This window comes from Coffea eugenioides, chromosome 7, assembly GCF_003713205.1.
Source record: "Coffea eugenioides isolate CCC68of chromosome 7, Ceug_1.0, whole genome shotgun sequence".
NCBI classification, from domain to species: domain Eukaryota; kingdom Viridiplantae; phylum Streptophyta; class Magnoliopsida; order Gentianales; family Rubiaceae; genus Coffea; species Coffea eugenioides.
In genome coordinates, this window is record NC_040041.1 from 15068969 (window position 1) to 15140776 (window position 71808).

A 71808-nucleotide genomic window follows, 5' to 3' on the forward strand; every position below is an offset into this window, starting at 1 on the left:
TGAAACTTTATCAATAAAATTAATCAACACCCTACATATTGGGGACGAAAAGTGCATTTTTTTCAAAACTAATGCAGCCTTCTACTCTTGACTCTCCGTAACTATTAAACTTTCACACAAGCAATAGATTGGTTGTGATGTTCACCCCTATGCCTTCAACATACTCTACAAATTCATAATCTATTTGTTGGTTTATCAGTCACATCTCCATTTTTTTTTAGTTTCAACTGCGGTTCGAAAAAATTCAACAAGGAAATTAGGGTTTGAAAAAAAAAAACAATATTGATTTGATATGAAGATGGAGAGAGACAATGATGGAAAGAGAGGCACAATGGTCATTTACACATCCTTAAACTCCCAATTATTATACTGCAAAAGTACTCTTCCTGCTTTATGAATTATGCCAAAGTTATACCCTATTTACGAAAAAAACTTCTCTGACGTACTTTTGTACCAAGTTTCCCAAAGACATATTCAAGTCTTCACATCTACTAACTTTAGTTTATTTATTCTTTCAACAATAGCCTCTATTTATCATAAAAGACGTATTTGGTCCTTTATTCTTATACCTACTTTCAACTTTAGTCTTTTATCAATTTTTGTCGAATATTATTAGTTCTTCATCAGTTCAATTTGGGGACAAATAACAACTAACATTTTGTTTTTAGGCAATATTGGTTGACACATCTATAAGTGTTTAGTTATCATACATATGTATTATCATTTTAAATAAAATAACATAATTTCAATGAAAATCTGCTGCAAATTCATGATAAAACATGTTTACCGTCTTTGTACTATTAAAATAAATATTAGAACAATAAGTATTACACATTGCAAAAGTTTTTTTGACTTGGTAATTTTTATTACTCTATTCTGTATTACCATTCATTATTCTCTACTCAATATATTATAACTGTAATTAACTATTATACTCTTCATTATTAATTTCTACGAAGGCATTTTGAAATTTGAAGTGCTTCATCATCACCTAACAAATAAGGTCGAGTACTCTTAACTATGCAATTAGATCAACTCGAGTTGGATGTGTCAACTGCAATAGACAAGGGACTATGATTAAAACCAAGCATAAAAACAAGAAAAAAATCTGTCATATTGCAATAGATAAGGGACTAAACCGAAACTGGGTGCAAAAATAAAGCACCAAAATTTTAACTCCACTCCGTATAACCCAAAAATCCCGGTGCTGACCCGATCCGACTTCATAATGGTTGTTTACTTATTTTTAGCTGGTTATAAAACCATATAATAGACAGTTTTAAAAAAAACATGGGTCGGAGCCGGAGCCGGAGCCTATCGAGGTCACCGTCGTACTCTCGGAGAGGCCACTCCCGGTCTCCGTCTCCGTCTCCGGTCAGTCACCGGTATGGTAGCCGCCGTAGTCGTAGGGACCGCAGCCGGTCACGTTATTCCAACTCTCATAGCAGGTCAGCCTACTAAAAACCCTAACTTCTCTCTCTCTTTTTTTGCTCTCAAACTTTAATGCTAATTTTTGTTCTTTAATTACATATTTAAGATGTAGTTGCAGATATTTCTTAATTTGATATAGATGTTTTGGGTCCCTGTTGCGGTTTCTGTTTTGCTGAATGTGTTGTACGCTGTGCTTCTGGTTTGTACTCTGCCTGGGATGGTTTTGGAATTAGAATGCATTGGTAGATAATATTTGGAAAGATTTTTTGTGTTTCAAAATGCCTGGAAAATAGGATTGTCTTGAGTTGGTGAAGGGTAACTGGACTGATTTCTGTACAAAATTTTATCTTGTTATGTGCATTCAACACCACGTTTAGTACAGAAATAAGATACAGTACAAATCCACTTTCCAATAAGTTACGCGACTTGCGTGATTTTGTCACTAAATTTCCCTTGACATCGTTGCTTTGACAGTATTAGTTGAGCGTTCTTCGTAGAGCTTTAACACTCTTGTATAAAATCTTTTTTTTTTTGATAGAGAATTTAAAATTTCAACTGCCGAGAACTTATATTCGCTAACATTAGGTTTGTCAGAATTGTTAGTAGAATTGTTTGTTTGAATTTTTGACAGTCTTGTACACAATCTTGTTTTTTATTTAGAAATGAAAATTTGAACTGCTAAGAACATATAGTGGCTAAATTTAAGTTCGTTTCACCAATAATATGACATTAGGTGCTCTCATCTGACAGGCGAAGAAGTCGTTCAAGTAGTTCTCGTCGACGTAGAAGTCGTTCAAGTAGTCCTCGACGACGCCGAAGTCGTTCACCCACATTGAGGCGCCGAAAGAGCCCTTCTCCAACACCTAGGCATCACAGGAGACAGAGAAGTAGGAGTTACTCGTTGTCACCTGTTAACAAGTCTCCTAGTTCTAGTCCGGCATCATCTGAGCTCAAGAATGCCTCAGAAAAGACCAGAAAGGAAGAAGAAGAGAAGAAAAGGTACATCTATTTCTACTTTTCTTCCTGATACTTTTAATATCTATTATATGCCAATGACATGTATTATTTATTCATTAAAAAAAGAGCATAATATCTTCTTAAAAAATCTAGGCCATGCATATTTATTTGACCTTCATGGAGTGTTGGATTTTTTTTAGTCAGATTTTATGTTGGACCAAATTGTAATCCATCTGAACTGACTCCCTCAATTCCCTATAGTATGTGGTGTTGAACCTATGCATTTACAGAATTGGAATTTTAGCAATGCTAAAATTTGGGTCTACCTCCATGGCATGATAATTTGACTTATGCTCATTGCATGACTATACAACTCATGCTAATTTCTCCATTCTGCAGCAGAGTAATACATATGGCTATACGAATTAAAGAAATCCAAGCATTACCATTGTTTATGTAGTGTCCTACCATTGTTTATGTGCCTTTTTTTATTTGATCTTGTTGTTGAAAAATAAAATTGTACCTAAAAATTGCTTAAAAGTGTGCTTTATGCTTGTATAAACTTGAGAAGTTGACTTTCTTATTGAGAGTGTGGGAAATACGCAAAAGCCTTTTGGAAGGTTTGTAGCTGTTTATACTTTTACTTTTTTTTCTGGATTGCTTATGTTTCTTACTATTAGTCTTGATTTGACTTACAATGTGACAACTTTCTGCGACAAGGTTAGGAAAGAAAATTTCATATAACAGGTCTGTTGCTGGGGAATCAAAGGGGAAAGATATATTGGTGATTGGAGTGCTTAAATGTTCTTTCAGTTAAAGTATATTTAGTCATTGATATCACAGTTGTGCCTTACATAGGTAGTTGTCCAAAAATCAGAACTGAACAATCTTGGTGCAGGTGGATGACAATGCCAGAAAGCTAAAAGATGACAAAGGAATTGGCATTGAGAAAGAACACATATCGTGCATAGCAGCTTTAGTGATTGTTGATGAATTTAATTTTACGCAAAAAATATTTATGATTAATGACCAAGTGTAGGAGGATTGCTTCCAAATGTGTTCCTACTGTGAAAGATGCTCATAATTGCCCAAATGGATTATCTACAGGAAGAATTATTTGCTTTTGACTGGTAGCATTAGTTGTTTGCTCTGATGAGATATTAGGATTTCATGATCACTATGTATAAAGCCTACTCCCTTCGTCCTGCCGTTGAAGTTAACAGATGTTGGCACACTTTTTAACTAAACAGTGTGAATAGATTTCCATTCTTAAAAATGTACTAGCTATTCTACCTTTTCCAGCCATAGCTTGTGTATGTAGCCTTTAAATGGTAGAATTATAGTGTTAAAGTTACTTCATTTGGATTTTGTAAGGTGACAGTCATTTTGGAATCAATGTGGTTGATACCATCTCGATTAAGGATTCTTTTACGTAGTTACTATACTCTAAAAGGATCATAGTCTAAGAAAATTTCTGGTCTTAGTGCTCCTTGTACTATTTGAATCTAAGTCATGAGAGCTGGAATGATTTGACAAGAGAACTTTTGTGGTTTTAAATGCTCAGATTTATGTTTGTGTAATATGTTACTGATGGTTCCCAAGATTTATGCAGTTTTGAAAGATTTTACTTTTATGAAACAGCCAGAATACTAGTTAGCAGGCTAGCCATATAATTATGAGGACCCAAACCTAGTTCTGCTAATCTAGGTAATGGAAGAAACTCTTCTTATTCAAGTTGCTTCATGTGTTCTCAGAGAACAGCAAGAAGAAGAACTGAAAAGATTAGAAGAGGAGACTGCAAGGAGGTTGGAAGACGAAATCCGGAGGAAGGTTGAAGAAAAATTGGCTTCAGAAGAAGTTAAACTGGAAATATTAAGAAGGATAGAAGAAGGCCAGAAGAAATTGTTTGAGGATGTTGAAGTTCAACTGCAAAAGGAAAAAGAAGCTGCTCTTATGGAGGCAAAACTAAAAGAAGTATGCATCTCATTCCAATTTCCACTATAAGATTCTCTTTTTTATTTTTTATTTTATAATTTTTGTATCTATGTTAGACCTTTTAGACCATTATAAACAATCACAGATTAGAAAAAGTTGACAAATTTTTACCCATCTTCACTTTCTTTCACTATGAAAAAGAGAATTAGCTTTAGCTGCATTAAGTACGTACTTATTCTACTCTACCACAGAAAATGAACCAATAAATTAATTTATCTTCAATTTCATTACTGAGAAAAAGGGACTCTAGTTAGCTGCATAATGTATTATTCATTGTGTTCCACGTTAGAAATTCTGATACACTTGGCTTGAGGAAATAATTTAGGTGATTAATATCTCTTTGGTGTTTGTTGTACTTTGTTGGAGATTTGAAATACATATTCTTATTTTGAAAGGATATACCAGCAAGAAGAATGCTTTTCTAGGCTAAATCCATTTTCCGGATATAAAGATTGAAACGGTAGCGTGGCAGTTATTTGTAATTAAATCCCGTTTATACTCATTAAAAGAATATTTTGAACCACATTAAAAAATAATATTTTTTGAACTCTTTTTCCGTCTTAAGTTTTGGGCAGTGCAAGTTCTGAAGGACAAAGACAGGGAAAATTGGTCATCCTTATTTTTTCTCACTATTAAGTGGTGAACTAATGATAACACCGCTCTAGTTTTTCACCTTTTCAGTGGTAGACTATGATAGCTTAGGGCGCTAGGCATGTGAGTGTAATCTACCATGAAGAAAAAAGTAGAAGATATAAAGGATAAATATTCTGCAAGGAGCTTGATTCCTTAAAACAAGGCTGTGTAGTGAATATGTCATGTTTTATTCTTTTAGTGTTATTTTAATGCAAACTGGTGCTTTAGAATCTGGGCCCTACTGATGCAGTTGTTGTGTCAAAGAAACTTTTCATATATTTCAATAATAAAAATAATTTGTTTTCACAGGCAAGAAAAAGAAAGGAACATATGCTGTTAAGTTCTTGATATGCTGACAAAAGTCTTACAAATAACATGTTATTGATTGGAAATGTGGTTATGTGGTTTTGGATTTAACTCCATAATTAGCAGAGAGGACATTTTTGTTTGTGAGCCCGTAACAATTAGGGGTTTTCTTTTAGTTCAGATTAACATCCTGATAATTATGTTCTACAGAACTGTGATTCCCAGTTACTAAATGAGATTCAAGTGACCTCTCTCTCTCTCTCTGCACCAATCATTTTTAGTTTTTTGTCTTATTTATTTGCCCCAAAAAAAAAAAATTAGCACATTGGTTTCTGCATTGCACATGTTTTAATGTTTATAATATTATTTATCTTTGTAAAATCTGCATAAAATGAGTTAGAATCATAATAGGAGAAAATGAACCTACGCTATGTATAAGTGGTTTGAATCTTAGAGTGCTTGATGATATCTCTTTTTGGTTTAGGTGATCTTACACTTATTTCTGGTGCTGCTTCATGATTGGTTCTGTAAATACATCTTTGGGGAATATTTTGATGAGACATCTTTTTTTCGTTTCCGTCTTTTGGGGTTCAAGTTTAGTAGGTATGGTCATCATTGTGATATTACCAAGACATGAAAATTAAAAAAATGGCTTATCTTGTAATAGTTAACAGATATCTGGTACGAGATTTATGCACTAGTTTTAAGTTGAAGCTTAGGTGTGTCAGATGTATGCTTCACATGGCAGTGTTCCATGTCGTTTTCCTGTTATTTGGTTAGCTGTAACCTTGGGCCTGTGGCTTATGTTGGCTCTGCCAATATTTCTCTTTAAACTCTAAATATCTGGGATAATGTGCATGTTGAGGCTCAAAATCAGGAGAAATTCATCTTCTGAAGCTTTAGTTGATTATCTATTTCAGTAGAATTTCTTGAAAGTCCCTAGGTACTCTTTAGCATGCAATGTCATTTTTTTTTTCATATATCTGATTAGAAGAAGTATGCTGCATGTACTGTTGCTAGCAGTTATTAGCTGCAACATACAGCGTAATCAAATTTACATGTATTTCCCTCCTTATTATAACTTTCTTTAATGTATTTTAACCGGCATTGCCTAAGTGGTGTCTTAATTCTGCTGTCTTGTGTTTGAACATCTACTACATTGCATCATAGGAACAAGCTCGAAAGGAGAGGGAAGAGCTTGATAAAATGCTTGAGGAGAATAGAAGGCGGGTAGAAGAGGCTCAGACGATGTTAGCTATGGAACTTCAGCGAAAAGAAGAAGAACGCCATCGGGAGTTGGAGTTGATTCAAAGACAAAAAGAAGAGGCTGCTCGAAGAAAGAAACTGGAAGACGAGGAAGAACACGCGAATCAGATGATATCGACCAGCAAGAGCAGATCTCGATCAAGGTCAATTGGTCTGTGATTCGGGTTGAGCAACAGTAAGTTCAACAAAGACGGGCTTCACACTCTTCTTGAACAGTCTACGCTTCAAAGGAGGCTGCCTAATGCTGGTGAACAGGGGACACATTTATTGAACAGAGTTGTGGTTTTGTTGAACTGCAATGTTTCAAGCAATTTGTTGTGTTTTTGTTTTCTTTCTAGATGCAACTTTCACGTGGGCTTTGCAGCTAGCAAGTTTCAGGACCATTGATTTGAATTGCAGTTTTAGACGTATTGTAGACTGATATTTGGTTCGTCAGAAACTCAGACTGACGCGGGAATGAATAGTCTATCGTAGTAGTTAATGGTATTCGTTTAAAGGACTTAGGACACTGGTAAAATTATGTTTAAAAGTTTCGAAGTTTCTCTTGTATTTATTTTTAGCTCTTTTGATTTAAGCTTAAATTATTCATGTACTTTTTTTGTCAAAAATATTTTCAAGTTTTCTTTTTAATATCTAAATTGTTATGCTTCACGCGAAATATATAACCAATAAAAAAAGAAATTATGTATAAAACTTTCCTGCTATATGTACTTTATTGAACGAGTCATCACGTGTCACAACTTATATATAAAATTAAATATATATTTTTTGAGTAAATTTTATATACACTGACAGTGTATATATTATCTCTGTTGGATGTATGATACATGTACAAAATTTGAATTTTAAATTCAAATTCGAATTAATGTATCTAATGGTGAAATGAAAGTGTACGCACTGTCAGTGTATAGGAGATTAATTCATACTTTTTTCTAACAAGCAAAACAGGTTTAGCATATTCCAATTGAACTTTCGACGACAATAAGCTTCCCCACCTTTAAATGAGCGAAGGGGCAAATTCCCAGTTTAGAAGATTGTGAAACGTACGAGTAATCAATTTCAACAATTTCCTCACGAAACAAATGAAGGCTTAAAAAATTTGTTCAAGTACACGAAAACAAGAACTTCAAGAATCGAGGGGAGGTTTCGTTCCGTCTACCTTCCTCATCTGGGCCGCAAGCCCAGAGTAACGAAGCAAAACTAAAGTGAAAGGTTGACTTGAACAAAGAAGCAAGTAAACCTCAAGCCAAAAGTTCAAGAAAGAAAAGTTTAAATAGGAGCAAAATAATGGAATTAAGCAGGTACATTAGAGAAGTTGCTACAAAAATGACCACTAGTGTACGGAAGAATCAATGTTCTCAAGCTCCAACAAACAAACAGAAAAGGACTTTATGGCTTGCAGAACCAACATTATTTTACGAGGACCATACCCAGCTTCTAGCTAAGCCAAACCCACTATTATAATTGCACACTATAGTAAGCGGACTCGAGAACCACGACACTGGAAATTGCCGTCACCGACTTCTACAACTCAATGAATGACCAAGTGAAGAAAAGAGATCCTCAAGCTGAAAGGCTCAAGAATTGAAAGAAAACATCCAAAATTTAAGCAACAACATCAAACTCACGAGGCAATTTCCAATACTCCATTGAATCAGCAGAGCACCCAAAAAAATCATCCTGGGGTTGGAGTCCCATTTGAAGTTTGTTTAGCCACATAGATTTGCTTCATTTTGGAAGAGGAAAATCCCTTGTCAGAACCAAAAGTCTGGTTCCTCCCATGGAAATTCATTCTCCGGTGGGACCATTCATTCCCTGCACTGTTTCTCTGAGAGGTCCCACTAGGGCCACTACCTCCTCTTTGGTAATTGTAGCCCACGGAATGACTCTGTTGCGCCGACAAATTCTTCTGCTGGGATGTCCTAGCCTTGGAACTGCTAGTGGTGTGTCCTTCACTTTTGTTGCTACCACCAGTTCGCAGATTCTCTGCAGTGCCAGCATCAGCACCAGCACCAGCACCGTTGGAGGAGCTCTGATTGACAGGATTTGGTGTAGATGCCCCAGCAGTGGCGGATCTTGATGAGTCTACTAAACATAGTTCATCAGGAAATTGTGCAGTATTTACCTCTGTTGCAACGGTAAAACCTGGGCCACTAGTAGAGGGAGTTGAAGTTTGAGACTCGGAGAAGCTAACATTCAGCTGTTGATCAATTGGATGTTGGTGTCCAAATTGAGGTGGTGGCACACCTTCCACTTGTTGCAATGGCCTCGAGAGAGGAATCGAATGAAGAGGTGATGCAGGAACATGAGACCAGCGAGCTTGGACGGGAATGTCTGGTGCTGACTAGAAAATTCAGGAGGACATGTTAAAATACCACTCTGGAAATGATAGTTCAGACAAGAAAAGAATATATTAAACAAAATATAGTGCAACATATCTATCCATTGACTTTGATTACCAAAGATCACAAACTTCAAACTTCATACACAAAAACACAAGAACTTGTATTGTGCATCTGAAAGCAAGAACAATTCATTCTCCTCTCCATTTGAGGTTACTTTTTCTCTTTTCGATTTTTTGTGGGGAGAGAGAGAGAGAGCTACAAAAAGCTACATATAGATAACAACAAATCTTTACCTGGAAGGGTGATAAATCGAACATGGTCAAAGGTGAGGCAATGGGCATAATTGGTGAACCAGCAAGATGCTGTATAGCTCCAGCCATGTTGGCAGCATTCCTCTGTCCAGAAGTGATATTAGCATTATTCATATCATTCTCAGCCATACCAGCTGCGGACGATGAAGAATTGTGCTTCCAATCAGGATGCTTTCCTGAAGGGATATAAGTAGGACCCATAAAACTCAGTCCTACCTGTCCAAATTGTCCAACTGGAGCAAAATGATTATAAACCACCATGTGTGGAGGCCCTTGAACTCCAGGAATTCCTCCAGGCGGGCTAATGAAAGGACCAGTATATCCAGCCGGAGGTCCATAGAATGAATCCACAGTGGAATGGCACTGCTGCCATGTCCCAAGAGGCCCCGAAGTGGATGTACTCTTTTGAGGCTGTGATTGGGCACCAGCAGATTCTTCATGCGGACCAAAAGCAAAGATAGGACCACCCAAAATAGGATTCATCTCGTAGAAGGGAAAGGGCGATGGAGGGCCACCCGGAAAATGAGAAAGCATCTGGCTTGAAGAACTCTGGGGACTTGGTAAAGTTGGCCACAAGGAGATTGGAGGCGTTTCGACAGAAAGGTCTGCAGGAAGAGACACACTCAGAGATTCTTCTCCCCTAGATTGACCCACTAATTGTTGATCACGAGCCATACCTTTTTTTTTTTTTTGGGGAGGGGTGGGGGGTGGAAGAAGTTAATACAATATCAACAATGTTGAATTAACAATGAAGGCCACTATGAATAGACAACGAAAATGAACATGATAGAAAACATGAGGTAATACCATCAATATCTGCACCACCAAAGCTTTTGGAATCCGAAATAGCAACAGAACCTATTCCATTCCCAACAACCTCATCATTGCTGATAGCAGCAACAGCAACTGCAGAGGCAGCAGCTTCAGCTTCAGCCTCTGAATCTTGTAGATGAACACAAGAGTCATCAGTCTGTTTGTCTTTTTTGAAGAACAGAGCGCAGTCATTCTCAGCTACAGATAGACTCTGGGAAATTTGAATATCTTGTCTACTGGAGCCAGGAGCCCGGCTACTGGGAGGAAGGACAGGTGGGGAAGTAACAGCACCTGTTCAGAGGGGGAAAAAAATTAGGACACAGTTTCCACAGTTCGGAAAAACCCCAGCCATGGAGAAGTTCACAAAATTACCAAAGCAAATCTTCTCTCCAGCAAGCAGGGAGTTGATTGGACTAGCAGCAGATGAAAAGGATCTTTCTTTTGTCGGCATAGAAGACGATGGCAAGAGGGGGTCACTGACCGAGCTGCATTGGCCCCCAACAGAAGCAATTGGGGTGTCAAAGCGGGGAGGCTTCATAGCCTCCTCAAGTTGACTTTGAGTCAAGGCCATAACCTATGAAAATGAAATTAGTCAGAATTTTAAAGTTTAAGAAAAAAGATTAAATTCAAGAGCAACCATAACCAGAATGGTGATAAAGGTCAACAATACAAAAACAGCTTCATAACCATACAGAAGTCATTATCTGCTAAATCAGGTGTGCAAGTTGAGTGCCTACAAATTAGACTTTGGATGTACCCCCCCCCCCCCCAACCCAAAAAAAAACCACCACCACCACAACAATATATAAGATTGCATACAACTTTGTGAACATGACATGTGCGTGCATATACAGACACACAGAGAGAGATGCATATGAGGTATACAAGTTGAGAGCCAAGAAAAAATGCATTTTAAAACCCCAAAATATATATATATGCACGAGAGAGAGAGGGAGAGAGATGGAACCCAACCAATCTGCGTGTGCATCTCCTGAAAAAAAAAAAATCGCTTTCTACATTATCAAGTTAGAGTAGAGTAGATCTAAACCAGTAAATGTCTGAAGCCACTCATATGAAGCAACAGAAAAGAATGTCAATATCACTAATTAACCATGTACCCAGAATCTATGAAGCCAGCGACCAACACTCATGTCATTCCAAAAGCAATGTTGCATACCTCTTGATTAATTCGTGCAGTGTCCCAAGTACTCATAGAAGATTGCACATTATCAACAACCTCATTCTTGCTCTCAAATATCATAGCAGGGCCAAGGTCTTTTCCAGCAACAGATACAATAGAGACAGAGCTTGTTTGATGATGCCTGTAAACAAATACCCATTACATAAAAAAAAAATTCAGAGGCAAACAAATTTGTTAGAAAAGATTTTGAAATATAAATTGCATACTTAATGTTTTGGGATGTTTTATCAGCCTGTATCTCAGATTTTACTGCAGGTGTGCCAATTGGTGCCAGCGGCTGGGACACCAAGGCAGCAGATGCTTCCTTATAAGCCAAAACTCGCCCTTCAGAGGATGCAAAACCTGAGTTCACGTTTGTGGATGATTCTCCAGCCAGTGATCCAGAAACTTTCTTAGAGTTGGTTGACCCCACAGTAGTCACAAAAGTCTGCCTAGTAACTCTAGGTTTACGTGGAGGCTGGCATTACATGGAAAACTTGAGTGAATCATGCTGAGCAAACAACAAATACCCTAAAGCAAGAACCAAAACAAAAACTCATAAAAGTACGGAATAATCGCACAAGCAATGCAACCTTTATTACCTGAAATTTTGCCTTAATTTCTTTTTCTCTCTGTTCCCGTCGATCATTCAGCATTTGCCTTTTCGACCTCACTTCAATGAAGTCATCTTCGTCACTAGGTGCTTCTATGCCAGGTTGTTTGAAAACACGAACAACCCCACTTTGCAGGGGGGCATCAACATCCTCCTCAGAAATGTTTCTTTTCAAACTTGCCTCTCCAGACAGAGAGAAATTCTGATCCCTCAATGACATGTCTCTTCCACTTTCTTTAACAACCAGTTTCCCAGATTCAACATCCTGGGAAATAAAATTACCTGACATCAAACTCTCTGAATGAACTATTTGCTTCAACGACTTACTAGACATGGTCCCTCTCTTAGATCCACTTCTTGCAAACTGCGCATTAGATCTTCCATTGTAATTTGGTTTATCATCCGGATTTAAGCTATTAGAAGAAAATGAGCCATTTGGTTGCCTCCTTTCAACATTCTCCCGAACTCGAAATTCAGTTCGTTGGACAGTCCTCCTAGATCTCCTCTGAAAACCATGTGTATCTGAACTAGAAACGTCAGCAGCTGGAAGAGATGATCTCATGCTGGAATTCCTAACTGCATATGTGAATCTTCGCCCCTTGCTACCTGACACAGCACCTTGAGCCTTAATGCCACCAAAGTTTTTCTCGTTGGAAACAGATTCACTTATAGGTTGGATTGGCTGTGATTGACCTTCAGAAATTGTTCCCTTTGATGATGAAATACGATTCTTTCTAACAGCATCATTTTGCCCCCTATTCTCAGCTAGGCCAACCAATTCTGGTTTAAGTTTGTCATCACGACCACTTAAAACCTTTGCATTAGCACTCTGTGAAAGAGCACCACTATCCACAGTTTGTCTGACCAAACCTGAACTTAATTCAGATGATGCATTCCCATTAGGTTCACTTTTTCGTCCAGGAACAAAGCTAGGCTGCTTAATCCCAGCGGGAGATTGTACTTCATTTTTCACCACGTTCTGAGCAGAAGTGTCCTGAACTGGTTGAATACCCAAGGAACCCCCTGCATTCTGATTCACGCTATAAGGAGTCTGCACATTCGGCGGAACAAAAGGCATTGATAGAGGGGCAATGGGTGGGCCTCCATGGGAGACAGATGAATATCTGAGCTGACCAAACTGGAACATGGGTGGTTGTGATGGATGCATATGAGCAAGAGGTGCTCCTATAGGAGTATGAAGATGCAAAGGCATCTGTATCGAGCCAATCTGTATGGCAGGAACTGGAGATGGTATGAGAGAAGGACCAGAAAATAGCCCAAACTGAAGTTTAACAGGTGAATCAATTTGGCTTGGAGCAGATCCAATAGAAACTGCTGTTAGACCAGCAGAAGATGGCATGTCAACTGAAACAGATAAAGCTTGCTGAGCAGAAAGACCAGTTGTATCTGGTATTGAGGTGTATGGGTCCTCAATAGGTTTAAGAAAAGAATCTTGCATAGTAATCTCAGTTTCCTGGACCATAACTGAGACTGGCGAAAAACCACCTACATCTTCAGGGCTTGGTTCATCACCTTTTACACCATCAACCAGTCCCTCTTCTCCCGCAATAGGGATAGAGGAGTCTGATATGCCAAAGCCTCTTTCCTCATTGCTGAAATTTCTGTCAAAGTCATCACTTGGTATCTCAACCTCAATACCTTCATCAAAGCCTAAAACCAAGTTGCCCATCAAATGAGAATCTTTCTCTTCTAAATGTAAATCTTCAAATTCTTGGGTCAAATCCAAATTCTCATCATCTCCTGCCCTCACTTCATCCTCTTCCTCGTAACCATCTTCATCCTCATCATATTCTTCCTGCTGCTGCAGGTCCTCGTTATTCTCAAGAGTCCATTCCTCATCTTCAGTAGCAGAAACGGAACTGGAAGCAGTCATCCTCAGATGCTGCCCTGAATTGTCATTTAAGCTAATAGATTCATTCTCAGACACTGAAACATTTTTCCCTTCCGCTGTAATAGATGCCATGGGAGAATCACTGGAATCATCCAACTCATCATGGGAGAGATGTGGTGGAGAGTTAGGAGGACTCGAAACAGATACAGAAGATTGTGAATCACACCTAGGAGTTATATCCTTGTTCGATTTCTGATCTTGAAGAGTGAGATCATCTTTCGGGATATCTAGTTCAGATTGCTGGAGGCCATCTTGATGACTACCATAATACGCTGTCTGCCTGGTTGGTTCACTTCTTTCTGCATGGCTGTAGTGGTTATCATCCAGGAATCCAGATGGTCCAGGATGATCATTCATACTCCTGAAAGAACTCCTCTGTGTATAGGCAATTGGAGGAGGAAGGACACGAGGTTGTCTCATGGAATATCGTGACCTTCCATAAGAATAAAGCTCATCTGCCTCAGAATGTGGATATGGCCTCTCTGGATGAGGAGGAGTATTGCCTCGAAAACGGTTCTGAACCCATCCAATATCACTGTACTTCTCAGCAGGATTATCTTGAAAATCTGAATCCATCTCCATGCTTCTGCTCAAGGAGTCTGCATCCCCTGAAAAGTTCCATCTCTGGTCTTTGTGATAGCCAAATTCATCTGCATAAGATTCTTTCCCTCCTCTTACATGAGCACTAGAAGACATATATCCTGCCCCTCCATGAAATTCTTTCCTAGGGACCGCTCTCGAGTTAGCAAATGAATCTCTCCTGGGACTGAAGTGACTAATCTCATTTTCCAGTAGCTGTGACGAAGAAGTATTGCCATTTTCAAACACATCCCTTCTCCATGAGTTCAAAGACTTTCCTCTGTCAAGAAAACCCGAAGATCCATCTCTGGTAGGATATGGCCTAGAACTAACGTCAAAAGGCCTGTTTAGAACAGTTGACTCAAAAGAAGCTGATGCTGTTATCCTTTCCACCATTTTCTCACTATCTTCCCATGTTTCAACATCTGTAGAAGGGGAGATGTCTTTTTCCTTCAGTATTGCTGAAAATTTGTCATCTAAGTTCGTAGTAGCGACAGAAGAATCAGATTTCACAGCTTCAGCCTGCCTCTTGGCCATTCTTTCTTCCAATTCCAGTAGCTTTTGTTTAGCTGCCATCTTCCTCCTCTCCTCCTCCACAAGAATCCTCTTTTTCTCTTCTTCTCTGGCAATTCTCTGCTCTTCTGTTCTTCGAATAGCCTCCAAACGCTCCTGTTCTGCCCTCCATGCAGCTTCCTGTGCTTCCTCTTCCAGCCTTCGCACGCGCTCTTCCTCTTCCCTAATAAGCCGTTGTCTCTCCTCCTCTTCTCTTCGAGCCTGTTCCAAAGCTCTTTCTTGTTCTTCAATAATCCGCTGCCTCTCAAGTTCCTGCATCTTCTGAACCCTTTCAAGTTCAGCTTCGAATGATTCCCGAACAGGGTCATGCAAATAAGTCTGTTTGACCACATCCTTTTTCCTTTTAATAACTCCAACAAGACTACCAGAGAAGGGATCCCTTTCATCAAAACCTGCAGAACTTATAAAAGGATCCTCAAAATATGATCTTTCAGTTTTTGAAGAGACACGTTTGTCCCTTACAGAAGTCAGCAGTGGATCAGTCCCAGGAGGCATTTTTCCACCCGAAGCATACATAGATTTAGAGATGTTGCTATTCTGGAAATTGTCACCCCTATATCTGTTGGATTGTTCAGCACCATAGCGCTCCCGTGTATTCCATTCAGACCCTCGGCTGTTATATGATTCCTTTATGTTGTTCCACTGTTGTCGCGCTTCCACAAAATGGCTTCCATTCCTCCTTAAATGAGTAGTTTCCTCGCTTGCTGAAAAACCACCATCTTGTAGGGGGTCCCCAACATGTGGTGGCATGTACTTGATATCTTTCCCAAAATCTTTGTTAAAAGCAGTTGTTCTTGCCACAACACTGTTTCTATCAGTTTTTGAATACCCAAAATCTCTACTTCGTTCAGTAATACCATGTCCTGTATCACGCTCATCATCACCCCAATCGGACCTTGGATTTAACTTGACTAATGGCAGGGGGCCAGGAAAGTACTCTTCTTTCCGAGGCTGATCAGCTAGGTGCGAACTACCCAACCCATGGCCCTCACCACCGTTCTCCATGGCGCCATTTCCACTTGTATGACGTGAAGCCTGGCCATGTGGACGCATATCAACAAGTGAATTTAAAAGAAAACTGTCCCGCTGTAGGTCAGTTGACTCCTCAGAGGTAACTAGTTTCTGTTTCTGATTCACATTATCCTGCGGTTTCTGCCCAGGCCCAGGTAATACAGGTAATACAGCTTGTAGAGAAGGAAAATCCTCACCCCTCAAAACCACGGCTCTGTCCACTGCCTTAGGAAAAGGTCTAGAAGAACTAGCACTTGAAGTAGCAACTGCAATACCACTAGCCCGAGCTGAAGGTGGCATATAAGCACTATTGACTCTACTGTCACCATCAATACCATGTCCAGTAGGCTCAACCTGCGGATCACCATCACCACCATCTTTCTCTGGCAAAGCTACCGCCACAGGCTTGGTCCAACCCATGCCGGACGAGGTGGGCCTCGGTCCACTACCAGGCCCAGTACCACTAGCCGTCCCGCTACTTGATCCTGACAAATCAAACCTCTCATGTTCCTTCCTCAACGAGGGCAAATTCAAGGGGGGTGGAACAGATAATTTGGGCCCAGCAGCCTTCTGTGAAATCCTCGACCGTGACAGAACCACCATTCCCCCACTCCCTCCACCACTTCCCAACCTGGCCCGAGCCCCAGCAGCTGCCTGCCCATAAGAGCCACTATAATGTTGATGATTATGATTAGAAGGCTGCCCATAAGACTTATTTAGATTAACAGATACAAACTTTGCCCCGACCCCTCCGCCATGATTGGCCATATCTCGCTACTACTGCAGATCCCAAACCAGTGCAACGCATCAAAACCCTAGTTTCACTTCTTTCTCGCAGAGTTGGAGCTTTTAAAAATCTCTCCCAAAAAAAAATAGATCCTACTGCAAGTACAAGAACAAATTAAATAAATCAATTAGTTGATGTAATTAAATCAATAGATTTAGTATGCCAAAAAGTATACGAAGAGTTGGATGAAATTGGTTGATGATATGGTCAACACAAATTTGTAAATAAGAAATAGATGAAAAGGAAGACATAAAAACACGCTCACACTTAGCAAACATTCCAAAGGATCAAGGCTCCTCTGTTTCAAGATAATAGCCAGAAAAATTAGAGATTTACATTTACAGATCAGGGTCTGCCAAAATGTATGATGCTGCTATAGTTATGTACATAGCATGTGCCAAAGTTCTAAGAAAAAAATTAGCAGCGAAAGTATCAGCATTTGCAGATCACCCTAAACTGACGTACTGATTATACACATGCACCAAATGAGATTTTTCAATTGAAGCTACAAAACTATGCCCAACACGAATCCATCGTTCAAAAGAACTTCAAATGAATTGGTAAACAAAAATTAGAGTTGATTCTAATTACAGTACAATAATCCAACTATGTTGATAGAAACAAAATGCAGTAAACCCAAAAAAAAAAAAGGCTAATCACCCTACTGACAATGTTAAGAGGCATTTCCTATCAGCTCATCATATATCAGAAAAAAGATTCCTACTTTTCTTGGCAAAATCCTCTCTAACAAATCCATTCCACCACAACAGAAAAATACAGTGTGTATAAGCAAACAATTTTCCATATCCCAGTCAGCTTTGATGAAGACGGAAACAAAATGGACAACTCAAACACTTCAAAATCCCAAAAAAAAAAAGAAAAACATGACAGAATAGGGGGAAATACCTGCCTGCAGAGGAGGAAGGCGACGAGGAGGCGGCGGACTATGAATTTGGAGGACGCAAATGATTATTGATTTTGGAATCGGATGCAGAAAAATTATCTGAGATGATAAAATTGAAGAATCAATGGTTATGTTAATGCTGATTATTGATGGCTGCGACTCTGATCGATGAAGGCTGGAACCCTAGCGGTGGGTAATAAGCACAGTCGATTGATCTCAGGTGGAGGGGAAGAGAACGAAGGAACGAAACGACCCAAAATAAAAAAACCCAATACTACTGTATATTCAGGTTAAAAACAACAGGAGGATAAGGGCACAATGGTAATATGATCTGCTGTTTGGCCATGCTGTACAATATTTAGAGCAGAAAGCACAGATTTCTACTGCAGAGCAGGTAATGACAAATTTACAAAAGTAGACACCTAATTCGACGTGCCCAGGGACAAAGGTTGATACTATTCAAAACTCTAATAGCTAGTTTGTGAGTTGAGGATAGAAAAGAAAGGAAGAGAAAGGTTAAGTTATGAGAGAAAAGAAAAGATAAGAAAAGAAGGGAAGAGGTTTTAATGTTGTTTGGGAGTTTATGAAAGAAAAGAAGTGATTTTGGACACATAAGTAAATAAATATTTCATTCAACAGCTTTTTAGGGGTAGAATGGGCCATTTAAAAAACTTTTTGCTGCCTTTCCGTGCTTTCCTTTGCTTTCTGCCCGATTTGGGCCGGAAATTTTTTTTAAACTGTAGCTACTTTTTCCTCCTTCCAATTCCGTCGGTTTCTTTTCCTTTCCTTTCACTTAAAACTCTCAAATGTGGGAGATGCAGTCTTTCTCTTCTATTCCTTTCTTTTCTGTTCAAATCTCATCTCCCAAACTAGCTATAAGGGTTAAGTGCAGTTTGCACCCCTCAACTATTCATAAATTGAACTTTGCTCCTTAATCTTCTAATTTTTGCAATTAACTACCTTCTACATTTTATTTCTCACGTGATTCAAAAAATGAGGTGACCGGTTTACCCTTAATCTTTTATTGAACTTCCTAAAGTCCCCTCATCACTTTTTCCCTCCTTATTTAGTTTTATGTTCTTAGTTAAACCTAAATTGGCTTTGAGAGAAGCCACCAGATCCATTATGACTAACATTGCCACCTCCACCGTTGGAATAAACTCTTGTTCCACTAAAGGATTCTACCAAACGGCTCTAAACCGTGCCAACACTACTACTACTACCAAATGGTGTATCCGTATATTTAGTGGTGATAGGTAAGAGTCTAGAAAAAGAAAAGAGAAATGACTAAGATCCAGTTTTTTGGTTGAAATACAAATTAGCCACTCTTGCTATCAATCTCATGGACTAAAAAAATAAAAGGGTGAAAGTAGTCTTTATATGATTATGTTGATGTACGTTCACTGTGTTTAGTATACTAATTTTTTTCAACTAAGGAATCCTTTGTACGGTTCTTTTAGTAGATTCTTTTGATTGGACTTTTATAAAGGAAAAAAACCAATATGATTCTAAATAGAATTGAGGGAAGCTTCTTGAATGGAAGTTGGTTGAAAGAAACTAGGAGTTGTAAAGATCCATTGAAGCCAATAGTGGTAGGTTTTCATGAGGATATGGTGTTTCTTTTCAATTAAAAATCTATTTTTTTGAAATCTCGGGCAAGAAGTAATAATCTTCCATTTCTTTAGTATCCAATAAGATTTTTTTAAAAAAAATTTGGAGTAGTTGGCCCAGTAAGTTTTATTGTTCACAATTTACTCTTTTGGTTTGATTTGGGGATTTTTCTTCTCTCTTTAATCTAGGCAAGAATTAATGATCTTCTATTTCTTTTTAATTTTTTTGTCATCGAGATGCTTTTCTTTTTCACTGGTAATTCTCTATTTTGATTTGCATTTTTAATGTAAAGATTCTTTCTTATGTAATTGGTGGATTTTTTTTCTCTTTTATCTTTTCTTTAGTTCTTGTTTGGCAGCATATTTGTGGTGCCTTAATTATGTGAGCTTTGGCCTCTATCATGATAAAAATAAAAAAAAAGCATTTTGGGCTAAAGAAGAAGAAGGGTAGAAAGGATCTTTCACTAATTAGTTGCTGGAAGAAATTTGCTTTGATTTCTCGAAATTTGGATTATTGCAGTGCATTGCTAAAAATCAAAGGGTAAAATATAATTAACCCTTCGGTGGTTTCTAAGCCACAAAACTCCCCGTAATTCTAAAAACTATACATAACTCCCATTTGATTTCAGTTGAAGTGTCAAACAAACGGAAATCATCTATCATCACGATACATGGGTGAAATGTCCAAATTACCCCAATATAAATACTAAAAAGGGTCAAATGAAATTAGAGTTTTTGCGAGCTTGGTCTTCATCATGGGAAACCGAGAGAAAAAATACTCATGATTGAAGGAGAAAAAGTTTTAAAACCAAAATAAAAAACACTAGATCCGCTATTGAAGATCATAAAATAGCTGTGGAAGACTATCACAAATGTTGTTGCTCTGTCTGGTAAATATTTCGACATCAACTTTAGAATCTGAAATGCACTTGCGTATTTTGAATAGAAATAGTACTATTGTGTGTTGGAAATCTAATGAATCAAATGATTATGACAATTAAGGGGTGATTAGTTTCAAGTTTTTTTAATTTGGGATAAATAGTATTATCATGTTTAAGCAAAGAGTTTTATCGGCTAGGATTCAACTTATGGGTTAAAATTGGGTTTACAAAAATGTATGTGGGTTCTAAAATCGTTGGGATTATAGATAAATATGGGTAAAATATGTTTTTGTTAGTTTGAAAAAATGTTGATTAGTATCAGATATGGATGACACATACATTTGGCAATTTTAAAAATTTTATCATTGTCATTAGATATCTCTAAAGTATAATTTGGTCAGTATGTCATTCTCATATTGTGGCCAGATATATATAGTGTGATTTGGTTGCCAATAAAATTTTGGTAATTTGGGCATAGACTAATCCTCGCTTGTCGGCTTGTTGGCCATCATATGGTTTATTGAAGTATGTAATATACTACATGTCTTTTTATTTATCAGATTGTGTCTTTTTCTTATCATATGTATCTCCATTTCTAATGCAGGCTTTGAAAAAAAATGACAACTTCAGAAAGATCACTATAAAAATGCATTTTAGTGGTATATTCATATGGGAACCAAAACTAGTATATACTAGTAACAATATTGCTATATTTAAAATTTATGATACAAGGAAATTGTCTAGGGATATGTTGTGTAATATGTATGCTAGGTATGGTGATATTTCAAATGTGAACCTATATTTTGAAGTACTAGTATGTGGCTTGGATGTTGGAGCAGTTGAAATCAAATGAGATAAAGATGTAAATTTAATGTCAATTGTGCATGAAAACATAGATATTGTTGATATATATATGTTGAATTACATGATGAAGTACCTAGTCAAATTGTATCCTCTGGAGGAAAAATCCTATTAAAAGTGTCACTGTTGATGCCCCACATCTTGTGAGTTATCACAATGATAATAGAAAGGGCAAAAAGTCCCAGTGGCCCTCAAACTATTAGCCGGATGAAGTTTTGACCCCCAAACAATTAAAAGTAAAATTTTGGCCCTCGATCTATTCAATGTACAAAATGTTAGACCTTCTATCAAATTCAGCAGTTAATACCTACGGAATCTACGACCACGTGAGAAGTACGCCGAAATACAAAGAGCATTTTTGTCCGCAACGAGCTGTCTTCCACTCGATAAAATGGGACTTCTTCCTGAACTTGAACAAAGAAAAACTCTATTGCAGCCAAAGAAGTTGCTGAACTGGAAGCATGCAAGAAACCAACAATCCGCCTTTCCCATTGTGCAGGTGTGAGAAAATGTCGAGGGTCATAACTTCGTGGACCTTAAGAAATCCTAGGTGGAGATTTGTAGTATGCGCGGATGGTGGTTGCAGATTTTGGTAGTGGATTGACAAGGAGATGTGCAGCCGGTCAACAGAGATCATACCTGGGTTTCTGAAAAGAATTAATGTAGCTGAACAACAAAGAGATGCGTATGAAGAAGAAGTAAGAAGACAAGAAAGGAAAGTCGCAGAGTTGAAGATCAAAGTGAAAGAACTAGAAAAAGAAATCCGTAGCAAAAAGTGGGTGAACAAGTGTCTGGTGAGATTGTTTTTGTTAACATGGATGCTTACAACTACAATCTTAGTTAGTTAGGGCAAAAAAAATGAAAATCTCACAATTTTTAGGCAAATAGAAGGAGCAGTATGAAGATGAATGAAGTGGGGCATGTTATCGTTTCTGTACTCTGTAATGACTGTATCGGTAGATGTGCAATGAAATCTAAGTTTTGATTTGTTGAATGAAAAATCAAACATGCTTTGTTGGAAAAAAAATCAGACTATATTTGCAAGGCTTTGTTGTTTCACTCGTTTGTTGAAGTACAACTGCACAGCTTGAAAGGAATGACACAGTGAAGCTCAATTGAGTCCCAGTGGCCCTCAATATGATGACCTAGTACATTCCATTAACTAGATATACTAACTAGACAAAGACATGAAAATTTGCAAAAGTGGGGTAACCAAATATAAAGACCATTATATTATACTGACCCTACATAACCAATACTGCTGTCAATGGTCTACAAAAATATAGCCAGAATACAAAACATAATCAGCACTAACAAAAGTTGATTGGAATTTATCCACTAACATCCAATGAGATTGGAGATTATAAGACAAAAAATAGTTGGCAAAAAATGTGATGTGGTCCCTCGTCAATCAGCTCTTAACTGTTGCCTCTCTTTAATTAGCTTGTCCCCGTCCCTTGTCTTTTGTGACTTGTCTTCCTCTCCCTCTACCTCTTCCACTCCACTTTCCTCTCCAAAAACCAACTGTGTACGGTGGCTCCTTACCCAAATATGCATAGTTAGTATTTATGGCTCCTTTTTCTGCATCAGTGAGTGGTTTCCTAGTTGAAGTTTTCCTGCTATGGGTTGGTGGACAAGTCCTTTCACTCGGGCTTGGGATAGATGTTTGTTGCTGTTGTTGTGGTTAGTGGTACCTAGGTTCATGATCATGGACTTCATGTGGTTGTTGCTGGCCTTGTGGCTGCTCATGCGATTTTGTTGTTGGCATTTTTGCTGGCCTTGTTTGTTGCTGTTGCTGGCCTTGTTATTGTTGTGGCTGCTCATGCGCAATTTCATCAACCTGCTGTTGCTGTGGTATTTCTGACTGCACAACCTGCAAAGTTTCATGAATCATGTTAGCTGCTAAACAGGGAAAATTAAAAGTAAACGTTGTTGGTTGTACTTACTGTTTGTCTCCTCCTTCTTGCACTTGATTGCTGCCTTACAGGTTTAGTTGAAGTTTCTTGCTGCCCTTATTCATTGGTTGGCTGCTTACATGTTGCTGCATTATGACCAGCCTCCCCACATTTTCGACAATGAATGATGATCTTTCTTCTTAGTTTTCTACCGTGATTTTTTTCCTCCAGTTATGTCTCTTCTCCTAGCTTTTCTAGGCCTTTCGGTTGAGTTACTGATATCGGGGGCTCCAATTCAGGCATTGTTGATGGGGGCTAATGATCCTCACCACTAATTAGTTGTAACAAATTTTCATAAACCTTCAAGAATAACCCCCTACTATAACAAACATTCAAGTACTGTCGTGGGTCTTCATTCCTTAAAAGAATGGCAGCAATAGCGTGATAACATGGAATGCCACTAACCTCCCATAACCTGCAACTGCAATTCCTTTTCTCCATATCTACGGTAAATTGAACCTCTCTTGGTCCTTTCACCTGGTAGCCATGTAGTGCATTCCAAATAGGCATCCATTGACTTGCAATTTTTACCCTATTTTCAATAATTTCGTTGATTAGAGGTCCAGTTGGACTATCATATCTTTTCATTGCTGATTTTCTCTTCTAGATCATATCCATAAGGCGCTACGGGTTGGTGGACAAGTCCTTTCACTCGGGCTTGGGGTAGATGTTTGTTGCTGTTGTTGTGGTTGGTGGTACCTAGGTTCATGATCATGGACTTCATGTGGTTGTTGCTGGCCTTGTGGCTGCTCATGCGATTTTGTTGTTGGCCTTTTTGCTGGCCTTGTTTGTTGCTGTTGCTGGCCTTGTTATTGTTGTGGCTGCTCATGCGCAGTTTCATCAACCTGCTGTTGCTGTGGTATTTCTGACTGCACAACCTGTAAAGTTTCATGAATCATGTTAGCTGCTAAACAGGAAAAATTAAAAGTAAGCGTTGTTGGTTGTACTTACTGTTTGTCTCCTCCTTCTTGCACTTGATTGCTGCCTTACAGGTTTAGTTGAAGTTTCTTGCTGCCCTTATTCATTGGTTGGCTGCTTGCATGTTGCTGCATTATGACCAGCCTCCCCATATTTTCGACAATGAATGATGATCCTTCTTCTTAGTTTTCTACCGTGATTTTTTTCCTCCAGTTATGTCTCTTCTCCTAGCTTTTCTAGGCCTTTCGGTTGAGTTACTGATATCGGGGGCTCCAATTCAGGCATTATTGATGGGGGCTAATGATCCTCACCACTAATTAGTTGTAACAAATTTTCATAAACCTTCAAGAATAACCCCCTACTATAACAAACATTCAAGTACTGTCGTGGGTCTTCATTCCTTAAAAGAATGGCAGCAATAGCGTGATAACATGGAATGCCACTAACCTCCCATAACCTGCAACTGCAATTCCTTTTCTCCATATCTACGGTAAATTGAACCTCTCTTGGTCCTTTCACCTGGTAGCCATGTAGTGCATTCCAAATAGGCATCCACTGACTTGCAATTTTTACCCTATTTTCAATAATTTCGTTGATTAGAGGTCCAGTTGGACTATCATATCTTTTCATTGCTGATTTTCTCTTCTAGATCCTATCCATAAGGTACTCCCTGATCATTTCCAACATTGTTATAATTGGCTGGTCTCTAGCCTCAAGAATATGTGCATTAAAAGACTCACACAAGTTATTGACCAGCACGTCACTCTTTGTGTGAGTCGGAAAGAAGGCCTTGTACCAATGCCGAGGAGTTGGAGCATTTCTTACCCACTGATATGCCTCGTTATCAAAATCTTTGAGTTCTGCCATTGCTTTATCGTAGAGTTCCTCTGTTGTGCTGTTGGCAATGTTCCACAGCCTATCCTTAAGAGGCAAACCTGGATGTTTCTTCTTGAAATTTCGATACATGTGGTGGACACAATACCTATACTCACAGTTTGGAAGAACTTCAGCTAATGCTCTATCCAACCCCTGTAAAGGAAGAAACAAAATATCAGTGGAGGTTACTATGTATATATATATACATACATACACATGTCCACATTATTGCAAAGTGTATATGTATATACCTTTTGTAGGTCAGAAATAAAGGTATAATGAAATTGATTTTCAATTTCCAATTCATCACTGAGGTATTTCAAGAACCACGCCCACTGCTCTGTAGCTTCTCTTTCCACAACTGGCCAGGCAATAGGCCACCACCCATTATTAGGGTCAGCTGTAATGGCAGTCAATAACTGCCCTCTATAAGTCCCCTTCAAATGGCACCCATCGAATGCTATTATTGGCCTCAAATCATCCTTAAATCCTTTTTTCAATAGCCCTAAACAGCAGTAGAGTCTCATAAATTTTTGATTGCTCCCAGTCCCTCTAAATGGAGTAAATATCACCTCCATTGTGCTGCCCTCATTTGTCTTTTTATCTCAGCACAATACTATCAAATTCTCTTATTTCAAGTGCCAATTTCCTTGCCTTGGCTGCTATCCATCTGAAAATTTGAGCTTGGTACTCCTCATTCACAGTTTGCCGGATCTCTCTAACTGGGATTCGAGAGTTCGACCTAATTCTCTCCATGTACCTGTCAGACAACCACTTAGCCTTCAGGTTTTTATTTTTCCAGGCGTGATTGTAATTTTCATGCTTATCATTCATGCTTTTAACTACCAAATCAGTACTTTCAAGTGTTTTTTCAATTGAGACAAACACAAATCATTGGCATGGGACCTTGCACTTGGCTCTCACCCTTTTACTCTCAGTTCTCTTTGTGTATACTGGCCTCCCCATCTTGATATTATATTCTTGAATAGCTGCCTTAAATTGGGCTCTTAAACCAAATTTCATACTCAACTCAAATATGGTCTTAAATTTCTCCATACAAAAATCTTTGTACCTCCTTTGAAATTGGTCACCATCTTCTTCTTCTGATGAGCCACAATCATTGCTAAGGTGGTCTGGGATTACATCTTCAGCCAATGTATCAGAAACTTCTGGTTTATTTTCAGTTTGTTGCTACTGTACTTGTACATTTTTCCTTCTCCTGACCTATTTTTTTTTTCTATTGTGGCTGCTGTGCATCATGCTGTTGTGAAGAGAATGTGCCTGTTGCTTCATCATTCTGTTGTGAATCAGGTTGCAGTGAATGTGTCTGTGGCTCATCAAACTGCTGCTCTGAAGTTTCACCCCCTGTTGTCTCAAACAACAAACCATCCAGTAGTGCCTCATCGTCGCAGTAGTCACCAGTGCTACTGTCAGAGTCATACTCTGATTCTGATTCTTCAACATCTTCTATAACTCCTTCCTCTTCAATAGGTTGTTCACTGCTATGATGGCCAATAGGTTGCTGGATAGTAGAAGCTTCGAATGTGCCTTGTTGCTAGTCTGTTAAATCAGAGGCAGCACCTCGTTCTGAATCTAGTTCACTAGCTTGCTTATGCTGGATAGTAGAAGCAGAGGCAGCACCTCGTTCAAATGTGCTTTGATACTGGTCTATTGAAGCAAAGGTAGTAGCTCTCCCTTCTGGATCTAGTTCACTAGCAAGCTACTGGATGCTCTGCCCATGTACAGCACTATGAGGCTGTTCTGATGACCCAATTAGAATCTGCTGTAAACCTGAGTTCTGTAACATATTTTGATTGTCTTTTGTACCAGTATTTTCCTCAAACAATAGACCCAATCTAAAACCTTTTTCAGAATATGGTTCCCCTATTATTCTTCCCTGCTCATCCAACTCCTCAATCATAACACCACAACATTTTTTTTCTACTTGTTTAACAATCAAAAGAGACCTAAATTTTTCAATTTCTTCAGGTGTCAGGTGGTTACAAAATACCTCCATCACCTTAAACTTGTAAGCCCATTCTGAAAATTTGTTAACATTCTCATCAGTGCATAACTCTCTTAAACCATTGGATAGATCTTTGTTTGGTTCAACATAGTAATACAGTATAGCAGCGTTACGATGTCCCAATTTTTCTACCATCTTATTCAATTCAAGAATGGACATTCTCTCGGCGTCGCAAAGATCTATATCATCTACATCTCCATCAACATACCCCACATATTGTCCCCAATTAATTCTCCCCCTATGATGCAAACGTATAGTAAACCATTCAGAATCAGCCTCTGCAACAATAATTTTAGCCTCAGGTAAACACAATACTTAAAATAGGAAGAATAAATTATCTCACAAATTATGAGTCAAAACAGTTGTATTATGCCAATAAACTACTATTTTAGTAGCCCCTTTTTGTCGGACATGGTCAATAGGAAAAACAAAAAAATAATGTAGGACCACTGAGGTGAATATAAATTTCTACAATAAAAGATACCAACGTATAGGACCACCAATCTTCCCAACAAACTGAAAATTTGACTAATACCCTCTTTTTAAATGTTATTGACAACACTTTGGCGCTTTCATATACAAACCATCACTACTAAAACGAAAATTGAACAAAAATAGGGTAAGACCACTTACCGTAAACAAGAAATGGATCAAAGTACACGTCTGACTTCCTTATTTGCCACTCCATTTCGCATCAATGTCTACTTCCACGGTGCTGGTAGTAGTGCTCGTAGTCGGAAAGTTGCAGCAAGAATCGTCAATGGCAAACAGAGGGAGAGATAGTGGAGAAAGTAAACCATTTGGTCAAAATCATTTTTCGCTCTATTTTACCAAGTGGAAGACAACTTTTTGTGGACAAAAATGCCCTTCGTATTTCAGCTTGCTTCTCACATGGTCGTAGATTCCGTCGGTATTAACTGCTGAATTTGACAGAAGGTTTAATACTTTGTACTTTAAATAGATTGGGGGCCAAAAGTTTACTTTTAATTGTTTATGGGCCAAAAGTTTATCTGGCTTAGTTTGAGGGCTACTGAGACTCTTTGCCCTAATAGAAACAAGCTATTAAATATGAACATGGGAGAAGATAGTGAGCCATAAAATATCACATTTGAGAAAATTACACCAAAAAAGTTAGCAAACTAAAAGGTAAAATAAATAGTCAAGAAATTAGTGAGAAGATCAACCAAAGAAGCTGGAAACAAAAAACATAGCAAAACAATCATAAAATCAGCAAAGAAAAAAAAGACAAAAAAGCTATACAGAAGCAAGATGAAACTAAAGAATAACCTGTAGTTGAAGATGATAATAGTGATGCCAAATTTGACCGTTTAGAAAAACCTGAGTGGTAGAAAGAGGGATTAGAAGAACCAAAAGATGAGGATATTTTTGCAAACATAGCAAAGCCAATGAAGCAGAAAAGCAACAGCAGCCAAAAGGCACAACTGACGAACCAATAAAAGCAAATCATACATATAATGAGAGGATCTGCCACTACCCATAGTTGATCGTAACACTTTTGAAAAAATGGAAAGTTCTAAAACTAAAGAAGACTACAATGAATTTGTTATTGATGATGAAGAACTGCTTGACAATATGTAAGGAGATGATGACAGAAATGGGAAAGATAATGGCTGCCGAGATTTTAACACAGAAGTTGAGTTAAGAAAACCTAATTTTGAATTGAAAGTTCAGGATAAATTCAAGAACTTATGGGCCTTTAGAGAAGCATTTATGAAACAGAATGTCAGGGAAGGCTACAAAATCAAGTATAAGAAAAATGAAAGAGCGAAAGTTATAACCATGTGTAAACTGGTTGTTCCTAAAACATACAAACAAGTCCAATTAAAAAAGAAAGCACTTTCCAGAACAAATCAATACAGGGAGTGCATATGTGTAGAAGAGAATACAACAACCATCATGCAAATGCAAGATATTTGAGTAAACAATATCTAGACAAGTTCAGAGATGAACCAAATTCATCTATTGAAGGATTTGTCAAAACTGTGAAGAGAGAAATTATGGTCAATATAACCAATAGATTGACTTATAAAGCTAGAAGGTTGACAAGAGAGGCATTACAAGGGAATGATATGAGACATATCATCAGAGATTATATTGCAACATAGTTGATTCGGAATTCTAGTAGCCATATTATATTGCAAGTGGCTAGACTATTTGAGAATGGGTTTAGGACATTTGAAAGAATGTGCGAGAGTTTAAGTGCAATGAAGAATGAGTTTCTAACTGGTTGTCGATCAATAATTGGATTAAATGGTTACTTTTTAAAACGCTTATTTGGTAGATAGCTTTTGATAGCTACAAGTAGGGATGGTAATGATAACATGTTTTTCGTTGCAATTGCTATAGTAGAAACTAAGAGGTATGACTCATGGAAATGATTTTTGATGGAGTTGAAAACTGAATTTGGTGTTGAAAATGAAGCTCCATGGACATTTATATCTAATAGGCAAAAAGGGTAAGTGACTGCAATTGATGATGTGTTTTTTGAATTAGAGCATAGGTAATGCATTCGACATATACACCAAAACTTCAAACAGAAGTTCAAGGGCAAGGAATTGAAGCAGTACTTTTAGGCAGTAGCTTCCACCGGGAACATTCATGATTTTAGGACTGTGATGGCTAAATTGGAAAGAGCTGATCCAAAGATGGGAAATGCTATTAATGGAGCTAGTTGGTTAAGTAAGATTCCTGCACATTTGTGGTCTAGATCACACTTCAGCTTCTCATGCAAAAGTGATATTCTTGTTAATAATTTGAATGAATCATTAAATTCCTACATATTACCAGCAAGAGATTTTACAATTATCTCCATGTTTGAGTCGATAAAAAGAAAACTAATGTATAGGCTAAATGTGAAAAGGGGAAGGCATGAAAAAGTATCAAGGGAACCTCTATCAAAACATACAAGAACGACTTGAGAAGAACAAGCTCAATAGTAGGTACTGCATAGTTCATTACTCTTGAAATGCTGAATATGAAGTAGACCGTGGGATAAGAGGATATGTTATTGATATAAGTCGTAGAACATGCATATGTGGATTATGGCAACTAATTGGGATTCCATGCCCATATTCTATTGCTTCCATTTAAAGGGATGAATCTGAACTTGAACAGTATGTTGATCCTTGTTATACCAAAGGAATGTGTTTGAGGACCTACAGCTACACTATAGCTCCAATGCACTCTGAAGAGTATTGGGATTCAAAAGGAGCTAAATAGGTACAGCCTCCTTAGATTAGAAAATAACCTGGAAGGCCTAAAAAAGTAAGAAGAAGAGAATCTGATTAAGCTAAAGGCACTACATCTACAAAAAAAAAAAAAAAAAGACTTGTTGTACATTGTAAGAAGTGTTTTAGGCCTTGACATAATTCTAGGAGTTGTAAATTCCCAATCCATCCCAAAACTAGGTTTTATAAGGTAAATTATAGTTTTTGTTAGTTTTTAATCAGTGTAACTATCTCTTTTCTATTTTTTTTTTCTAAATCTCTAATTAATTTGTTACTATTAAAATAGGCATCAGGTAGAACTGGTGATGTTGGAAATGTAACTAATGATGTTGTCAATGAAACAGGTATTGCAAGTTATATCTTAGTGGTTGCTGAACTTTTTGAGTAGAAACTTATCTATGTACCTTATTTTGTTTTGTAAAAACTGATTGATGTATTACTAGATTTTAGTGAACTTCTGGACCACTTTTGGTTTGTCACATGAATTCAAAGTTCAAGTTATGACTTCTAGGCATTTTTTTTGTAAAATTTGATGTGTGTCACTTTCTCAAAATTCTGTATTATATTATGCACTAGAATTTACTTTGGTACTTCATGCCATATGAAAATCTTGTTTGACCATTTACATCAATTGAGTATCAAAATAGGTTCATTCATTCATTGAAGATAAAAAAGTAATTCATTTGAAGACAATGAGTTTGTTTGGATAAGAGTTTATTTGGATGATTTATTTGAGATATTTACTGTAGCACTTTTTGTGATGTGATGTATGTGAGATAAAAAGGTGATTGGGAAAATAAAAAGGTGATTGGGATTTGTGAGAATAAATTAAGCAAACCAAATTCTCTCTATCCAAACAAACTCAATGGGTCCAGAGTTACAGCATTTTCATAGCCATAATTCATCTGATATGTTTCACTAGGACATAAAAAAAAGGGAATGATAGCACAATATTTTTATTTCAAGCATTCATTCATTAAAGACAACAAAGTAATTCATCTGAAGACAATTGGTTTAGAGTTACAGCATTTTCATAGCCATAAATCATCTCATATTTTTCACTTGAACATTAAAACAAGGAATGATAACACAGAAATAGCAAAACAAGCAACCATACAAATCTTCATGACTCCTAAGGTTTTTTCAATGCTTTTCATTTTTCTCAAATATAAAAAATTATCCACACGCAAGCTTTCCAAATCTGAACCATCAATACTTGATTCCCCACTAAAAATTTCTCTGCTTATAACATTAAAATCACTGGTGTAATTTGGTCTTGCTCTCCTTGTTGGATTGCACCATGAAAAAAATTCACTAGTTTTTTGTCGCACAAAAAAAATACAACCTTCCCTTCAAAGGTTTTTCGGATTCAACAATCTTTACCACTGCTTTTCTTCCGTATGCACACAATACTGGTATTGGTACCTTAGGTCTTGAGTGCTTCCACCAGCATTGCTTGAGCATGGCATCTAGAGTTTATTGAAAATTTCTTTTAATAAACCAATCGAGCATATTTCAGGAAAAAAGAAAAGACTGCATCTTGAAATTATAGCTTACCTCCAGATCTCCTTCTTTCTAAATCTGGGTTTGGTTTCTTGAATAAATGGAGTGCCTCTATCAAAATTCAATAGAAAGTGAGGTGAAATAATTTCATTTCATAGAAAGAGAGTTGGAGTAGAGATTTGAGGCTTTCTTAGGTGCGTGAAAGTAGTCAGGGGTAATGTGGAAATATTTCTTATTGTTACCAACAGTACAATCACATATATGGTACATATTAGCCAGGAATTGTGATGATGGATGATTTTTGTCTATTTGACACTTCAACCCAATCCACAAGGGGGTTATGTATAGCTTTTAAAATCATAAAGGATTATGTGGTTTAGCAGGAAACCACAAGGGGGTAAAGTATATTTCACCCAAAATAAAAAGTTGATGATAGTTAGTTGCTAGAATTAAAAATTTGAGGCGCAAAGTGCAATGCCGGAATAGTTGAGGGGTGCAAAGTGCAATTAATCCAAACTGAACTTCCTCTTTGTATATATGGTTTTTTTTTAACCGGTGCAATCTTTATATTCATTAGTATATATAATTCATACCTAACTTGAATTTGTTATATAAATACATACACTAACAGTTACTTTTCTCCTTTGCATTTATAAACTTTCTTGATTTAATTCTACTTTTCTGAAAACTTAATATTTGAACTCTATAATATCGAGTGCCTTATTTAGTGAGCCACTGAAGTTTAATTTTCATAAGAAAAATTCAAATTACATAAAATTGAAATAAAGAGACACATGTCTAATATAAGTATGTGTGTGTATTCAACTTGACACAATTTTGTTGTCTCAAATTACCATATGTATGTAAATTGACGTGTAGAAAAGAGCTTCTTTTTGCAAGTTAATCTAATCATTTCATATTAGAAAACAAGCTCATTTTTTGAAATAATCTTCTAATTGTCAAATCTATCTTTTCAAATTAGTAGTGTTGCATGAATTCCATGTATTTTTCTTGTTTTTAATATCTTGTGTATATAATTTTCAAGTTAACGATCTTTAATTGCACAATAAACAAATTTTCAGCATATTGTTATTGATATATGGCTTCAATTACAAATAGTGTTAGCAAAATTAATGAGATAAAAAGATAGTACAAATTAATGATAATATATTATTTTATCTTTGCTACAATATCTTGGTACCTTTTGACTATTTTTAGCACATTGTTATTGATTTATTAGGTCCTTTATGCTATTAATTTTGCTAAAGTTGTCATTAATTTAATTTGAATGGAACAAACTTAGGAGTTTAGAATGCAAAGTATATAAAATTGAGAGTTTAGGATGCAAAGTGGGAAAATGATGCAAGTTCGAGGTTGCAAAGTGGAGCTAATCTATAATGGATATACCATTTTTGGCAAAAGATGCACATTTTTTACAGAAAAAAAAAATCCTATAGAGTCCACTTTTTATTTTATAAGGGTTAATACAATTTATCTCCTTAGGGTATATTCTGATTCTCATTGTATCCCTTAACCTTTACTTTTTATTGCTTAACCCCCTAAGAGACAAAAATACCCCTCTATATGCTAAGTTTTTATTTTCAAATTTTCTACTTCCTTTAAACATTGAATTTTAATATGTGGTTTGTTTTTGACTCCTAATTGGTGGCGGTAAAGTTTCACATGAAATTAGTATAAATATTACTTTTTTTTTCTTTTTTTTTTATATAAAGGGGGAAACCCCCGATATTTTATTAATAACAACGGATAAACCCAAGAAGGTGGAAAAATTCCCAACCTTCAATACATGCCGGATAACTAGGAGCTATACCTACACAGGAAACCTGCGAATGTATGGAAAACCTATCGCATCCAAATTAATCAGCGACCGAACTCTACTTGGAAGCTGCTGAACAGATTGAAAAGTAACATATGGACTCTCCCGAGATAACGCTGCTAAGCTGTCTGCCACGGCATTCGCCTCACGATGAATATGTGTAATAGACCCCTTCACCTTGCCCAGTAACAAGCGAAGTTGACTTAAGACGCTACACAACGGCCACTTACCAACCGATCGATTCTGGACCAACCTTACCAACACTAAGGAATCCACCTCTACCAAAATATCTGACAACCCTGCCCCCATACACCACTGCAGCCCAGAACACAATGCTAAGCCCTCCGCATATACCACTTCATATTCCCCAAATTCCTTATAAAAAGCACCAATCATCTTCCCTTCAGAATCACGTACCACCCCACCACCTTTAGCTAAACCATTGATCACACTTGCATCTGTGTTGAGTTTGAACGTCCCTCTAGGCGGCTTCATCCATGATATAGCCTTCAGACAGAATGATTTGGCTGGCTTGACCCGAAAAAACCGTGCAAAATACGTATCCATATCCCCCTCCAACTGCACTTTGTTTAACATACAAGCCGCCCCCTTAGCAACCAACCACCCATTGGCTTCGAAGATAACTTTGGAATGGACAGGGTGAAGATTTCCAAACCGAGCATCATTTCTACTACGCCATAGAAACCATAACACCACTACCGGTATTACACACCGAACATGATCCAATCGGCCATTGCTAGAAGATTGAAACCACACCACTAGCAGTGAAGAAACACATGAGAATGAACGCCACTGAATTCCGCAAGCCAGAAAGAAATGCTGCCAAGTAGCACTTGCTAACCTGCCATGTAAGAAAATATGATTCAAGGATTCCACCGCATTACCACAGCAATCACATTTAGAAGTATAAATATTACATAATACACTAAAAATTTAATAGTTAAAAAAAATAAACGAAAGATCCTAATAAGCTAAAAAATCATTAAAGGAAAAACAATAAAAATGTATAATACTTGTTATGTGAATGTGCTATTGTAAAAATAAAAATTGAATTTGAATCCAATAATTAGAAAATAGAAGTATAATTTTTTGTTAATTTCTTAAATTGGAGAATAGATGAAATCAATTTGTAAAAAAAAATAGTTTCTTTAATTTTGTGAATTAGACAATGGATGGCCTATTTTTTTTGTTAGACAAATCCTTTTTACAAAGTTTGTAATATATAAGATTTTTTTTTTTAAAAAAAGAACTAATTTGGGATAGAGAAGAGGATAGAGACAAAAAAATCAACATAGTAGATGAGTGTTTTTGTCTCTCAGAAGGTTGAGTAACACAAAATAAATGTCAACAGGTAAAGTGAGAATGTGATAGCCCCACCTTCCCCTAAGGCGTACCAAAGGGGTTAGCGGACTGCCTGACCAACTCTCGCCAGGACTACTAAAACGGTAACAGTAACTCAAGTCGTTCGGGAATCTACTAGCGCGCTCAACCAAGCCAACAATCAAGAAATGGAAAAATAAAAGTTAAAACGTAAAGTGAATAGTGACTACCACGTCACAATCCGCCAGGACCCAATCGAATACAAGTAACTTTTTTCAATCCCTGAAAGGAATATATACAAGCCAAATATAATACATTGAACATGAGTACACACACACTGTTACAAACCACATTCATGTGGTTACAAGCCAAAAGGAAGCATTTAAATCCTAGTACAATTAAGTTTCCAACTATTGAGGAGCTATACAAAATCTCTCAACTAGCTCTACTCAACTCATTCTTCAAAATCAAAAGTCCAAAAGGTAAATCCCTGTAAGGAAAACAAAATTCACGGAGTGAGCTTTCGCCCAATGAGGTACCATCACGAAAATATACCAGGATCACATAAACACAAGAATATTCAGTCCAAATACGCACGTCAAGGAAGCAAAAACAACAACACCCAAGTATAAGGAATAAAAGGATACGGATGGCTCTCAAGAGCCCTTTTCCTCTTTTGTCATGCTTGATCTCATCTCATTGACTCTCCGTCAATGTATACCAGGTAATCATGACCGTAGACTCCTCTTTACTCCAATTATCCGTCCACCTCACTTTCCCCTTACCGGGCCCGAACACCAAACAGTACAGAGTTGGTATTACTCGAGTATACCGGAATCAAGGGTCTCATACCCAAAGATTCCCAAATACAGTCCCCATGGCTTGTCAAATGTCCCCGACCAAGTCCTTATTGGCTCGAGTCCATTGACTTCCAATGAGGTAGAGCTCAGAGTGAACAGTAAAGATTGGTATCCAATCGACACCAAATCAAGTACAGTCAAGAGTATTCAAGTGATACAAGCACAGTCAAGTAAGCCTAATATAATAACCAGTCAAGAAGGCCAGAGAGTACGAGAGTGGTAAAGTACACCCTCGCCTCACCTAGCTCAAACAATCATCTCAACTAGTCCAAATCACAGAATTCAAGTACAAGAAAGCCACGGAATAACAAACATGTGAGTAGTACACTCACCAAGTTCAACAAAGAAGGTTCACAAGTTTTCGCCCGACGTGAGTCTCGGATCACCGGCACGCCCTATAACAATCAAGAAAGTGCAATGAAAACTCAAACACAAGTCGAATACCTTTTTCTAGGAACTATTAAGGCAAGACCCAAATATAGCTTGGAAATGAAAAATACATAACATTTAGGGTTAAAAGTAGAAATAAACCCTAAGATTATTCATTTCTATCAAATCTCAACCCAACTCATAAGAATCCGATACCCTAGACACTTGGACAGCATTTCCCCTAAAATTTCAGCTTTTCCAACCTACAAGACAACCATTAAAAGCTATCCAACACAACCACAAGCACCCAAACAATTCATAAGCCATTCAATATACTTCATTGGGGTCATAATACCCCTCAATTATAGCCAATTAGAAGCTCAACTATCAACCATAGAAAACCCCCAATTAGTAACCCTAAATCTGAAATTTTCCGCACAAGCGGAAATTTTTTCGCAATTAACCACAATTAACGCACAAGAGAGCTATATAATGCCATTTAGAACCATCAATTCCAGCTCAATCATCTCAATCATAGGAAAACAGAAAATTCCCACAAAAATCAGAAAATTAGCTAGCTTCACTCCAATCCACCAAATCTTCCGAAAAATCACGTATATAGCTACTATAAGGCACCAATTGGCCAAAATTAGAAACAAAAGATGAGTTCCAAGCAAGATACCTTAGTTCTTCAAGAAAGATTGTAGCTTAGGAGGTTTCCTTCCAAAACAACACCACCAAGCTCTTCAAACACCCTTGGGAAGTTGATTTTGTGGACGAATTCAAGAAACAATCGGCTAGTTTTCAAGATTTGAGCAAAGATTAGAAGATGGAAGGTTGAAGATTTCTTTCCTTTGTTGGCTAGAGAGGTTCGGCCAAGGCAAGACTGAAATGAAGATGATTTGGTCAACATTAGCCTTTTAGTAAAGTTAGGGAAAGTTAGGCCAAAAGTTAGGCAAGTCTAATCCAACCACAATTGGACACTTGGCACCTTGTTGTTGCTAGAAGTCATTTATTGTCCCCTCATGGTTAATCCATCTAGGTAACCTCCAACTATCTTCTAATACCTAGTAATAAAATCCCTTAACGCAAAACTTTAACCTAATTGGCCGAATTTCTCTCACTTAATGCACTAGCGGGTCCCACGTCCAAAATACATTCCTAATTTCTCACGAACTACCTTAGACTAGAAAAATGATTTAAAATTATATTTACTGATAAAATGTTGATAAAAGTAATATAATAAAGAAAATAAAAGAAATCGGGTGTACAGGAATAAAATAATATTTTTTTAATTTTAATTTTTTTTCTGGGTTCTCACAGAGAAACAAAATATATCTTAAGGGGATAAATTGTAATAAACCTATCCTACAACGAGTGCATAGAGCATAAGGACCCTTTTAATATTATTATTACATTTATTAATTTCCATTAAGGGTAATTACATGAAATGTTCTTACTAGCAAGGGCACTTTCAGTTTAGCCCATTCAACCCAAGAACAGTTATTTGGCGTTGATGGTTTCAAGTCGGAGATGCTTTCAAATCATGCAACTAAAGAGAATATCGTGAAATGACCAGATTATCCTAGAAAAGTACATAAATTAACAAGAAACCCTCTATAAAGCAAATATTTACATTTTGCTTTTTCCAGTTGGCAGGAACTTGGAATTGTGCTTTCCGCTAGAAATGTAGGGGGCAAGTGTATATTCTTCAGGTTTAGAGGGCAAAGTGGAATTACTTCTAGGAGCCAAAGTGTCATTAATTCTTAGTTTGATAACACTTGGCCATAGTCACTATGAAGAGTTTATTTTTTAGAAATGAAGTTGTTATGATTTTGACTCAAACTAAAAATTTCCTATATATGGTGGAAACTCTTATGGTCAAGCACAAAAGAATTACCCTGTCAACCCGTTTACTTAACAAAACAGCAACCAATTAAAATGACTTACAAGATGCTTTGGATAACCACATAATCCATTCAGATTGGACAAGAATCTTTGAATAATCACATAATCCATTCAGCTTTGAATTGTATAATGACGAGAACCATGTTAGAATTGAAGTTCATATATGTTTTGGTATGAAAGTTAGCTTATGAAATAATTAGAATAATCCAAGCATTATATAAAGAAAGAAAGAGAATGACAAGTATTGAAGTTCATATATGTTAGAATAATCCAAACCAAACTAATTAGATTTTAACAATTAGATTAAAATTGGTATGAAAGTTAGCTTAGGAAATAGAATTATGTTGTGTTTCGGTATGAGAATTAGAATAGCATTTTTTTTCTTCTTTACTCAAGTTTTTTTAGATAAACAAGTGGCTGAACCTCCCAAAATAAATATCACTTAAGGCACATAATTTGAGATAATTTTTAATTAAAGGTTGTTGTGTTACTAAATGCTATAGTTTTATATCAAATAAATTTGATGTTATGTATTTATGTTGTCATAAAACAATCGGGTTATAATTTTTCAATAGTGGTGTTAGTAGATTACATTCACCTAACAGATGGATTTAGAAATATCAACAAGTATTGTTAAATTATCAATTAATGAAGGAATATGAAAATAGTTGAGTGGTGGATACTGTTATGAAACAACTAAAGTGTGGATGTCCCTTTGTATTGCCAAGAGAATTAATTCATGATTTATGGTTACATTATGTATAGAAGTTACAATCCATGAATCTATTTATATAGTGGAGAAACTATTTCATACGTTTCTTCATATTCTTGTAGTAGTGGATGTTTAATAGGATTAATGTACCTTTACTCTTGTAGTACCTATATATAGAGGTACATTGACACCTTTTGTAGGGACTTTTGGTATTGGTTGGAATATAAGAATATCATTTTCCCTTTCTCTACTTTTTCTCTAATATCTCTATTCATACTATAGTAGTTTATTAGTTTTACAACACGTTATCAGCACGAGTCTCTACTTTTGAGCAAAAGATGAAAACGAAGCCTCTACCTTGAGTAAAAGTGAAACAAGAGATTTTGCCTGTATTTTTTCGGCAACTTCTGTCTACTTATTGAGGTAAATTTTTGACACATAAATTTATTTCAATTTCTTATGGCTAACATTTGAATGATCGAAAAATACAAGTGCCTATTGCTGAACAACTATTAAACACAAATATATACTGTTTGACATCTTTGAGGTAATATTTTTCCTTTTAATTCTACTTATTTATCTTTAGAATTATTTGTTATAAATACTTATATTCTGATGCATTGAGTTTTAGAAATGCTATTATAGAAAATCAATTATGTTTGAGGATTCACTTGTCCTTTGAAATACTTAAAGAAAAAGATTCGACCACCTGAAAATGATCATTTTTTAACGAAAATATTTGACCACCAGAAGATGGTCATTATTTCAAAACCTGGTATGATAAATTTACTTATGGCTGCAAGTACATAATTCTGCTATGTTTAGAATTATTTCTTAGTTGAAAAAAATATTCTCTACATATTTCTCAAATATGCTCTTGTAGTAGCAATATTGAGAGAAAATTTGAGAAGTATTTTGTACTTATTGCATGCTAGTTCTGGTCCATTCCCAGAAGTGAATGCGACTAAATTTCAATTTATTAGTTATGATTGCTGCCATGACTATGATTTTGGTAAATATATATTTTACCATGACAAGAAAAAAAATTACCACTTGAAGTGGGATAATAATGATAAGGACAAAAAAATAAGAATCCTGAAGATAAATGTCCCGAAATACATTTGAGAAATCAAAATTATAATAGCATTTTCACATGGCAAATTTCTTTAAACGCCCTGAAGGTGTATGATGATTGATTTAATTTATGATAGTAATTGACTTTTCTTCCTGAAGAAGAAATGGCTGTTAAATATTTGGAATCAAAGGATTATGATGATGATATTTGTCCCATAAGAATTATGGTGACAATGATATGTGTCTCATTAATAAGTGCTACTACATACACTATATTCCAATAAGAGAGACAAACACAATCAATAATTGTGCTCAAGTGATTGAAAACTCCAGAAGAGTCACTACTATAGTTCTCCATATAGGAGAAAATTTTATCATAAATAAAGCGCCACCTTTTACTATGTCTCGAAAAATTTATTGGATTTGAATATCCGTCGAAATGGATATCAAATTGAGACATTAAATGAGACAATAATAGAGATCATGTTTAGAAATCAAATGAGATAAAGGTTAATTATATCATAATAATCATTCGAGAGAGAAATGGTTATCCATATAGTTTTCTTCATTCTCATTTGATTTATAATCATCACCTGCAGTAAATCAAAAGTTTACTGATCCCAATGAATACATGATTTGATGAAAGTGAAAATATTTGAGAGCCGACAAATATTTATACATACCCCCTTTATATTATATATGGCTCTAAAAGAAATTTAAAATTTATGTTGGGTATGAATCACCTTTTACGATTAAATATTGTAAAATATTGATGGGTAATCTATTGAATGATTTATTTATTCTGATGAACTACGATTCCCGACATTAGGGGGAGGAAAAAATCAACCGAAAGGAAATTACCTGAAAAATTGGATTTCCTCGATTCTCATACAAAATAATATGAACTAAAAGTTCAAGAAATTCTTCATTTGTAGAATGTTATATTTATCGACTCCAGAAGAGTCATTAAATCAACTATTCCTGCAGGAAATATTCTGGTTAAAATTGATGTCCCTGAAAGACATGCACAAGTGCTACAAATAAATTTAAGACCGGCCTACCTAAATAAGGTATAATTTGATTTCAAATATCTCCGGAGATTAAATAAATGTCATGACAAAATTCAACTTCTTGAAGAGGCTGCTCCTGAAGAGCCAACTCCTAAAGAGAATGAAATCATAGAAAATTTAATTAGTGCCTAATGAAATGTAGCACTTGATATTATAGAAGTTGGTGAGGATCATGAATCTAGATCGGTTGATGAATGTCGGTATAAAAATAATTGGCCAAAATAAAAAGATGCGATCCAATTTGAATTAGACTCACTGGCTAAAAGAAAAGTTTTTGGACCTGTAGTCCAAACACCTGAAGGTGTAAAGCCAGTAGGATATAAATGGGTATTTGTGATAAAAAAAATGAGAAAAATAAAATTGTGAGATATAAAGCAAGACTTGTAGCTCAAGGATTTTCACAAAAGTCTGGATTTGATTATGATGAAACATATTCACCTGTAGTGGATGCTATCACATTTAGATATCTTGTGAGTTTTACAGTACATGAAAAATTAGATATATGTCTAATGGATGTCGTTAATGCATATTTATTTGAGAATCTTGAAAATGATATTTATATGAGAATTCCCGAAAAATTCAACATGCCTGAAACATGCAAATCAAATCCTAAAGATATTTATTCTATTAAATTACAAGAGTGTTTGTATGGACTCAAACAATCTGAACGTATGTGGTATAACCGTCTCAATGAATGTTTAACTAAAGAAGGTTATGCAACTGATCCAATATGTCCATGTATTTTTACCAAGAAAAATGGATCAAATTTTATAATAATTGCTGTATATGTTGATGATCTAAATTTGATTGGAACTCCTGAAGAGATTCAAAATAGTGTTGAATATTTGAAGAAAGAATTTGAGATCAAAGTTTTTGAAAAAATAAAATTCTGCCTTAATTTAGAAATTGAGCATTTAAAAAGTGAAATTTTTGTCCACTAAACTGCATATACCCGGAAGGTAGTTAAAACGATTTTATATGGATAAGGTACATACATTAAGTACTCCAATGGTCGTTAGATCATTAGATCCTAATAATGATCCTTTTAGACCGCGAGAAGAAGATAAAGATATTACTAGGTTCTGAAGTACCATATCTCAGTGCAATTGGCGAAGAATATTGGAATACGATGATTAAAAGATCTCAAATGATATTTGCATCAGCGGGAGAAATTAATACACAGGAATAGTGTACTCTTTTTCCTTCACTAGGGTTTTTCTCCCGATGGGTTTTTGCCTAGTAAGATTTTAACGAGACATATTCTTTGTGTAATGGACATCCAAGGGGGAGTGTTATGAAACAACTAAAGTGTGGATGTCCCTTTGTATTCCCAAGAGGATTAATTCATAATTTATGGTTACATTGTGTATAGAAGTTACAATCCATGAATTTATTCATGTAGTGGAGAAATCGTTTCATATGTTTCTTCATATTCTTGTAGTAGTGGATGTTTAATAGGATTTGTAGACACCAAAATTTTGTTAAAATTTTAATGTTTTTCTTGAATACTTTTTATTTAATTATTTATTTTCTTACATTTATATATATATGTATTTCCAGGTTTGTTTCTTAAAAAAAAAAAAAGAAGAAAAAAAGATAAGAGGAAGTGGCGTTGGCCATCATGATGTTTAGATATCATGATGGCCACCAAATTTTGCTTTGACCAAGCTTTGGCAGACACATTTCCAGTAACGAATGGAAAAAGGAATGAAAAAGGCAAAAAGAAAAAGCAAAAGAAGAAGGAAAAGGAGCTTTTGGCTTCTATTATTGGCACTTTCTCTTGGACGAGATAAAGGGGGGGAGAATAGGTAAAAAAAAAGAGGAAGGAAAGCAACGGATCCAAGATAAAAGGGACAAGAAGCAAGAGACTGGAGAGGGGGCGAAAGAAAATTTCTGCTTCGTGTCCAACATTCCAGGCACAAGCTCCTAATTTTCCTCACATTGATTCAGTCCCCAACTACTTGCAGGTAACGAATACCTCTTAAGTTTGCCCATTTAACATTTTTTATAAGATTTTGTTGAAGCATTGCATGAATTTTCTTCGATGATACATGTATCTGTTAGTTTTTTCATTTTTACGATCTTTATTGCTTCAAAGATTTGGGTTTTGATGGCTACAGATTTACTAAAAGAGTATTAGAGATGGTTAGATGTTAGTTTTAATATTATAACCACAGAGTTTTTGCTTCTTGGGGGTTCCAGGTCCGATCTCTTTCAAAAGCCAAAGCCATTTGCTGTTTGTTGTTTTTCCTCAACTAAATCCTCCGTGTTTGATCTTTCAAAGTGTGCACCATAGCTTAAGATTATGTAAATTAAATGGGTGGAAGTTTTGTTGGTCTTAGATTGATAAACTAGTGGGTTTTACTTGAGTTTTTTTTTATTGCATTAACATACGTGGGTGGAATAAGAAAGAATGTTGCAGCAAACCCAGAAGGTTGCAGAAGAATTGTTGCATAGAATTTGCTGCGTCTATTCTTGTTTTGTATCTTTTGGATGGTTCACTTTAGTTTAGATTTTGGTTGAGTTTTGATGATTAGAGTTGCAAGTCATGTAGTTTTAGTTTGAATGTTTAATGTTTGATGTTTGACTGGATTTTGGTTGCTTGCATCTGACATAAATGCTACGCGAAGCAAGGTTGCAGAAAGCTTCTGAATTTGAGAAGAAGAACGCAGCTTTGCATGGGAAATTTTAGCCAATTTCACTTTAACCCCTCAAGTCTCTCCTTGTTTCACTAAAGCCCAAAAACTTCTGCAAATCAATCCTTTTTACCCCTTTCAAGCTTAAATCTTTTTTTTTATGTTTTAATTGTGCTTTTAGTTAATTAATTCTGGATTTTGGAATGAAATTAAACTTTAACATTTTTTAGTTCAACTATTAGTTTGTTGGGTTTTGGTAAAATGAAAGGGGAATCGGATTTGGCTATTTGTTTGGGTTACTTGGATTTGGGTTAGGTTTTTTTTTCATTTGGGTTTGTCCTGGGCTGAAGGGTTAAGGCCCATCAGCTGGTTGATTTATTCTTGAGGTTAGAATAGTGGACTGGCTCTTTCCTTTTGCTTTGGATTTCGGTTGGGCTTAGGTAGTTTTTAGCCCAGAAATAAATAAAATGATGGCCCAGTGGCCTGATTTGTTAAGGAATAAGAAAATGTTTTCGCATATCAGTCCCTGTACTTTCAAGTACTTTCACTGCGGCCCAGAACATTTAAATTCTTTTCAACTCGGTCCTTAAATTAATTTCATTTTGGTCCTTGAATTTTATCTTTCATTAATTTTGACCCCTAAACTTTGGAAAAATATAATTTTGTCCCCTAAAAGTTTTCAATTTTTGCAATTCAGTCCTTAGCAAATTTTGGCTCTCTTTATTATGATTGTTTCTTTTTTAACTAATTATGTTACTTTTGAACATGTTCAACTTGTAATTTTAGATGTTTTAAATTTCTTTATGTTTGACATATTAGTGTGAATTTAGTACTTTTATTATTATTATTATTTTCAATTAAAGTGGTGCCATAATTCTTTTGTTCATTGTGAGTATAAATAGGACAATTTGACTCCATTTAGTCACCACTTCAAACGGGAGGTACCCCTATTTTTATTATTTCAATGTCAATTACGTGCTCTTATGTGCTTCTATGTGTTCCTATGTGTTTATGTATTTTTATATGCTTTATTTATTTGATTCAAATATTCATTCAAATTTTCTTATATACGTTTTAGTTAATTTTTATAATGATTCGAGAGGTATTTAAATACCTCAAAAATGTAATAGATAGGATAATTAGATTTGTTTTATTATATTTTTCCCTCCTAGATTGTAGTCAGGCGCTCCCCGATGTAATAGATAAGTTGTGTGTTTATGTGGCTTATGTGTTATGTGTTTTATCCGCTTTTCTTAGGACTTTGGCATATAGATATTATGCTTACGTGTTATGTGTTACGTGCTCTTATGTGTTTATTTGTTTTAATTTATGCTTTATTTGCTTCACTATATATTGTTAATGCATAACGTCACCACACTAGTCCAACGCTAGTTGTGGCTTCTCCCTCCGCTTACTTGCTAGTCCAACGCTAGTAAGTATTTTTAGAAATGGGTTAGTCCAACGCTATACCCTTAGACTGTTCATGCATTAGATTCATCTTTTGTGTGATATCCATTACATTTCCATGTATATTTTATTTTTTAGAATTTTCTCATTTGCATGATATTTTCTATTATATTATCCTCTACCCCCTACCCTCTATATGTGTTAATCAAATCATTTAGAATTGCACTTCATTTAAGAAATTGTGAAATAAGTTAGTTCATTTGCTTGTTTATATTAGGAGAATTATTTTTGAACATGGATATGGGTGATTATAACTCTTTAGTTTAAATATCCCATTAATCCTTGTATAAGAAAATTATGTCACGAGTTTTTGTCTCCCGTACCCATTATGCTGCATTTCCTTTTTCTTTGATCACTTATAACTATGTATATAATTTAATTTCTTTTCTTTACTTTTAATTTCATCATTTGCATACTCGTGACACCTTCAAGGAATTATTTTGGCCTTTGCAATTAATGCGATTGGTTCAATTAAACCCTTGAATGAACATTTGTTCCTTTCGATGTTTTTATGAATTTAGATTTGCATCCATGTAGAAAACATTCAAATGTGATAAATTAAGGGTTAAATTAAGAAAATTTTGACTAAACCACGCAACTAGCTTAGACTAGGTTGAAAGGGTGCCTTAGGTTTGAGTTGATTGAACCTTTGCCTTCCCTTTCTTCAACCGTGACTCCCGAACTCATTTTCTCTTGTTTTCAAAGACCTGGAGTTGTCTAAAAGGGTTTTATTTTATTTTATTTTGTTAAAAATATTTTTGGGTGACTTGGTACACCCAAACTCGATACCAAGTGGCGACTCCTAATTTTTCTTCAAAACCCTTTTAGACTAAATTTTGGACCCAAATTGTCGCATTTTTTTTAAGTCCCATTCTTGGTCCTTTTCCGTTTATTATTAATAAATCACATTTTTTATAAACACTTTCTTTTTCCATCGCAAAAAAATGGGGCGCGACAACTTGGCGACTCCACTGGGGACGTTAGAGAGTCCAAGCACTTGGCTTAGTCGTCTTTTCTCTTTTTAACCCTTATATTTATCATATTTGGATGTTTTAGGTTGCATTTTTCTTTTTTAGGATGTTTTGCATTTCACACTCGTAATCATTCCTCGTCTTACGTGTATGTGATGAATGGCTTATTTATTTATTTATTCGTATCGCGCATTGCATTTGGGTGGGGGAAAATATCACCGTAGAGCCTCCACACGTGTTTTAATTATAATCTCTCCCCTCAAAAGGAAGCATTTCATACGTGCATGCATTATTTTTACCCTTTTTTTATTTTTCTCGTGGGCGCCATCCCACATCTCCTTGTAGGATTAGGATCGATTTCCTTAGGTAGGCGGATGGTGTGCTCTGCGCCCATAGCGATGCCTAAGGGATCACTCAAGCCACCGACCAAAGGTTTTGGGATTGATGACCCTTAACTTTTTGGTCTGAAGGCTTGGGAGCCTGAAACCTTATCGAGTCTAGATGCATTAGTAAGCCAAACCTCATGCATCCATATTAGAAATTACCTAGGATAGAGTCAACATATCCAATTAGGAACACTAAGCACGAGGGGGGGATTTCACCCCTCTTTCTTTGCTTTATTTACTTTTCATTCTTGTATCATTTATTGTCACAACGTGTTATATGTTACTTGTTGAACTAACCTCTCCTTGTTTTCCCTTTTTCTGCATACACAAACTTTAGAAATAAGAGTCCTAACATGGTACTCGTTTAAGATAAGACCGCCTCTTATATCAAGCATGTTTAAATTTTAGTATGCATATGTATTGCACATCATTTTAGGCTTACCCCGGCATTTAAAGGGGGCACCTTTAGGTCACATTTCAATTATTTCATTGTATATTTAATATGCTTTAATAAATTGTCATCATGCATTAACCATAGAGGGAATGCCGCATAGGAAATCCCACGGTAGGAATAAGTCACCTTTTGTCTCGGATATGTAATCCAATGAGACCTGCATGTTTATGATTTTGTATTGCCTAAGGGGTAAAATCCCGAGGTAAGGTACTAAGAGTGAAATTCCTCCTCAGATGGCTCCGTGCAGAATGCTGAACCAGATACCTCGGGAACTAACAGACTGGAAAAATAATATGACACATGAGGTGAAAAGACTGTTCAAATATGTGGGACATTTACCGAGTCTTCTAAGCATAACTCCAAATGTTGCAATCATTCAAGCTCTACTTGAGTACTGGGATCCAGAAGGTTCTATTTTTCGATTCGGTGAATGTGAACTAACACCAACTTTAGAAGAAATAGAAGGATTATTGCAGATACCTGGGAAAGGTTATCCTATGATATATCCAACTAATGGAACAAGGGAACAGTTTTATAGGTTTTTGGGATTAAGGCAGGTTAGTATGAACCAACATCCGGATGCGAGATCGTGTCCGTTAGAGTTTCTGTATGAACGATTTGGAGAAAGAGGGTCCTATGAACAGTACCGAACCGATTTTTTTTATAAGTAAGGAGCAATGGGTAGAGAAGCGAGTGCAAGCGTTTGGATTAGCTTTGATCAATCTGTTGTTGTTCCCGCAAAAGCATGGAAAGATCACATTTTTCACTATCAACATGGTTCAGAGCCTATTTTCAGGGATTAATGGAATGACCCCTACCTTGGTGCCTGTAATCATTGCCGACATCTTCATGGCCGCTACTGAATGTCAAAAGAAAAGAGGTTTCTTTTATGGGTCAAATTTGATACTCCAAATGTGGGCAATGGAGCATCTAGCGAAGAGAACGCTCAATCCTTTGGGATCTTGTCTCCCCGCAGAGAATTGGATCGAATCACACCGAGAAAGGGTCAAAAAGTATTATCGAATTGCATCTCCGACTCAGTTTATTCAAGAGTTCGATAACTTGACACCTGAGAAAATACAATGGGTTTTGGATTGGACAAAAGTTAGGGATCTGGTTTTCACGACTACCCAACACAGTTTTATCCCCCTAGCAGGCACCAATGGATTGGTCGCATATATTCCGCAACGAGTCATGAGGCAATTTGGGTATCCGCAAAGAATTCCGATGATACAAGGGCTTGAAAATATCAGACTCAACACAGTTGCTGAAAGTCGGAGCATGGTATTGGAAGCTTGGGGAAATCTTCTTAGTTTAGAGAGCTTGCACTTGGATCAAGTGAACAAATTGGAACCTAAGGTCATTTCAGAGTATAATGAGTGGATCAAACTGACAATTGAACAAGCTCGAAAGAAGTCACAGTCCGCTCCTGTCAGCCCTGAAGAGCAGATAGACAAGCTGAAGAAAGAACTCGAGGATTATCAATTGCAACTCATAGTGGCCGACCATGCCCTGGAAGACGCTCGAGCGCAATTAAAGTGGGAGACAAGAAAAACTGAAAAGTTGGAGAGAGCCCTGGATGCATTTGACAAAATTCGAGAAGGAATTCGGAAGCTTAGTATAGGAAGGTCTAAGGAGTCTCAACGTACTAGTTTAGCAAGGCATGAGGATTTTGTAAAAATGGTCAATCGAACCATCAATGAAGCTGTACAAAATGATTGAACTTGTCAGTGGTTAATGAGAATTTCTACATTCACTTACAGGTTTGAAATTGGGATTTTACCCCGAAGGTGTTGCATCATATTAGGCCGACCCTTGGCACAAAAAGGGTTCCCCCATAGGACATGCATCCGAATTATTTAGATATCTACTAACTCATGATTTTTTTTTTCTTTTTTCTTTTTCTTGAATAAATTACAGCAATTTGACAGAAGATCCACTCCTAAATCAGTTTCTTTTTCCCACTTGCAGATATTTTTCACAATTGCTACCCAAAGAAGCCCCATCATCACCAGGTCTCGAAGTAGAGCCTTGAGACAGCCTGTAAACATGAGTTCAATGCCTGAGGCTTCGGAAAGATCTGCTATGGTTACATCACCGGACTTCACAGCATTGGGAGCTCAGTTAAGTGAGGTACTTGACAAGTTCAATGACTTAAGTGTTGAAATGGCCGCACAGAGGCTTGTCATTGATCAGTTGGTAACAAGCAATAGCGGTGGTGGTGTCCCAAATGACCGAGAACCTGTCGATACCCACCCACATGCACAAGACAATCAACCACCTCACACATCCAATGCCCAGACAACTTTCCTTCCTTCCTTCGCTAATCCCCTTGAAAATACCTTTACCCAACTAAATTCAGACCTTTCCTATACGCATCCGAATTATATACTGATTAACCCAACCAGTAACCAAATCCCTCAAACCCATCCACAAACTAATCTGAACGTTCCCCCCAACCCTCAGGAACCTCACCATCACGTTGCAGCACCTTTTGTGTTGGACACTGCAGCTCAAGGGAAGGCGGCGGTAGAAGAACAACCTGTGCCTATTGACAAAGATCTGTTGAGAAGATTGGATCGATTCGATGATTTTATGAAAAAGAATCAAGGATTGAGCAGGCATAGTGGGTTGGATTACGATGAATTGTGTCTTTTCCCAGATATTCAGCTACCATTGGGATTCAAAACTCCCAAATTCAGCAAATATGATGGAACTGGAAATCCCAAGACGCATCTTAAGATGTTTGCCAACAAGTTAGGTAAGCCAGTGGATGATGAAAATTTGCCTATGCGTCTATTTCCGGAAAGTTTAGAGGGGGACGCTCTAGATTGGTATTCAAATTTGAAATCTGGAGAGGTAAAAACTTGGTTAGATCTGTCAACAGCTTTTGTGAAGCAGTATGAGTTTAATTGTGAATTGGCACCAACACGAACAACACTGGAGGGTACAAAAAGAAAGCCATCGGAAGATCACAAGACCTATGCAAAGCGGTGGAGAAAGTTAGCTGCCAAAGTGGAGCCACCCATGACTGAGGAGGAGATTGTTCGTACTTTCATCAAGGCTCATGATCCACCCTACTTCGAAGAGATTTTTCGCATGACTGGAAGTTCATTTGCCGCTATTATTAACAAGTTTGAGGAATACGACGAGTTTGTCAAGGCAGGGAAGATTGTTAATGTATCGGCATTGAAGTTGCAATTGGATGCTCTACAGAATCAAAGCAACATTGGGAAAAAGTCCCAATTCAAGAAGAAAGAAGGAGAAACTGCTTTTATATGGGATCAAGGCCCGTCTTTTAGACCCAAAAACCATCCCATCTATTCTGTTCCTTACCAGTATTACACCAACGCTCAACCAGTCTACCACGCTACTACCCAACTCCATCATTCCCGACCAAGTCATTTGAATACCTCACCATTACCTCCGACTCCACAACCTATCTTTCAAAATCACTCCCGTCCCAATTATTATCCCAGACCAACCCTACAAAATAATAACCCTTCTCAAAATCCTTTTCAAACCAGGAAAGTGCAAAATCAAAGGCAATTTCGAACCTTCACCAATTTGGGCCGACCCATTGATCAATTGTATGAGCAGTTAAGAGCAGCGGGAAAAATTAGCACTGTTCCTCCCAAACTCTATCCCAGAGGTCCTCCTGACAGTTATGATCCACAAGCAATCTGTGCCTACCATTCTGGAAGTCCAGGCCATACCACTGGCAATTGTTGGGCTCTAAAACATAAGATCCAGGATATGATTGATTCTGGAGACATCGTTCTTAGAAGAAAGGGAGAGCAGGGACCGAATGTTAGTAAGAATCCTTTACCTGAGCATGGGAACACTGTGGGAGTTATCATCGCTGATGAAGATTGTGTAGATCCCACTCAGTACATTGTAGATGAAACTGAAGTGTTTGGCGTGATGGAGGCTGATCATGCGAGAATGAGAAAACTGTCGCCTGTTGAAAAGTCCATGACTAAGGATAATGTCGAGGAAAATTTGAAATCTTTTGTGTTTGAAAAAGAGGAGCCATTCATAGCAGAAGGGGGAGTTTCCGAGGTTAACAAAGTTCCTTTTATTCTGGATCTGCCATCTTTTGAATGGGATGTATCAGAGCCTGTTATTCTCGAATTTCCAGAACAAATGCCTGTCAATAACTTGCAAGAGATACCATGGAACTACGAGGAACCTAGTCTGTTGATTGGAGATAAAAAATGCTTGAAGGAGGAGGTACCTACTATTGCCAGGTTTGAAAAAGTTGCGAAAAATTCCGAAATCGGCGTTCAATTCAAAGCCAAGGATAATTCTTCAACCCCCAAGCCTCTTGTGTCTGAAAAGGAAGCTGTGGATTTTTTAAAGATGCTGAAGAGAAGTGAGTACAAAACAGTGGAGCAATTGGATAGGATGTCTACTCAAATTTCTTTTCTGAATCTTCTCTTGACCTCCGAGCTACATAGAGAAGCATTGCTCAAAATTCTGAATGAAGCTCAAGTCCCTAAGGATATTCCGGTGGATAAATTTTCTAACATCGTGGGGAATGTACTTGCTGCTAATCATATTGCCTTCTCTGATGACGATCTGACTGTAGAGGGGATCGGGCATAACAGAGCCTTGTATATATCAGTCCGTTGCAATGGAAAGCTGTTGCCGAGGGTTTTAGTGGATAATGGGTCAGCGTTGAATATCTGTCCATGGAACACTCTCACCAAGCTTGGATTTCTTGATATTAAACTCCGTCCATCTGCAACTGTGGTTCGAGGATTTGATAGTTCAAAAAGGGAATCTATGGGTGAAGTAGATCTGGTATTGGAGATAGGCCCTGCTCAATTCCAAGTTACTTGCCAAGTCATGGACTTCTCCGGCGTTTACAATATTTTGCTTGGAAGACCTTGGATACATGCTTCCAATTCAGTGCCATCTTCGTTGCATCAAATATTGAGATTTATTGCGAATGATCAACTCATTACTGTGTTTGCTGAGGATGACTGTACCATGATCGTTGATGCAAAATTCAATGGTGAAAACAGACAAAGGAATCCAATTTCAGCTCATCATGTTGCTGACATCGTCTCTGTGGGATGGGCATCCAGGGATAAGTCTCTAACTCATTCAGATTTGCCAGATGCCAGTATTATGATGGCGAGGGAGATGATCCGAGGCGGATACGAAATAGGAAAAGGTCTTGGGAGAGAATTACAAGGAATTTTGGAGCCAATAGAGATCCCGACGCAGAAGGATACATTTGGATTGGGATTTCATCCGACTGCTAAGGATAGAAAGGAAATGCAAGCTCGAAAACAAGCTGAAAAGAAGGGCAAGCAAACTGCCTTAAATATCCCGCCGCTATATCACACTTTTCCTCGTCCATCAGAAGTGATCATGCCAGAAACAAAAAATTTTGTGGAAGAAATTGAAGTGGACCTATCTCAATTATTTGTCGGGGCAATTGATGAAGAGGAGCCATCAGAGAATTTAGAATTTTTGCCAATTATCGAGGGAGCCATTCAAAATTGGACTGCTGATTATTTTCCCTCTCGAAGGGAATTTCGGTAAATTTAAGGGGATTGTCTTTTGTCTAGATTCATATCTAGATTGCACGATAGTCTGGAGATTTTGTTAAAATAAATTGCTTTTAATTTCTGAAGTTTTATTCCCATTTCAGTTTGTATTGTTTGTTTTGTTGAAGAAAAATGATTGGAATGGATGATATGTTTTTAAATGGCAATCATGTTTGTGTATTTGGCCTTTTGTGAAGTTTCAATGCATTTTGAATTTAATGAAATGGACGATTTCTCTTGTATTTTCTATTTATTTATTACATATGTTCTATTTCATTTTCAGATGGCCACAAATAAAACCCTTCGACCCTTTGGATGTCACCATTTTGGAATTCGATGGCTGCAATCTCGATATCTCTCATGAGCTTGAAATCATGCAATCTGAAATTCAAAACGAGAGCGACAATGAGGAAGAATTTGAGTCTGTTTCCAGAGATTTAATACAGTATGAAGAGAAATCCAAACCCAACTTAGAAGAAACAGAAATCATCAATATTGGCACTAAGACCGAGGTTAAAGAGGTTAAAGTCAGCATTCATTTGAATAAGAAACAGAAGGAGGAAATGATTGAATTCTTAATGCTATTTCAAGATGTGTTCGCATGGTCCTACGATGATATGCCAGGGATCTCTACAGATATAGTGGTTCACAGGTTGCCAATTGATCCAAATTTTTTACCTGTAAAGCAGAAGCCGCGTAAATTCAAACCAGAAATGAGTCTCAAGATAAAGGAACAAGTTGTGAAGCAACTCAATGCTAAGATAATCATGGTGTCTCATTATCCCACCTGGCTATCGAACCCTGTGCCAGTGCCTAAGAAATCTGGTGAAGTGCGAGTATGTGTTGATTACAGAGATTTGAATAAGGCCAGTCCGAAAGACGATTTTCCTTTGCCAAACATTCATATTCTTTTGGACAATACTGCTGGACACGAAATTGAATCTTTTGGTGATTGTTTTGCTGGGTATCATCAAATTTTAATGGCAGAAGAAGACAGAGAGAAAACCTCTTTTATCACCCCATGGGGAACCTTTTGTTATCGAGTGATGCCTTTCGGGCTGAAAAATGCTGGAGCCACTTATCAGAGAACCATGACTACTTTGTTCCATGACATGATTCACAAGGAGATGGAGGTTTATGTGGATGATATCATAATTAAATCCAAGAAGGTTGATGACCATTTGGTTGATTTAAAGAAGCTGTTTGAAAGATTGAGGAAGTATAATTTGAAGTTGAACCCTGCAAAATGTGGTTTTGGAGCTCCGGCTGGTAAGTTATTGGGTTTTATTGTCAGCAAAAAGGGCATAGAGATAGATCCTGCGAAAATAAAAGCAATTCGAGATATGCCCATTCCAAAATGTCAAAAAGATGTGAAAAGTTTTCTTGGAAAGATCAATTTCATTGGCCGATTCATTGGACAGTTAACCTCTACCTGTGAGCCTTTGTTCAAATTGTTGAAAAAGAATGCGTCAATGGATTGGAATGAAGATTGTCAACAGGCTTTTGATAAGATCAAGAATTATTTGTTAAATCCTCCGGTCTTAGTGCCACCTCAGCCAGGGAGACCTCTGATTATGTATTTGTCTGTTCTTGATGAGGCTGTCGGATGCGTTCTGGGACAGCATGACGAGTCTGGGAGAAAGGAACAAGCCATCTACTATCTGAGCAAGAAATTTACAGCATATGAGGCCAACTATTCTTTCCTTGAGAGAAGTTGTTGTGCTTTAGCATGGGCAGCTCAGAAATTGAGACATTATTTGCTCGGTTATACCACTTACTTGATTTCCCGTTCCGATCCTCTGAAATACCTGTTGGAAAAGTCGATGCCCACGGGACGTATGGCTAAGTGGCAAATGATCCTTTCCGAATTCGATATTGTCTTCACAACACAAAAGGCAGTCAAGGGTCAAGTTATAGCAGATCATTTGGCAGAAAATCCAAGAGATGATGATTATCAGCCATTGCATACCTACTTTCCTGATGAAGAAATCCTGTTCGTTGGAGCGGTTGAGGACATGAGTGAGCAGTATCCTGGATGGAGGTTATTTTTTGACGGTGCGTCAAACTCTTTTGGAGCTGGAATTGGAGCAGTTTTAGTATCGCCTGAAGGGAAACATTATCCTGCTACTGCCAAATTACGATTTCCTTGTACCAACAACATGGCTGAGTATGAAGCTTGTATTTTTGGATTGAAAATGGCATTGGACATGGAGATCAAGGATCTGATAGCATTCAGTGATTCAGATTTACTTGTGCACCAGACGCTTAAACAGTGGGTAACTCGGGATTCAAAAATTATGTTGTATCATTGTAACTTGCTTAGTTTGGCCAGCAAATTCAGGAATTTGGAACTCAGACATATTCCCCGCACTCGTAATGCCTTTGCTGATGCTTTAGCTACTCTGTCTTCGATGATCCAACATCCAGATGAGCTGGTGATTGAACCTATACAGATTCAACTTCAGAATAGGCCAGCGCATTGTCTGGTTACAGAAAGGGTCACTGATGGTCGCTCCTGGTACAAGGATATTAAGGAATTCATGAAAACAGGATCCTACCCTCCTGATACTGATTCTGTTGCAAAAATTTTCTTACGCAGAATGTCATCAAGATTCTTCTTGAATGGAGAAGTGCTATACAAGAAAACATCTGATTTGGGCCTTCTGAGATGCATCAATGAAGAGGAAGCCGATTATATGATGAAAGAGATGCATAGTGGGGTTTGTGGGCCACACATGAATGGGCATCTACTGGCTAAGAAGATCATGAGAACAGGATATTTTTGGCTTACCATGGAGCATGACTGTGTAGATTTTGTTAGAAAATGTGTTAAGTGTCAAATGCATGGTGATATTATACGTGCTCCTCCTACAGAATTGCATAGTATGACTGCTCCATGGCCATGTTCGATCTGGGGAATGGATGTGATCGGAACTATTGATCCTTCTGCTTCAAATGGGCATCGATTCATTTTAGTGGCGATTGAATATTTCACCAAGTGGGTTGAGGCCGCATCCTATAAGCATGTGACTAAGAAAGTGGTGTCGGATTTCTTGAGAAATAATATCATCTGTCGTTTTGGGGTACCAGAGACGTTGATCACTGATAATGCCAAGAACCTCAATAATGATATGGTGGATGGATTATGTGAACAGTTCAAGATTAAACATCGAAATTCGGCCATTTACAGGCCTCAGATGAATGGAGCCGTTGAAGCTGCAAATAAAAATTTGAAAAAGATTATTCGTAAGATGACTGAAGCACACCGGGATTGGCATGAGAAGCTGCCTTATGCACTAATGGCGTACAGAACTACCATCAGAACTTCTACTGGTGCAACTCCTTTCTCTCTTATGTATGGAATGGAAGCAGTCCTGCCTGCAGAAGTTGAAATTCCTTCCTTGCGCATTCTGATGGAAGCTCAGATAGAAGAAGCTGAATGGGTTAGAGAACGTCAGGAGCAGTTGTCTCTAATTGATGAAAAGAGATTGAATGCCGTCTGTCATGGACAATGTTATCAGCAACGAATGGCCCGTGCTTACAACAAAAAGGTTAAGCCCCGTTTGTTTGAAGTTGGAGATAAGGTTTTGAAACGGATTCTTCCAATGCAAGATGAGGCTAAAGGGAAGTTTGCTCCCAATTGGCAAGGACCATTCATTGTTAAGAAAGTGCTATCCGGAGGAGCGCTTATCCTTATGGAAATGGACGGTCAAATTTTTCCCCAACCAATCAATGCAGACATGTGCAAAAAGTTTTTCATTTGATTATAAAAATTTTCTTTAAAAAATACTGCAAGAGACGGATTTAAGGCATACTTCCTCTCATTGTTCCATTTCGATGTCTTATCCCTAATCTGTTTTCCCTTTTGACTTTTCATAACCACATTTTTTTTTTCTCGCTTGGCAGTCCCTTAAGATCACTAACCCCTATACCGGGGCAATTTTGTTTCTTTGAAAAAAAAAAAAAAAAAAAAAAAGTAAAAAGTAAAAGAAAAGTAAAAAAAAGAAAATATAAAAAAAAAGGGGAAGAGTAAGTTTTATCTCTGCCAGAATTAAACTGGGGCAAATTTTATCTCTTTCTCACCCTAGATCGGGGTAAGTTTTGACAGAATGCTATCTCAAATGATTGCAAACCCATCATATGATCCGCTGTCAAGCCTTTCAAGCCTTAACCTTTCCTTTGCCGAATTTCATCTTCTGCAGTATTTTGAAAAAAAAATTTTCTTAATCAACTAGCAAATTATGTAAATACAAACTTTTCTGAAACATGTCAGAGAAGATTGTCTCACTGATGCTACTCATTATCAGAGCATGACTGCAGTGATACGGTTGGGGTTAAATTTATCTTATCTATGTCTCTAGGTGAAAACCTGAAAGGGCACCTTCTAAAAAAAAAAAAGAAAGAGAAAAAAAAGAAAAAAAAAAAGACAAGAAAAGAAAAAAAAAAAAAAAACAAAACAAGAAGAAAAAGAAAAAATAAGAAAAAGGGGTGGGGGTAACCTTAGTGAAAACCCAAAAGGGCGCTGAGGTAGGGTTTTGGAGTACAAGAGAATCAGCGACAGAGAATAAGATGTTGAGGTCTGAAAGCTGGTGACTATGTTGATTTGGGTCTCTTTCATACTGTTGTTCTTTTGCCGACAATGAATTCCAAAATGGATGACTACGAAAGGGTCAGATGGAGCATTTTTCCTCATCAAAGGCCATCCTCTAAATACGAATCCGAATTTTGATCCTTGGGCCTTTATTCAAAAATTCAACAATTTTGTATTACTATTCTATTTGCTATTTTTTATTTATTGTGTATCATTGTTCATTTCATATTAGCATTATTGCATGATGAATACTATTTTTTTTTTATTTTATTGTTTATAGTTTTCATATTTTGGGTCTCATTCAAAAGACAATCCCCTATAATTTATCTCTAAAGAGTCATGAAATTTAAGATCCTATGATACTAAAGTACGGACAATTGACATTTGACAGTTGCAAAGGTTTTGAAGGGTTGTCGGCTGAACCTAAGGGAGCGATTGGTTGATATCGAAACTCATGTTTACATGGTTCTCAAGGCAAAAGGATCACATGGTGGTGGCAGCGTTTTTGTCATAGTTGTTTCTTTTCCTTTTCTCCTTTTTGCAGGAAAAATTATGTGACACAACACTGGTTCATTTGAGCATGATTCACACTAGGGCAACCAGTAGAAGGATTAAGTTCCGAATTTCGCTGGGCATTTCCGAAGAAAGAAAAGAAAAATCACAATTTTCTTTCTTTTAAAGTTCAAAAATCAAGAGGAGACTGTAAGTCCACCAAGTTTCGAGTATATTTTCATTCTCTTGAACTACCTAGATTCTTGGCAAAAATCAATTTAAATTCCTGTTGGTGAGTCTCAGCGTCCACCACGCACCCTTCTATCTCCCATTCTTAACAAATTTAATTTTCTGTTGGAGCGTAATCGCGTCCCTCCGCGCATCAATTTAAATTCCTGTTGGTGAGTCTCAGCGTCCACCGCGCACCCTTCTACCTCCCCTTCTTGACAAATTTAAATTCCTGTTGGTGAGTCTCAGCGTCCACCGCGCACCCTTCTATCTCCCATTCTTAACAAATTTAATTTTCTGTTGGAGCGTAATCGCGTCCCTCCGCGCATCAATTTAAATTCCTGTTGGTGAGTCTCAGCGTCCACCGCGCACCCTTCTACCTCCCCTTCTTGACAAATTTAAATTCCTGTTGGTGAGTCTCAGCGTCCACCGCGCACCCTTCTATCTCCCATTCTTAACAAATTTAATTTTCTGTTGGAGCGTAATCGCGTCCCTCCACGCATCAATTTAATTTCCTGTTGGTGTCTCAGCGTCCACCGCGCTCTCCGCGTCCGTCTCCGCGCCCCTCTATCTCCCATTCTTAACAAATTCATTTTCTGTTGGAGCGTAACGCTGTTGGTGAGTCTCAGCGTCCACCGCGCACCCTTCTACCTCCCCTTCTTGACAAATTTAAATTCCTGTTGGTGAGTCTCAGCGTCCACCGCGCACCCTTCTATCTCCCATTCTTAACAAATTTAATTTTCTGATTGGAGCGTAATCGCGTCCCTCCACGCATCAATTTAATTTCCTGTTGGTGAGTCTCAGCGTCCACCGCGTACCCCTCTATCTCCCATTCTTAACAAATTTCATTTTCTGTTGGAGCGTAATCGCGTCCCTCCGCGCATCAATTTAAATTCCTGTTGGTGAGTCTCAGCGTCCACCGCGCACCCTTCTACCTCCCCTTCTTGACAAATTTAAATTCCTGTTGGTGAGTCTCAGCGTCCACCGCGCACCCTTCTATCTCCCATTCTTAACAAATTTAATTTTCTGTTGGAGCGTAATCGCGTCCCTCCGCGCATCAATTTAAATTCCTGTTGGTGAGTCTCAGCGTCCACCGCGCACCCTTCTACCTCCCCTTCTTGACAAATTTAAATTCCTGTTGGTGAGTCTCAGCGTCCACCGCGCACCCTTCTATCTCCCATTCTTAACAAATTTAATTTTCTGTTGGAGCGTAATCGCGTCCCTCCGCGCATCAATTTAAATTCCTGTTGGTGAGTCTCAGCGTCCACCGCGCACCCTTCTACCTCCCCTTCTTGACAATTTAAATTCCTGTTGGTGAGTCTCAGCATCCACCGCGCACCCTTCTATTCCCCTTCTTGACAATTTAAATTTCCTGTTGGTGAGTCTCAGCGTCCACCGCGCACCCTTCTATCCCCATTCTTGGAGCGTAACCGCGTCCCTCCGCGCATCTTTTTCTAGTTATGACAAGTTGCTTTTCTTGACTGTTTTGGTTAATAATTGTGCTTTATCATTCATTTTTGTATTTCATGTTTAGAAGTTCTGAGAGCTCAGACTTTTTAGACTTTGCAAAGATCACAGATGGTCAATGCACATATTTCATTGTGATTCATTGGTTTTTGAACTACGTTTGACCTGATTCCCATGGTGGGATACGTAGGCAACTCTACATGAGTTCGGTCACGTGTTTTGTAATTTCGTTGTATCTTGTATTCAATAATCTCAGCCAAGTGTTGGTTTGTTTGTTTTAACTCAGATGCAGTTAGAAGAGATAGGTAAGCATTTTGGTGTCTACGTCTTTGTCTTGAATTTCCCTGAAACTCTAGACAAAGAGGGGCAAGCTGTAGACACCAAAATTTTGTTAAAATTTTAATGTTTTTCTTGAATACTTTTTATTGAATTATTTATTTTCTTACATTTATATATATATGTATTTCCAGGTTTGTTTCTTAAAAAAAAAAAAAGAAGAAAAAAAGATAAGAGGAAGTGGCGTTGGCCATCATGATGTTTAGATATCATGATGGCCACCAAATTTTGCTTTGACCAAGCTTTGGCAGACACATTTCCAGTAACGAATGGAAAAAGGAATGAAAAAGGCAAAAAGAAAAAGCAAAAGAAGAAGGAAAAGGAGCTTTTGGCTTCTATTATTGGCACTTTCTCTTGGACGAGATAAAGGGGGGGAGAATAGGTAAAAAAAAAGAGGAAGGAAAGCAACGGATCCAAGATAAAAGGGACAAGAAGCAAGAGACTGGAGAGGGCGGCGAAAGAAAATTTCTGCTTCGTGTCCAACATTCCAGGCACAAGCTCCTAATTTTCCTCACATTGATTCAGTCCCCAACTACTTGCAGGTAACGAATACCTCTTAAGTTTGCCCATTTAACATTTTTTATAAGATTTTGTTGAAGCATTGCATGAATTTTCTTCGATGATACATGTATCTGTTAGTTTTTTCATTTTTGCGATCTTTATTGCTTCAAAGATTTGGGTTTTGATGGCTACAGATTTACTAAAAGAGTATTAGAGATGGTTAGATGTTAGTTTTAATATTATAACCACAGAGTTTTTGCTTCTTGGGGGTTCTAGGTCCGATCTCTTCCAAAAGCCAAAGCCATTTGCTGTTTGTTGTTTTTCCTCAAACTAAATCCTCCGTGTTTGATCTTTCAAAGTGTGCACCATAGCTTAAGATTATGTAAATTAAATGGGTGGAAGTTTTGTTGGTCTTAGATTGATAAACTAGTGGGTTTTACTTGAGTTTTTTTTATTGCATTAACATACGTGGGTGGAATAAGAAAGAATGTTGCAGCAAACCCAGAAGGTTGCAGAAGAATTGTTGCATAGAATTTGCTGCGTCTATTCTTGTTTTGTATCTTTTGGATGGTTCACTTTAGTTTAGATTTTGGTTGAGTTTTGATGATTAGAGTTGCAAGTCATGTAGTTTTAGTTTGAATGTTTAATGTTTGATGTTTGACTGGATTTTGGTTGCTTGCATCTGACATAAATGCTACGCGAAGCAAGGTTGCAGAAAGCTTCTGAATTTGAGAAGAAGAACGCAGCTTTGCATGGGAAATTTTAGCCAATTTCACTTTAACCCCTCAAGTCTCTCCTTGTTTCACTAAAGCCCAAAAACTTCTGCAAATCAATCCTTTTTACCCCTTTCAAGCTTAAATCTTTTTTTTTATGTTTTAATTGTGCTTTTAGTTAATTAATTCTGGATTTTGGAATGAAATTAAACTTTAACATTTTTTAGTTCAACTATTAGTTTGTTGGGTTTTGGTAAAATGAAAGGGGAATCGGATTTGGCTATTTGTTTGGGTTACTTGGATTTGGGTTAGGTTTTTTTTTTCATTTGGGTTTGTCCTGGGCTGAAGGGTTAAGGCCCATCAGCTGGTTGATTTATTCTTGAGGTTAGAATAGTGGACTGGCTCTTTCCTTTTGCTTTGGATTTCGGTTGGGCTTAGGTAGTTTTTAGCCCAGAAATAAATAAAATGATGGCCCAGTGGCCTGATTTGTTAAGGAATAAGAAAATGTTTTCGCATATCAGTCCCTGTACTTTCAAGTACTTTCACTGCGGCCCAGAACATTTAAATTCCTTTCAACTCGGTCCTTAAATTAATTTCATTTTGGTCCTTGAATTTTATCTTTTATTTAATTTTGACCCCTGAACTTTGGAAAATATAATTTTTATCCCCCAAAAGTTTTCAATTTTTGCAATTCAGTCCTTAGCAAATTTTGGCTCTCTTTATTATGATTGTTTCTTTTTTAACTAATTATGTTACTTTTGAATATGTTCAACTTGTAATTTTAGATGTTTTAAATTTCTTTATGTTTGACATATTAGTGTGAATTTAGTACTTTTATTATTATTATTATTTTCAATTAAAGTGGTGCCATAATTCTTTTGTTCATTGTGAGTATAAATAGGACAATTTGACTCCATTTAGTCACCACTTCAAACGGGAGGTACCCCTATTTTTATTATTTCAATGTCAATTACGTGCTCTTATGTGCTTCTATGTGTTCCTATGTGTTTATGTATTTTTATATGCTTTATTTATTTGATTCAAATATTCATTCGAATTTTCTTATATACGTTTTAGTTAATTTTTATAATGATTCGAGAGGTATTTAAATACCTCAAAAATGTAATAGATAGGATAATTAGATTTGTTTTATTATATTTTTCCCTCCTAGATTGTAGTCAGGCGCTCCCCGATGTAATAGATAAGTTGTGTGTTTATGTGGCTTATGTGTTATGTGTTTTATCCGCTTTTCTTAGGACTTTGGCATATAGATATTATGCTTACGTGTTATGTGTTACGTGCTCTTATGTATTTATTTGTTTTAATTTATGCTTTATTTGCTTCACTATATATTGTTAATGCATAACGTCACCACACTAGTCCAACGCTAGTTGTGGCTTCTCCCTCCGCTTACTTGCTAGTCCAACGCTAGTAAGGGCTTTAGATTTTTAGATGGGTTAGTCCAACGCTATACCCTTAGATTGTTTGCATTAGATTCATCTTTGTGTGATATCCATTACATTTTCATGTATATTTTTATTTTTAGATTTTCTCATTTGCATGATATTTTCTATATATTATCCTCTACCCCCTAACCCTCTATATGTGTTAATCAAATCATTTAGAATTGCACTTCATTTAAGAAATTGTGAAATAAGTTAGTTCATTTGCTTGTTCATATTAGGAGAATTATTTTTGAACATGGATATGGGTGATTATAACTCTTTAGTTTAAATATCCCATTAATCCTTGTATAAGAAAATTATGTCACGAGTTTTTGTCTCCCGTACCCATTATGCTGCATTTCCTTTTTCTTTGATCACTTATAACTATGTATATAATTTAATTTCTTTCTTTACTTTTAATTTCATCATTTGCAATACTCGTGACACCTTCAGGAATTATTTTGGCCTTTGCAATTAATGCGATTGGTTCAATTAAACCCTTGAATGAACATTTTGTTCCTTTCGATGTTTTTATGAATTTAGATTTGCATCCATGTAGAAAACATTCAAATGTGATAAATTAAGGGTTAAATTAAGAAAATTTTGACTAAACCACGCAACTAGCTTAGACTAGGTTGAAAGGGTGCCTTAGGTTTGAGTTGATTGAACCTTTGCCTTCCCTTTCTTCAACCGTGACTCCCGAACTCATTTTCTCTTGTTTTCAAAGACCTGGAGTTGTCTAAAAGGGTTTTATTTTATTTTGTTAAAAATATTTTTGGGTGACTTGGTACACCCAAACTCGATACCAAGTGGCGACTCCTAATTTTTCTTCAAAACCCTTTTAGACTAAATTTTGGACCCAAATTGTCGCATTTTTTTTAAGTCCCATTCTTGGTCCTTTTCCGTTTATTATTAATAAATCACATTTTTTATAAACACTTTCTTTTTCCATCGCAAAAAAAATGGGCGCGACAGATACGTAGAATTGTGAAAATTGTAATTCAAACAAGCTACTATATTTTGGATATGTGAATTTCGTAGTTGCGAGTTTCTTAAATTAACAGTTAGTTATTGCTATCAGTGATATGGTAAGTGTTAGTAGTAAATGTAAGACATGAATTAAAATTTGCAGATATCATTTTGTAGGGGTGGTTGTTATTTGTTAGTTAAAATTTAGGAGTTTTAATCTTATGGGTTAGTGAGTCGCGTAAATTGAAGAGTGAAAAGAGATAAGGAGAAGATAAGGATTATTGAATTCAAATAAATCTAAAATTATAGTATAAAGGGATTCAGATTGATTCAGATTCTAATGCCTGTGAAAGCTCTTAGCCAAAAACCTGTTCTTTAATACATATAGATATAGATATGCAAAATGCAACATTTCAAATTCAAATTCAAACTATATATCATGCATCTAATGATGAAAGGATATACACCACCAATGTATAGAAAACTAATTATTGAAAGAAAATAAGATTAGTTTTAAAAAGCTCGCATTATTAAGAAAAAATAAAAAAAAAGTACTGTACCTTTATATTGAATAAACACATGTTCACTCATTAATTCACAGATAAAAATCTCGTAAGTGATATAATTCTTGTCTTAAAACTTTGTTTAACTCATAGAAATATTAATCTTAATTAAATGATCGTGACATCCCTGTTTCAAGTTTCAACCCATCTCTTTTCTTATCCTCCGTGTAATTATAGAAAAAAAATGATATAAATCTTATAGAATTGGTGACAAACAATCTCCACGTGAACAACATTGTGCTTGTTAAAGATTGGGGAGATCGCTAGTTTGGTCCCTCACATTTTTCAAAAAAAAAGTTTTAGTCAATCACATTTATAAATCAGCCAAAATAGTCTATCAAATAAAAACTTTGCTCGTTTAGTCCCAGAGCTCATTTTTGCTCAAAGTTTCAGCCAAAAAACATAAGCCTACTTTGTGTATTCATAATTGCTAAGGCAAAATGAAACACTCAATTTTTATTTTTGATTGTAGATGTAACCAACTTCCTATTAAGAATATGGCTGAAAGAGATGGTAGAAAAGGAGCTCCAATATTAAGATTTTCATTGGTGCATAAACTGATTATGTACAACTACTGATAAACAACAGAATATGTGATATTTATTGGGTCAGGAGCAACCCCCCGCTTAAAAGCTTCCACACTTGGTTGACCAAAATGAGGATTCTAAAATATTGTATGAGCAATAGGTCTTATGTATAAAAAATTTTGGTGGATGAAAATTGAGGGAAAGGGGAGGTTTTTTTTTTTTTGGTTAAAGGAAACAAATTTTGTTCATATTTTTTACCTTGAAATTATGGGCACATGAGATAAGCGTTCATTTTTTTTTGGTCGGAAAATTGAGCAAAAATAAGTTTTAAGACCAAACACGCAAGATTTTTATATTTATGGACTATTCTGGCTGATTTTAAGTGTGAGGGACTAAAAAGGTTTTTTTTCTTTGAAAATGTGATAAACTAATTTGATAATTTTTCCTAAAAGAGTTGGAATTTTACATGGGTAACAAGAGGTATAAGCGAACCATGTCAAGTCAAATTTTGGTTTAATTGATCTACGTTTATTCATTTTCATAAAGTTTGAATTCGACAAGCTTTCAATGTAATTCACCTCGAGTTTAAACCTAATAAATTTTTTAATGTAGTTAAAATTGAAAATTTCTCTTAATAAATAATAAAAATACAGGAACATACATGTCACTGTTAATAAAAAATATTAAAAATCATGTAAACTCAAACTTTGCTTGACTCGATTGGCTCGTCAAATCGATTCGAACTCGACCGTAGTTCATCATTATTGATTGGGATTGAGTCAAACTTTGATAGAGTTATTTTACCTTCCTGCGTAACACCATTATGTTAAAATTAATTAGGTTGTGTAGTCACTGAATTTTACTCCTAACATTTAAAGTAAATCCACTCAATGCCCAATAAATATTTTTCACATTCAAACAAATTATCCGGAAAAGTATTAAAAGACGATTTGATAAAAACAACAAACAAATATATTACAAATATATTAAACATTCAAACATTGTACAGCTGTTGTTGTTTCGTTTGCGTTTCTGAGCTGGAAGTCTGGTGAAAAAGAGGGGGGTAAAATGGAAAGTGATTGCAGCAATGGGAACTGGACGGAGGAAGTAGAGGACCTGGTCCATGGCGGACAGATAGACAAGGCCATCTCTGTTCTTGAAACTGTAATGTCAAAGCTAGAGAAGAAACCCCAAAAGGGCTCTTCTTCTTCTTCTGAATTGGCCGCTGCTCTTTTGGACTTGTCTAAACTTTACTCATCTAAAGGTCTATCTCTCAAAGCTGATCAAACTCGCTCTCTTGCTTTCCAAATCAATTTACAATGTCAATCTACTGGACTGCCTACAAAAGGGTAAGATTCTTTTCTGCTTTACCTTGTTTTCCTCATTGGTGTTTGATAGACTATTTGATAAAAAATCGTAGCTTTCGGATTTTTGTGATATCTGTTTGGGAAAGAGGCAGGAAGGGTTTTTGTTGTTTGTTCAAGTTGAGTCAGACCCACGTCCTGATTGGTGTTTTGTTGAGAATTATTGTCATTAAATTGAGGTACTAACATGCAAAATGATAAGGAATGTCGTGCCGCTGCCCCCTGGGATGTAGTTATTTGATTGAGTTCCTGCAAATTTGGACCTTTTACAATGGAAGTTTGGTCTTTTTCCTTTTTTTTTTAACTCTAATTTGAATGAAATTTTGGTTAAGGTCAATTGGAGAAGGTGTTCTGATGTCAGATTTCATTTTCAGAGGTTTAAATGTAGTCAAGGAGTCATCTTGTGATGGAATAACAGAAAGCCATAATACACGAGATGAGGCTTCGACTTGTGGTCAAATTTCTGTAGATGGTTTGTATTCCCTTCTTTTTGCTTTTTTAGTTTTCTTGGTTCTATAATTTTCCAATTAGTTATAGGAGAAGTTTCTTTCTCTTCTTGCTTGCATTGATATTAGTTTGTGTAAATCAAAATCTAATTGGACTGCTTTCTGTTTTCAAGAATATCAGCAGGAATCTTCAAGCTTGCTGAAGGATGTGTCAGCACAAGAAGGCGGTTCTGATGATGGTATGTGCACATATATCCCCTTGTTGCTTTTTTACTGTAGAAATGAGTTTTTGAAGGGACCAACAGTTTTGGCCCTCTATGTTATGCATTAAAGCTATTAGAATTGCCATTTCCCTATTTGGTACATTTCTTTGTTTACGTTAATGTGGCTGGTGGAGTTGGTAAGAGCTCAATTGTCGAAAATGGCATAGTTTTTGAAACTAAGTGATCATAAAGAGTCAAGTCTGAAATATTGGGGACTGGATGGGAGTATCCTATATAACAAGGGGCACAAGCATACATGTCAAAATTGCAAATTTCCTCTTTTTGGATTTGGCATGTTGCACTTAGATATTTGGGGTGAAGCTTGATATACAATTGCCCTTATTAAGTAGTGGTATTTCACTGGTATATCTGGAAATGTTTACCATGTAAATTGCAAATTAGTCCTTCCTCGCGATTCACTGTCTTGTATAAGAATTCCTGTAGTAGTTGACTGGAAATACAAGCACTCAACTTGCCCTTCATGGGAGGTTTTAAGCTCAGAGTTGTATTAGCTAAAACAATTTTTTTGAGCTTATATGGAGGTGAATTTGTCTTGATAGTAAAAAAAAGCAAGTTGCAACAGATAATAACATGGAGACTTGTTTATGTGGTTTGCGTCTTCCAAAAGGTGATGGGCGTGCCATTTGGAAGGACAGTAGAAAAGCAAATAGATTTTCTCTTCATTTGATGATATGTGTTACAAAGCATAGTCTTCTTTCTGGTAATAGTGGCATATTCTGTTTGGATATTATATGTCACATTATACAGAAATAAAAATTTTCTCTAACCATCCACAGCAGAAAATAAGCTAATGTGGGGTAGCATTACCATGCAGTAATTTTCTTTTCTTTGTCTTAATAAAGACAAGCAAGACAATTGTTATCTGAGAACTCCCACAGGAACTTTCTTTCATACCCTGGAATTTGATATGTGCCATGATTTTGAAAAACCATGTTGTCACATTGGTTGTCAGATGCAAGTAATTCTACTTGTTAGTTTGACAAAGTTTCATGTTACTTTTCTTTTGCTCATCTAACTTGACAATGTGGTTCTTATCTTGATTGTTTATTCCTCTTTCTAATCCTGTAGCTGTGAATTCTCTGTTGGCATAGGTGTGCTTTTGAAACCACCCACTTGGTAGAAATTGCAAGAAGAGGGGAAAAGAAAGAGCAAGAAGAAAGTCACATGAAAATTTTCATACAAAGTTGCTACCTGGATGCTTGTGATTCTCATTGTTGTTTGTCATTAAAATCACTTAAGAAAATGTTAAATTCATCTCATTTAAGCTTCTAATGGTTGCTAAAATAGGCAACAAGTTATCGACAATGACTATGATATAAAATGAGGTTGAAAAGGATGTGCTATAGAATTTTTATTGGGTTCTATTGCATCTTTGTGTTGTTAGTCAACCAACATTTTGAGCAATTGGATTATGTAATTTAATTTTCATCTGCACCTTTGTGTTTAAACTGATTGAAACAATTTGTGAGATATAGCTTAGGCTTTACAGTTTTGATCAATTCTCCTGATGTACTAGATAAAAGTTAGGGCCATTTTTTTTCTTAAGGTTTGTTTGTTTTGCCGTATTCTATTTTTTGGCTTCAAGGGCATATTGTTTACGCTTTCAGTTTGCATATATGATAAAGTGTTGCCGTTGTGTACAGATTGGGAAGCTGCTGCAGATCGTGCTCCGGATGAATTACTTTCACCTGAAAGCTTGCCGGAAGTGTCAAAGCTTTCATTGGAAGATGCCCAAGTTCAAGGTCTGAAGAGACGTGGACGGGGAACATTTTCATATGGGAGACATGGCATGTATAGTGATGAGCAATCAAATTATCCAGTGATTGACGATGCAGAAGAAAAAGCTGATTCCCGGTCATCAACAGCGGAAAATGCAACAAAAGATTGTAAATTCATGTTTGCTCCTTTTGTCAATATTGCCTACATCTGCGTGTATAGCAATTCATATTTACTTCTTTTATAATTAGAGAATTGAAGATTAGAGCCAATTTTTGAAATACTAGCTAATAATACTTCGCACTTTGATCTTAACTATGAGTTATTTTTGGGTTAACATGATATTTAGAACTCTTCCTGTCAGGTTATGTACTATGTGGCTGGGAATTTCTGGTTCTGAAACTTCCCTTCTGAAGATTTTGGTTGATGACTACAACCAAGTTCTCATAGTGGCTTATCATTTGTGCTGTTAATGTTTTTCAGGGAATTATGGTACAAGGCATGTTCTTGTGCTGGCTGACTTCCCTCCAAGCACAACCACGAGTGACCTGGAGAAGTTGTTGGAGAGATTCAGGGATCAAGGAGTTGCGATTCGTTGGGTTAATGATACAGTTGCACTTGCAGTATTCAGATCACCATCAACTGGTAAATGAAGAACTTTTTCTTTTCTTTTTCTTCCCCTCTTTCTGCATTAAAAACTATTATTAACATCTTTTTGCAGTTGACACATGTCGAACTGAAACACCTACATGTGTGTCTCATTTGATGTTGTTGTGCTTCTAGATTTTTTGGTAGTTTCATAATTGATGGTTTTTTAGTATACCAATGCTTAAGCACTTGGAATTCGATTTATCACATGCTGATGACTTTGTTTTTTCCCCTTTTTCCTCCTTGTGGGGTTTTAATGATGACCAATTGTGTGCTTTGCTCCTAGGGTTTGACTGCATATGGATGGGCTGCTAGGCTATAAATACTAGGGATAAATTAGAGGCTGACTGGGTTGATTCTACAAGTCTGATTTCAGAGAAAATCCAGCAACAACCAACTTTATCTTAGGCGCAGTAATTCCATTGGTTAATATTTGAAGAAGTCTTTTTCATTTTAAGGAGGCAAGCCGAAATCATCCAAGACTTTACTGGTGCTAATGAATTGAATGTCCTGAAAAACCAGTGGAAATCTTGTGAAAAGATATCATCTGCAAATAGGTTTTTGCTATTAACAGGTACTTGGTCGCTCTCTAGTTAAGGAAAAATGCAGAAGGTTACTAGTAGGTTTGGAGTCCAGGCATCTGCATTGATGTCTGATTTCTGCTTGGCCAACTTAGACATGCATTTAAGAATTTGGGCCTCGAAATAAGAAGCCATAATAAATTGTCACATTCTGGTTTTCATTTGTTTATCAGTGGAATTCTCCATCTCCCCCTCCCCAACCCCCCGACTCCCAAAAAAAAAAAAACAAAAAAGGAGAAAAAAATTGACTCCCCCATATTATACCTAAGGTTTTGAGGTGCATTTGGGCAAAAACATAGATAAGATTTTCCTTGATTATATGGCTTATATCAGAAAAGTCTTGTGTGCACTACTTGGTACTGAGGAATTTCTCAGTTGTTCTTCATTTTCAATTCTTTAGCAGCTGAAGCCCCATTCGGAGCTCATGTCATTATTTTTACTCAAAACTGCTGGATTCTAATCTATTAATGCTACATTCGTGAATCTGATTACAGCATATTAGGATGTGCAGTATTGTTATCGTAAAATCTTTATATATACAAAAGCCTAAAACAATACTAAGAGCTGGCGGTATCCTGCTGTAGAATTTTTAATCTTTGAGTGGATGTTTATTTTGAGTAAGATACATGTAATTGTGTTGGATTTCTAATCTTAAGAAAGCCAGAATTGGGTAAACTTTTTTGACATTTGTCCACCTTGTATAGGAAAGTAAAACTTGAATTTATACGACCTTAATGTTCCAAAAAGAAGAGCCAATAGCTAGGCATGTGCCTCTTCTCTCTCTCTCTCTCACACACACACAGACACCCTCTCACTACCCATGATATTACTAAATTTTCAAATATTTTCTTTATAGTTTGTTTCCTCAGACAATACGCTAATCCTCTGGTCGCTTTCCTATACAGCAGAGGTTTTATAATTTTTGTGCATCTGTAAATGCAGATATTGTTTATTCAGTCTCTATTCTGGTTTTTGGGATATTTTTACAGTTGAATCTAGTCCCGTTCAAATTCTTCTCTACAAATTTCTCAATACACAGATTTAAGTTTGTTTCCTCATCTGCTGAACTTAGATTATTGTTGATATTCGTGCTTTCTAATTTGAACTTTTGTGCAAACAGCTCTTGAGGCAAGCATGTGCATGCAGTGTCCATTTACAGTGCGTGTACTTGATGAGACTGATGAACTCTTGAGGTCCATTCCATTGAGAGGTAATTGTTGGCTATCCCTTAGAGGCAAGCGAAGAATCTATTTGATTGTTAATGTTTGGCAACACAAAAGTAAATTGATCAGGTTTCTTTATGCTTGAAGCTTGATTATATGTATCACATGTATGCTTTGTGGTTGAAGTCTGCAAAGTTTTTCTGCCTATTAACATCAAGTGACTGTTTATAGTAGAAATAGCGATCTGGATCATTGATCACTAGATGTTGAATCCTTTGCAATTTGTTGCACTAAATTACCTTGGCTTAAGAAATCCAGAGTTTCAGATTTGATCAATGTTTAATGAAAGATATAGTGAAACTTGTGGAGCAATGAAATATGAGGATTGAGGAGTGGTAACTCATCTTCAATTGTCCTTTTCACTATGATATCTCTTCTTTTCAACCTTCTTCTATCCTTTCTTCTGGCATATTTTCTTCTTTGATAATTTGTAAAATTTGATAGGCATTGCATGTCATCTCGTTCTACTGTCAGCATCCATTCATTGGCTTAAAAACCAGCTACTTTCTCTGGACCCAAATATTACTTTGGGAAGCACAGTACAACTGCTGATATTATTCAAAATCAAGTCTGATTTGAAGCTTTCGCATGTATGGAGCAAAGAAACTTTCCTAGTATATATGAGATCCTTGGTTCGCTGGTAGCCAGCTTGAATTTCAAAATTGCATGGGTTGCCAAAGCACGACGGGTGCAAATTTGACTTTCTTTTGCTGTTCACTAAGAAACTTAACATTGTTGGACAGTAGTTACTATTGAAGAGGCTTGTCTACAAGCCTATCTCAGAGAGAGAGAGGGATTTGTTTCTGGAGGATAATTTGCATTTGCATTTCTTGAAAAACTTTCTTCCGCCGACTGCGGCTTCTGAGTAAAGCTTATGTGCTGACTTAGCTGAACTTCGACTTTCTGGCGTTGCGATCGATTACATTAGCAAAGCATAAATACAATTACTTTTATTCTTAGTCGTGTTGATGCTAATGGAAACCTTCATGTAATCCAGATCTGGAACCTCCTCGTCTGAGGCCCAAGACATCAGCAAGAACTGCTCAAAGACTTATTGCTCAAAGTATGGGAATAAAGTTGTCCTCCACAACATTTGGATCCAAGGAACTAAGGGAACAAGAAGAAGCCAGGAGGAACCGTATAGTTTACAGGAAAAACATGAAGGATGATGCTTGGGGGGATGATGATAACTAACTTGTTAATCATAGCCTTTGAAGTGATAGTAATCTTCCTTACTCTAGCAACATTTTGCTGCACCTTATCATCATTTTTATAGAACATCATGGGTATTCATTGGTGGCTGCAGATTTGTTTCGTAGATTATTTGTGTTTTCTTTGTCCTTCTCCCATGGAAGAACCAATTTCATCACAGACCATTCCTTCTGCTTTTGCCTTCTTCCAGTTTGTGGGGGAAAATCGATTTGCTCTTTGCTTTTTTAGCGTACAAATTCAATGATACAAGCTTTTAATTGGAATTGGAATGAACAATGATTAGCAAAGTGATTACAACTATGACATTCTACTGTAAGCTAATAAGATAGAAAGATTATAGCTCTTACTTTTTGCTTATTTTT

At 36.8% G+C, this 71808-nt stretch overlaps 4 protein-coding genes across 7 annotated transcripts; 3 read left to right on the forward strand and 1 right to left on the reverse strand.

Moving 5' to 3' along the window:
- Window positions 1-1289: 1289 nt before the first annotated feature.
- Window positions 1290-7125, forward strand: LOC113777803 (uncharacterized protein At1g10890-like). The gene is made up of 4 exons (XM_027323005.1): window positions 1290-1448; window positions 2182-2430; window positions 4143-4362; window positions 6493-7125. Exons 1-4 carry the CDS (start codon window positions 1291-1293, stop codon window positions 6745-6747), a joined length of 882 nt encoding a protein of 293 aa, XP_027178806.1. The 5' UTR covers window position 1290; the 3' UTR covers window positions 6748-7125.
- Window positions 7126-7841: 716 nt separating this feature from the next.
- Window positions 7842-17844, reverse strand: LOC113778179. Of its 3 annotated transcripts, XM_027323480.1 has the most exons (9): window positions 17619-17844; window positions 11840-16807; window positions 11465-11715; window positions 11235-11379; window positions 10430-10631; window positions 10052-10348; window positions 9461-9921; window positions 9227-9328; window positions 7842-8932 (listed from the first exon to the last, which is right to left on the reverse strand). In XM_027323480.1, exons 2-9 carry the CDS (start codon window positions 16691-16693, stop codon window positions 8264-8266), a joined length of 6981 nt encoding a protein of 2326 aa, XP_027179281.1. In that variant the 5' UTR covers window positions 16694-16807; window positions 17619-17844; the 3' UTR covers window positions 7842-8263. The 3 variants fall into 3 exon arrangements, with proteins under 3 accessions (XP_027179281.1, XP_027179280.1, XP_027179279.1); XM_027323479.1 differs by having other exon boundaries at window positions 9227-9849; XM_027323478.1 differs by having other exon boundaries at window positions 9227-9921.
- Window positions 17845-46812: 28968 nt separating this feature from the next.
- Window positions 46813-55904, forward strand: LOC113777020. Its single transcript, XM_027322070.1, has 7 exons — window positions 46813-47136; window positions 47363-48286; window positions 48551-52131; window positions 52424-54195; window positions 54250-54937; window positions 55025-55381; window positions 55490-55904. Exons 1-7 carry the CDS (start codon window positions 46813-46815, stop codon window positions 55902-55904), a joined length of 8061 nt encoding a protein of 2686 aa, XP_027177871.1.
- Window positions 55905-65000: 9096 nt separating this feature from the next.
- On the forward strand, window positions 65001-71722 carry LOC113778084. 2 transcript variants are annotated; one of them, XM_027323351.1, is made up of 7 exons: window positions 65001-65321; window positions 65669-65808; window positions 65956-66021; window positions 67710-67952; window positions 68266-68427; window positions 70132-70221; window positions 71232-71722. In XM_027323351.1, the coding sequence occupies exons 1-7, from the start codon at window positions 65041-65043 to the stop codon at window positions 71426-71428; spliced, it is 1179 nt and encodes a 392-aa protein (XP_027179152.1). In that variant the 5' UTR covers window positions 65001-65040; the 3' UTR covers window positions 71429-71722. The 2 variants fall into 2 exon arrangements, with proteins under 2 accessions (XP_027179152.1, XP_027179153.1); XM_027323352.1 differs by having other exon boundaries at window positions 65711-65808.
- Window positions 71723-71808: the final 86 nt, after the last annotated feature.

Excerpts from the sequence above, each read along its gene's own strand:
- LOC113777803 (XM_027323005.1), top strand. The coding sequence starts at position 1,291 with ATGGGTCGGAGCCGGAGCCGGAGCCTATCGAGGTCACCGTCGTACTCT. Across the intron at positions 1,449-2,181 it reads TATTCCAACTCTCATAGCAG|GCGAAGAAGTCGTTCAAGTA; the intron begins GTCAGCCTACTA and ends CTCATCTGACAG. Across the intron at positions 2,431-4,142 it reads GAAGAAGAAGAGAAGAAAAG|AGAACAGCAAGAAGAAGAAC; the intron begins GTACATCTATTT and ends ATGTGTTCTCAG.
- LOC113778179 (XM_027323478.1), bottom strand. The coding sequence starts at position 16,693 with ATGGCCAATCATGGCGGAGGGGTCGGGGCAAAGTTTGTATCTGTTAAT. Across the intron at positions 11,380-11,464 it reads AAAACATCCCAAAACATTAA|GCATCATCAAACAAGCTCTG; the intron begins GTATGCAATTTA and ends ATTTGTTTACAG. Across the intron at positions 8,933-9,226 it reads TCGATTTATCACCCTTCCAG|TCAGCACCAGACATTCCCGT; the intron begins GTAAAGATTTGT and ends TGAATTTTCTAG.
- LOC113777020 (XM_027322070.1), top strand. The coding sequence starts at position 46,813 with ATGGCTCCGTGCAGAATGCTGAACCAGATACCTCGGGAACTAACAGAC. Across the intron at positions 47,137-47,362 it reads GGTTTTTGGGATTAAGGCAG|AGCCTATTTTCAGGGATTAA; the intron begins GTTAGTATGAAC and ends AACATGGTTCAG. Across the intron at positions 48,287-48,550 it reads ATCGAACCATCAATGAAGCT|ATATTTTTCACAATTGCTAC; the intron begins GTACAAAATGAT and ends TCCCACTTGCAG.
- LOC113778084 (XM_027323351.1), top strand. The coding sequence starts at position 65,041 with ATGGAAAGTGATTGCAGCAATGGGAACTGGACGGAGGAAGTAGAGGAC. Across the intron at positions 65,322-65,668 it reads ACTGGACTGCCTACAAAAGG|GTCAATTGGAGAAGGTGTTC; the intron begins GTAAGATTCTTT and ends ATTTTGGTTAAG. Across the intron at positions 68,428-70,131 it reads ATTCAGATCACCATCAACTG|CTCTTGAGGCAAGCATGTGC; the intron begins GTAAATGAAGAA and ends TTGTGCAAACAG.